The sequence below is a fragment of the Apteryx rowi genome, unplaced genomic scaffold (genome assembly GCF_003343035.1).
Source record: "Apteryx rowi isolate R43461 unplaced genomic scaffold, aptRow1 scaffold_287, whole genome shotgun sequence".
NCBI classification, from domain to species: domain Eukaryota; kingdom Metazoa; phylum Chordata; class Aves; order Apterygiformes; family Apterygidae; genus Apteryx; species Apteryx rowi.
In genome coordinates, this window is record NW_020449274.1 from 488,962 (window position 1) to 558,559 (window position 69,598).

The window sequence follows — 69,598 nt, forward strand, 5'->3', positions numbered from 1 at the left end:
GGTGGGCCTAAGGGAGTTGGATTTTATTTATTTAATTTAGGGCGAAATGTTAATAAGACTGTTGTTGAAACGTTGTGTTCAGTTTTGATACCAGCATATAAAGATGATGTTAACACATAACAAAGGATTCGGGGAAAAAGATATGCAGAAATGTTTGGAGATCAAGCAGCCTACTGTATGGTGAAAGACTAAAGAAATTCAGTCTGCTTATTTCATCCAAAGATTAGGAGGTGACTTTCATTCTATAGGTACCAGCAATGAAAGAAGATATTTAGTAGTTCCAGGCTTTTAGGCTTAACTGACAGTAGGTGAAATATGTTCTAACAAGTGAAGGCTGAAACTATCCAAAGTCAGAATGAAAAAAGGTGTATATCTTGAAGTGAGACTAACAAATTAAAATAATTGTTACAGGGAAGTTGCATGTTCTCCTTAGCTTGAAATTTTTGAAATTGAGATGGAATGTTTTCTCAAACAGAGCTATTTATCTTGACTAGAAATCATCTGCTTGAAGAAGGAATTACTGGAGTTAAACTCTAGACTTCTGGTATTCAAGAGAATGGACTTGGATGCTTATGCTATTTATAGTCTTAATATGCGAATTATGGGATTCAAGCTCGATTAAGTATTTTACTGTAGAAATCACTAAAGACCATGTCTAAATGGATTGAAGCCCTAAAAGCAGAAAATGCTGCTACTGAGTTTGAATAAATCAGCTTGGCTTGTTTCATAATATTTCAGCTGTCTTACATGGTCACTGTGATTGATCCTTAACTCTTTCCTTTGACTATACTGGCAGTTTAGGCTCCTAAATATAGCTGCTGCAGTTCAAATCTTAGAAGGCCTTTGATATATGTTGTGTGTTTCCTCTCATCGCTCCGTGAAATTATGCAAACTCTTACTTGAACAAGAAACCTTGCTTACAGTTAAATTACTGATATTGTATGAGGAAGTATAAATATAATGACACAAAGGGGTTAATTGATTATTTACATCATTTGAAAAAATTATGCATGGATGATTATTACACATTCCCAAAGCATCAATAAAATAATCTTTTGAAGTACTTCACTAACAAAAAAAGAAAACAATAATTATCCCCTCCTTCCTCAGAGCTCTCCTCAGAGATCTAATCAAGATGCTGCTGGGGCAATTCCACATCTCAGAAGAAGGTCTTTACAAAGAGTTGAATTTCTTGCATCATGTCCAGAAGGTGGCAAGACTTGGGTTTGGCCAGATCTCCAGTTGTGAGTTCCACATTTGAGGGCCCTCTACTGAGCGTGCCTTGTCCCCAGTAGTAGTGAGTTCAACCTGGGGGCTTTCAGCTAAAGCATCCTTTCTAATTATATATCTCATGTTCACAATATAGAAGTAGTAGCCTCAAAACTAGGTACCAGCCCAACCAAGTCCTTTAAGACTGAGGTGGTTTTCTTTGTTTGTTTGTTTTAATGTTACAGTATAGCTGAAGAAGTTAATGAAAGTCTTAACTTTTCCAGTTCTGATTCCCTTCTATCCTTCACCAGTGGCTAAAATATGGTAGGATTATTACAGAAACTCTCACTTTAAAGTCATGACTTTACTACTCTGAATTCCCCTTCATGAGAAACTTTTAATTAATATAAATTTACGTCTTTCAGGTCTTGGTGTAACACCCATCTATTTGCTGCAGCTCTTCTGCAATAATTTGTATTTCTTGAAAAAATTAAGTCAAATTTACTGAGGAAGAGAGAAGGAGTAATATACACAAGTATACACCAGGGAAAGGATTGAACATTAACGGTCTAGGTTATTTGATAGCACCTCTATTTGAGAAATTTTGGAATGTAACTTAATGAATATATTCTTTTGTTTCTAGAGGATCGTGGCTGATAAACAAGAGAAACGAAATCAGGAACGTCTGAAACGTAGAGAGGAGAGGGAAAGAGAAGAAAGGGAGAAACTAAGGAGGTAGATGTAGTCTTTAATTGCATATACATAATGACTGGTTGTTTCATGTAAAAACTGTGATGTGGTTTATATACACTTTTTAAAAACTGCAGAATTACAATAGGTTTTATTCCCTGAAAACTGACATGAATTGAAAGTGAAGTTAATGTTTGATTTTTAAAACCTGAATTGTTTCCATAGAAAGCTTTTTCTTTAAAATTACGGACAATTACAAGTATTTCTACGTATCTGAACAAATGGCCTTTAAATGAGATGTATTATTTCAAATGTATACCTTGTTTTGAGAGCTGACAGATGATGTCAGAGGTTTTCTGTATTAGAAGTAGTTGAATATGTGACTTAGGAAAGTAATTGACTTCTGTTTAGTTATGTGAAATAAGCAGTCACTTTCAGGCTTTTTGGGTGTGCGGTGGGGATCTGAACTGCAGTTTTTGACATGTGGGCTTCAGAGGTTAATGATGTAAACTTTGACATCTTTTCAGTCTTGATATTGTGCGTCTCACAAGAAAGGGAGCACAGACTATTTTAACTAAACTTTTCTTGTGGGAGAGGTGGGAATAAAATAGTGGAGTAGATCTTTTGATTATGTAGTGTGATGTGCTCAAAAATAAAAAGAAACAGCAATCAGAGGGATGTGTTTCCTGGTAAATATGTTACAAAGATGCTAACATCAGATGAAAGGCCTTGAACTTTTTTATTAATAAAACAAGAAATACGATAACAGGTCAACTAGTTCAACTTGTTATTAGTAAATTGTACTTCATATTTGAAAATAAGATTCTGTAACAAAAATTGATTCATCCTTTTCCATTTGTTTCAGGTCCAGATCCCACAGCAAGCATACCAAAAGGTATATAAATCTGCAGACAAGGAAGCCAACCCTCAACAAGCTGGGAACATGATGAATTTATCAAGCATTATTAGTTTACAATGCCCTTGTTTACTGACAGAGCATCCTATTATATGGTCATCTTTCTGGGTGTTTATACAGCATTTATCACCGTGTTACTGAATTGTTTATGCATGTATGTCTAATCTATGGCTACTACAATGCAGCTTTTTGTCCTCTGATAATGGCTGGAACATAGAGGATTACTTCTTGTTCAAAATAGAAGTTTGTGGTGAATGTCTTTTTGTGAAAACCCATGTTTTTAAATCCCAAGCTCCAAGTTAAGTCTTGACAGATGACCCATCTCTGTAGTGTCAGTTTTCTTCCTAACCTACAGCTGAAAGTCACCAATGAGGTATTATTGCAAGGTGATTAAAAAAAAAAAAAAAAAAAACCTATGAACTTCTGATGTTTAGAACCTTCCAGACTAGTCTTACTGTAGTAGCTATGGAGAAGGATATAGTCCTGTGTTCTCAGGACATCATAATACACAACTTCTGCCAGAGGATCACTGTCACTGCATTGAGAAGTTCTAAAACTTCATCTGATAAATGGAAGACTTCAAACATAAAGCAGAATTTTTCCATTTTGTAATTCCTTTCCAAAACCTGAACTGGCTGTGCTCTAACTGTAGGTACAGTCATGAATCAGCAGTAAAATTGTCTGCATTAATTACAAAGGAGTTTGTAGGATCTGTGATGTTGCTTTCCCCTCTCTTTGTGCTTGCCTGTGACAGGATGATGCCATAGCTCTGAACGCTGTAGACTATTCTCTGTATAGACCTGCTTATACATAGAGCGCTTAATACTCAAAATACATTGATAGAGCACCTAGGTGAATGCAGTGTCCATTTTAAATTTTTTCTGTTCCTAGATCTAGGTCCCGAGAACGTCGCAGACATAGGTCTCGCTCAGCCTCCCGGGAACGAAAGAGAAGAACTCGCTCCAAATCCCGTGAGAAACGCCATCGTCACAGGTCCCGTTCTAACAGCCGCAGCCGCAGCCACCATAGAAGCAGGCATAGCTCCAGGGAGAGAAGCCGAGAACGCAGCTCCAAAATAAGGTGAATGTTGGTCTAGAAAGAAATTACTTTTCTTCCTAGATAGACGTTGAGAATTCTTGCACTAGATTAAGTTTACTTGCAGCACTTAGTAATTTCAATGCATTTTTGGGCCTGTCTGAGATTTCAGTTACTCCTTTAGCATGTTTGTGATTTAACATATAGTAATGATTTTTTAAATAATTTTTTATAAAAATGAGGTTTATGTATTATTTCTGTTTTGGAGGAGTGATGCAGGGTATTGACATCAAGTGGAAAACACTACCAGCTTCCTGCAATATAAAAGGTGAAATAATTGATTTCCATTTGAGCCCAGGGATATAAGCAGTCTTTTTACTGTCACCCATTTGTTTTTTCACTTTGGGCTCTTATTTCAGAGGTGGAACCCATCTGTTTTCTACTGTGCCAGATAAAATCAAGTTTAAATGTGCTTTTTAAAAAAAAAAAAAAAAAAGCTTGTTGCATTGAATATGAAGTTGCTGCATTGCAAGGAAAGTGAGTTGACTCCTCTCTGAAGGATTACTGCAGAGAGCAATCTGGAGCTGTTGCTTTTAAATGACTCAGTTGCTGTCTGCTTCTGAGGAATGATAGCTTATTTTAGATGAGTGAGGTAAGCATAATTTGGAAGAGTGCTGGAATTGCACAACTGGGCATCTGGCAGGGAAGTCTGCTTATAAGTAGGATTCCATTCTTGTAAAGGTCAACCACCGCAACATAGAGTTGCAGTGCAATACTGTGGATGGGGCTCCCAGCCTTAAAACCCTGCTGTGCTGTGGACTTGCTAGAAGAGAAGAGATCAGGTTTGAAGTGGCTGCACATCCAGGATTTGTGATTCTAGGAGTTAAATCACCAAGGCTGGAGAAATACTTGTTGAATGTGTTCAAGTATCTCCTGTGCTCTTTGCCCTCGAGGTAAGCTTTTTCTTTCCTGGAGTAGCTGACTCTGTAGTCCCATTGTGCTCTGTAGGAGAGCATAAAAGACAGGGTTGCTCTGAATCTTTTGTTTCCTTCCTTGTATGGCAGCTGGATACAACTTAAAAGTCCAGCATGCCAATTTGTACAGTCAGTAGTGTTTGGTATTTAAAATTCTTCAGAGTGTCTTTTAGTGTCCTAAAGTCAATATTTTGGACTCAGCAATTTCTGTCTTAGTTGTAGCCTGTCATCCCAGTTATCCTATAGAGCCTTACTTTACAAGACATTCACAATGGCATATTAGCAAAACTTCAAACTTGTAGTTTCTCAGTCTTACTGTAGACATTTTCCCTTGATGAGTCAATACATTTGTTCACTTGGATGAACCACTATGTAGCATGTGTTCTAATTGTCTTTGATTCTTCAACTTTGAAGTCCAACCTCACAAGACTGAACTTCTGCTCTTCTGCAAAGAACGTTGTACTGATTCATTGTTCCTTGGGGAAATAAAAGGTATGGGCTGATAATAACGGCAGAGCAATTTTTTCCTCATGTTAACAGTAGTCCAAAACTCTTATATGTACTAAGGATTGTTCCAACAAAGATATTTCCAACCCCTTTAGGGCAAGAACTAACATCAGTAGAAGTATTTTCAGTATTGAATACCATAAAGTTGAAATCTTGTGCCCTGAATTCTGTTACTTTTCACTCATTCAGGGCAAGCGAAGAAAATTATACTGATTCATTTTTCCAGGATTCATATCAAATAAAAGTTCAGATCTAGGGAACGTGGTGTTTTTTGTCATTCTCTGTTCTTCTGGGAGAGTTTGACTCTAGAAATGCCAGAAAGACTGCTGCAGCAGTGGCAGCACATCTTGCCATTTCTAGGGCCATTGAGAGAAATGTGGAGCTGTTTCAGTGAGAAGAGTGACATCATCTTGTGTTAACTTAAAGCCTTCAGTGTGACTTTTAGGGTGGTCAGAATACCATAAATACCCAGTAACCTTGGCTAAGGTTTGTAGGCTGCTGAATCCTGTTCTAAAAGCTGTATAGATGATGTTTTTTCAGTTTTGGTTGTACCCAGTATGGCTACAACATGTAATCATACTTGACAATTAGACTTCCAGTGGAGAAACTCTTAATAGTGTGCTTCTCCTGGAAGCCAGTTTCCCAGGTGTGAGTGAACATCATCACAGGAAACAGATGCTAGGTATCATCATTTGCAACAAACATCATCCAGTTCCTTTGCTTTTCCTGCTCACCCTTCTTCAGAAAGCATTTTCCAAAGAGCCTTTCACATAAAATGAAAAGCTGCCAATGCTCAGATATTTCTTCATTCTGAAAGTAAAGGGATGTTTGTTATATTTGAGAAAATTCTGCAAATACATAAGTTTGTCTCAGATTCAGACAAATGTGTTTTCTTTACTCCATATCATTATTTACCCTACAAACAGATGGATAAACTTAAGTCTCTTACATTTGAAATGAGATCCCAGCCATTATCAATATAAAGAACTGACTTCCAGGCTGCCTCAGCACCGCTGAACATGTACAGAGCATCTGGCAATAGTAGTAACATGTCTAAGATAATGGAAACCCAAGGCTTGGATTACTGGTTTTACCAAGAGCAGGTCTAAATATAGTCCTCCTTTTATTCACTGCTAACTAGAAGTTCCAAAGAATTAAAATAGATTATCTTTCATCTCATTAGAAACAAAATAATACATCCTTCTTGATTTGCACTGAGAAGGTCAGCATTTGGATTTAGATGTCCTTATTGAGAGAAGTTAGCGTGTCTGTGCTTGAGCCCGCTTGCAAGAGTTTGTGTGACAAGGGATAATGTATTCCTATGCAGACATCATATGATCAAATGGAGTACCCAAAGATCTAAGATGGGATTTCATTTCACCTAGCTTTAGATGATGAGTTTAAATGTAAATCTCATGAGTCCCATTACAGACTCCTCTAACCTATTTTTGTGTCTATTTTAAGATGAGACAAATCGTGCCCTGAAAGTGTCTTTCTTCTGCTAACTGTTAAAGAAATCTGGCCAATCAGCTTATGTCTACAGACACCTAAAGCTGAATGAGATAGATCCCACTCTTAGCATTTAGACAAATATTTTTTTCAATATGCTTCAAGTCCGTGTTGACAACAGAATATTCTAGCCCTATGTTTATTCTTTGCTGTGGCAGAGAAATGCAAAGATTTAGGTTTCTTTTATTATTAATAATAATAATAAAGCAGCTTAGGATTTTGGTTGAATATCTCTTCTCTTGGTAGATTTGAAGTCATATTGACATCTTTCTCTACTTTTCTAGATCTAAGACCTGATCTGCCAAGGCTACTTACGGTTTTTCTCTTAAGACCTATTGCAGGCATCCACTGACTTGGAACCAGTATTGCGTATTATAAACAGATTCACAGTTACTGCATTTGGCAGGGTGGCTGCTGCCTGCATATCAGGCAGGGGGTGGGGTGGGGTTTCTACTGGAAGTATCTACTTGGTTAGTTGGGAAATAATCTTTTCCAAGCATTCTAAATCATGTAAATCTAGTGAGGCTCTGATTTTAAAAGCTATACCTGGTCCTTGAGGAAGGCAGGAATGGTACATTACTTCTCTTGAAATCCTTATAGTGGTAATATTACTTGCTAGTGCAATTGCATAAACTTCCACACCACTGTGCTGTTTTGTTAAGGTCAGTCTTTGTTCTTGTCAGCTGATTAGAGACTCACCTGTAGAGAGATAGGACAGCTGGACAACTGCATCTCACATTCCCCAAAAAGTGTTAAATGAAAAGCCAGAGTTGTGGGTGGGATCACATTCTACCTGTCTGCCTAGTTCTAGGATTAATTATTAGAGTTAGCCTGGGTCAACCAGTTTAGAAGCATTGTTACTTCTGCAGCCGACTGGCAGTGCAATGTATGCCTGAAACTGCTGTATTAACTCCAATTTTGGGGGTGGTGGTGGTGGGGGGGTTGTTCTTTTCTTTCTTTCTTTTTGGCATGTAGTTCCTACTGTGCTGAAATCTTGTGGTATAGGAGTACCATCTGAGGATCTCAAAGTGTTTGCAAATACAAAGTCTTGCAAAACACTACATTGTAGAGAGATCTTTTCTTCAGATGGGAAACTGAAATGAAAAGTCATTGTCCCTTTGTAAGCTTATAAAGGGAAATTAGTACAGAAGCAGATTGCAGGCTTTTGTTCTGAAGCTTTGAGGTGGTGACAGTAACTTTTCGTAAATGGAGAGAATACAATCTGCCAGTCAAGTAGGTCAGAAATTTTTGAAATTTGAAAGAAGATTAGATTACTGGCTAGCTTTATAGCATATTGTTAAGATTTTTCTGTGAAAGTATGTATTAGATTCTTTTATGACTGCAGGGCATCTTAAAATGAAGATGTGATGTTTTTCAACTAAAGGCTTAGCTGCACTGTGTGAGGGGAATATGGAGGAGGATGGCTAATCCAGTCTTTCAATACAGGCAGCTCTTTTAACTTAAAGCTATATGGAGTGTTTACAATGGAGCCAGAAAAGAGCTGTTCTGTTAAAGGTTTTGGAAATGCTTGCAATCACAGTAAAATATCTAAAAATAATACCACTCAACATTCTAAAATCACTTAAGTGATCGTAGTGATCCTTCTTCTTACAAAAGCAAATTGTAGTACAGACTCCAGACTTGCTCTTTCCATTTGTCAATAATAGCCTCATTCCAAAATCTGCACAAGTTAATTTCCTCTTCTTTTAATCAAACTCCCATTTTAAACTTTTTTAATCTGTATTTTGCATGTCTGAGATACTACACATTCTTCTCAAGATAAAGACTATAAATAGGCATGGGTTGAAAATAAGAGACTTAATGAAGTAAGTTAACTTTAATCTGGGCTCAGTAATGTACATTTGAAATTTTGCTTCTGTCAGTATTTGTATTTTGAAATTGGAAGTGGGGAAGAGAGAAGAGTGGAATGGCTTCTGATGTCTTTTCATATATTCATGTTTATATAAATTAAATTTAGGTTGGAATAAGAAGAAAAAATACAAAATTGAAATGCTGTTTGTGACAGCTACAAGTTCATGACTAATTTGAATTCTCAAACTACTGCACTTTTCAGATCCTCAAAAGAAAGATCTTCCAGAGACAAAGAACATTCAAGAGATCGTGAGAGAACATCACGTGATAAAGAGAGAAGCTCAAGAGAAAGATCACCCCGAGATTTCAAAGACAAGAAACGTTCTTATGAAAGTGCTAATGGCCGATCAGAAGACCCGAGGAGCTCAGAAGAGCGTGAAGCAGGGGAAATATAACTGGCTGTATATTCACCTGATCTCTAGCTTCCTATGGAGTTGCATACTATGGTTTAGTTTACAGTTGTTCAAAGGGACATCAGTGAGCAGTTCCAGACACTGATCCAACTAGGGTAGATGTACAGTATGTAAAAGTGGTTATAACCAAGTCAGAATTAAATCCCATCGGTTAATAATGCCTAAAGCTGGGTCCTGGACTTCCACTAAGTTGTAAAACTTTTCTGAAAGATTTCTCTTTATTCAGGACAACAGTTTTATGTACCAAGATGCAGATCTCAATGTTTTTAATCTCCTTTCCAATACACGTTAGTGAACAAATTATATTGTACTACTTGCCTTGGGTGCTTTTGAACCTTTATAAATTCTCCAATTCTGCTCCAGTCAAAACAGCAGCATTGAAAGGTTGTATTTTGCGGGATTTTTTTGGTTTGCTTTTTTCATAAGAGGGTGGGTGGATGGATATTAACTTTTACTCTAAGGTTTTGTTCCCAGGGATTTTTGTTTGGGAACCTAGAAGTTGATTACAGTGGGAGCATTTAGACAGGAATGTGTGCTGGAGAAAGCTGAAATGTCTTTTTACAGTGCCTATTTAGACTTGGAAATTGAACAGCTGTTGCATTACATCTTTTTTTTTATTTCTACTTAAATTTTGAAATCAAAGCCAGTCCCATATCTGTACCATTTGATTGGTATGCGTTCAATATATTTGTTTTTTTTCCATAAGGACTCTTTCTGCTTTTTCTTGCGGGGTATAAACGGCACATCCTTAATTGTAAAAATAACAAAGCAAAACAACAACAACAACAAACAAAAACTGAGAACAAAAATAAAAAATAAAAAAGGAAACCGCATTGTCCAATAACTTACCACCTTACGAGACCAGTATACTCTTGTTTACTTTTTTTCTGTGGCCATTCAGTCATTTGAAGGTTGTCATTTGGTTATTAGAAGTCTTTTGTTTTTAACATGCAAGTGTGCTCTGGGAAAAATGGTCTTTCTGATTACAATCCAGACTATTCTCAGATCTTTGAAGGCAAAAACTTGTAGAACCATAGTGATCATGGCACAGATCTTAACTATTTAATGACTTCAATTTCAAAAAGCAATGTTTCATTTAGGTGGAAGTTATCTTCACATAAAGGGATTGCTGTAGATTCTGTAGGATTGAAAGTGCTTTGGAGCACATGAATTATTCAGATTTGTCCTACCTTCACACAGAAGAATTTAGGAATCGGTAAGTTTTCCTTCTTGAGATAGCACCACTGAGTTACATAACAGCAATACTTAAGAGCAATGTTTGTAAGGATTTATTGGCATTTTCAGCAGGTTCTGCAGTCTCTCCTCTATAGCTCCTAGACACAGGGCCTGTGTAGGCCAGATAATCATGAACATATAGTAGGCTTTGCTTCTTTGTATCTAGCGTTGCATACATTTCTTCCTTAATATTTTTTCTATTGCATTTGATTTTCACTATGGTCTTAACACATGGTTGATAATTCTAGCACAGTGGATAATTCCAGCAGTATTTTGGCTGGCATTGAAAACTAGAACAGGACTGTTGCATTTCAGTGAGGACCTGTAACTTGTATCCAACATGACACATACCTTCCTCTCTAAATTCATGGCCTTCTAAGCTCCTGTAGAAACACTGTAATAATGGTGGCTGACTTTTTTTTTTTTTTTTTTTAATCCACTTGAAATCTGAACATATGAATTTCCTTCCTGGGAATGTTTTGTGATTTCCTGCGTGGCCCAACTGCATGACAAATGTAAGTCACCAATGTTTGTCCCTCTGGAATGTGCACACTGTGCAAGTGCTTGCTGAAGTCTGTTGTCACACCTTTGTTAATGGAATTATAGCTCCCAGTGTGACAAAAGATGAACAGTCATTTCTAGTTGCATCTTGTATAGCAGCATTGTAGATGAGTGGATTGCTGCCTAACTTTTGGAATATAAATATTCCACATGTACTGAAGGCTGCTTTCCCCCTGTACCCAGCAACTAGAGATGCTGTGTTTCTATTAAAAAAAATATATATATAATGTGTGTGTGTGTATATATACTGCTTAATAGCAAATTATGGAAAATATGCCATTGACTTTACAAATGGCTCTTAATTTTTTTTAAATATGAAAGGGTGATTGGACTTGGGCCTTTCCTTATTTATAGGTTTTCCTAGGTTGCTGAGCTCCATAATGTCAGAGTACCCCACAAATATTAAGCAGAGAGAAGGTAAGTGTTACTGCTAGTTTCCTGATTTAAAAAAAAAAAAATCTGAATTATATGTGGAAATTAATATTTGCCTTGTGTCTGAAAGGGGGACTGGAGTACAGTTAGGAAGAGAACCTAATTAAGGCTACTGATGATACCTTCCTCCTGATGCAAGAGAACTGGATCATCTAACAGTAAGGGAGACTGCTTTATTAACTGTGTCCATGTAAGTAATGATCTTCTGCCCTTCTATCCAAACCAAGCTACCTTAATTAGGCATTTCTAGGAGGGTGAAGCTTTGAGGTGTTCATCACCTGAATATTTCATGCTGAATATTTCATGCATTCAATATCAAGCTAAAGAGTGATATTGATGAAAGCATTTTGGATGATCCAAAGGATGAAAGGGATTTGGAAGTAAATCTCTCAGTCTTTGCTGCATCATGTAAGGGAAAGAATTATGGCACAGTATCAAAGTGATAATTAAATAGTTTGGGCTTTACTCCTTATGGTCAGAATTTGTGCTAGATCCCCCTTTTCCTCTGTATGTAGGCAATGTGCATCTTGAGTCCATTTCTGTTCACTGAGAGCCACAGGTGGGAATGCTAGACCCCCCAGGAAATGTGGGGGGAAGCTGCTGTGCAGTATCTGTTGCTGGCAGTGCATGTAGGTCTGTCCCCACTGTACTGCTGCTGGTGCTTCACCAAGGGATCTTGGAGATCTGCAGGTCCTTGAGAGGCCCTTAGAGAGAACTGAGAATGCTAAAGGCCATTCCTATTTGAGGAAAATCTCTTCCCTGTAGTGAAAGGAGGCCTTCTGCAGTGTAGGAAGGGAATGTGGACGTAGCTCCTGAATGACCGTAAGGATGCTGTAGCACAGCATCTTATCCTTGAAATTTTGTTCGCTTGCACTGTTGTAGCTCCATGTCATTTTTTAGCTGACTGCAGGTTATACAAATAGAGCAAAAATAGTAGTTTACTTCATTTATAAGTATTTGAAATAAAGTTAGGGTGGGTCTAAAAGCATTATTTCTGTATCTCAGATAATTCTTGCTCTGGATCAATCAGGGGAATGTAAAATATAACAGCATTAAGATGGGAAGCAGCTAGAGGATATGTTACCAGAAATTGGGTCCTTTACTGAACCTATGTGAGTTGCTTTTCCTGCTGAAGCAGGAAGAACTACATAATAGAACAGTGATACTTCCATGCAAAAAGGGACTTGACCTGGTGCAGCTGTATTTATTATCCAGCATCAGACTTGCCTATTAAGCTAGCAGAGGAGACTATTCCCATCTGTTCTCACCTTTCACCAGGCAGTGAATCTGGAAGTTTTCCTCATACTGCTACGGGGTGAACCCTAACCCTGGAGCCTGTCTGTCAGTTTGTCCACTCTATCTTGCCCCATTTAGTGCCCCATTTAACTTTGAGGAAGGGTTTATCTATTTAGCTGAAGAGAGAATGATGGTGACTTATCTTGCTCATGACATGTGAGGCCAAAGCAAAACAACCAAGAGTGTGGGTGCCTACTCCATCTGAAAGAATAGTTTTATCTGTGGTGACCTAAGTGTGGCAACAAAGAAGGAGCTTTTGTGGTGCTGAAAATATGTCAGTGAAATAAGTGTGTACTCTCTGCTCCATAACTGTTAGGGATGAAAGCAGAATATGGTTGCAGTCAGTGTTAAACTATTGTGCAGCAGCATAAATGCAAAATGAGCTGTGTGCTGGAGGTGATAGTGAGCAATTTGGTGTAGTATGTTCTAAGGATCTGCAGGACCTGATACTTCCTCAGTTCTGTCATCCCCCATCACGTTTTTCATGCCACCTTCATCAGAATAGTTGTTTCTTGTTCAGCAAATGGTGAAGGTGAGTTTTGCTTGATGCAGTGGTTTATAAAAAGTGTTAATGTGATCTTCACCCAGTCTTGTATGGTTCTTGCTCTGTTTCTTGCTTTGATCACTTTTTTCTACTTGCTTCTTAATAAATTATTGTGCCTTTACTGCTGATGCAATTCTTTCATTCTCTTTTTCAGTAAGACCTAGAAATCTAGCTTTCACTGCAGCCTGCAAAACTGGGAAGCAGTGGACTGCTGGGCAGGGGTTGTAGCAGCAGCTGGAAATGCAGGGGAGGAGAGGACAAAATGTTTGTTTTGACCTCAGGCTCCCCTTTTTATCCCTGCTTTTCCTTCTGTAGGCACATCATGGAAAGTTAGCAAGCAATTATAAAATTCTCTCATGACTTGCCTCCCCTGGCTCTCACTGTTCACCTGCTGTTGCTGGGGTAACCATAGTCCCAAACTGCTTCCCCTTGCTCTCTGTAGTGCTGTGCAGAACACAGCAGGCAAACAGTATCCTAGGAAATGCACCAGCGGGGAGGCAGGATTAACTATGCAACGGAGCAGAGGTGGCAACTGGCGATGTCAAAAAGGACCTAGTAGAAACTGCTGAGATTGTACAGCCCTTTCCCAGGCCGAAATGGGCCAGTTAATGCTGACTGCAGGAAAATATTGATGGTGATCTACAGTTAGGAGCATAAGGGTAAAAATTGTTCCTGTTGCTGGCTAAGAGAGGCTGCAAATAAGGCAACTTTCATAGCAGCAGCAGTTGGGCAATCCCAGCATAAAAGGCTTGCTGCAGCCTTTGTGCATCCATCATTAGAAGGTAATAATTGGTTTGGGAACTTCACGTGTGCCTGCTGTAACTTCAAATTCCTGCTGTCTTCTCAAGCTCAGACTGGTTTGCAACAGAGCAGTGAAAGTAAGGAATTGCCACTTTCCCAGAAGCTAGGGCCTTCTTGATGAATAGTGGGCCTCTCATCTTGGTCAGAGTTGTAGGCTCTGATGTTTCACAACCGTCATCTTCCTCATGCTAAAATTCTACATCCGCTTGTAATCCAGGGCAAAGCTCTGCTTGTGTCCCTGACTTGATGTGGAGTGGGTTTGCTGGTGGGCCTGTGCTAATGGGAAGTGTCAGCACAGTGATGGGGGGATCAGCCTGCTCTGCTTTATGTCAGTGGTCAGCTGCTGCTGAGTGTCCTTGGTAAACAGCCTGAGGAGACTGCACAGAAATCTGCTGCTGGTGGCACCAGTGGCACCAGCAAAGGATCCCTGATGCAACTGCTTCATCTGTGGTTGTGCAGGGGTGAGGTGAAACACCTTGTTGCTGCCACCAAGACACACCATGGCTGTGCTCCCTCTTAGGGAAACCGCTTCCAGGGACATCAAGAGCAGAAGCATGAGCTCTCCGGGGGGGGTCATGCAGAATACTTTTGCAGTGCAGCAGAGCTGCTGTTCCCACTGTCCGCTGAGTGGGCCAGCGACTCAGTTGAGGATGCTGCTTGGTACACAGATGGCTTACACCGGGGTGGGGCGGGGGGAAATCACTGCTATGTGATTTAGGATTCCTTGGTTCTGGCAGTGTACAGTCTGACTGGTGTAACCACACCATGAGCTGACTCGTATCTACTTCACCAGATAAACCAAAAGTACCCTGGTATGGCATATGCAGTTCACTGAACTTCAGTACTATTCTAATGTCAAATGTTCATTATCTGAATATTAGCTTTAAAAAAGGCAAAAGGAAGAAGAGACATCTTACATCCCCTTCTCCTAAGGCAGGATGGTGTAATGAAATAAATTATATCAGATATTTTGAGATGTGGAGTGTCATTCAGAAGGTTAGAATAAGTTTGGGAGTTCTTTGGTTTGGTTTGCAGCATGATTCATATATATGATTTTATGGGATTCCTGGACATAATAAAGTGCCATGTCTGATGGGCTGGTACTTGAGTTTAGTGGCAGTTCTAACTTTCTTCCAGGGACTACTGAATACTAACGCTGATTCAAATAGTTCAGTGGTTATAACTAAGTATGATTTTTCTGTAGGCAGCAGTCCTTTCTGATTGCATGTTGTATCATTACAAGCCTGTGTTACTGTTTAAGCAGGAAGGCTACTTAAAGGTTTGACAGGACTCCCCTAGTCCACTCTCTTTGAACAGAAGCTACCTCTGTAGCCCTTAGCATGGGTTTAAAATGTTGCTGTTCTCTGTTCCCTTCTGGGCCATACCCTCATATCCTTCTACTGCTAACTAAGCGTCTTAAACAGCTGCTATAAGAAGCCCCCACTCTTGGTGTGAAGCAACACCTCCGAGGGCTGTAGCCGTATCTGCACCCACAGGTCTACAGCAAAGGAACTCAAGATTTAATCACCAATAACATGATCGGCCTTACAGCAGGAAGAGTGGATGCAAGAGAGGATTTTTTTCTAGGCCCTACTGGAAGGATTTTTTTTAGAAGCTTCCCCAAAGCCTCTGCAGGGTCATTAGTCTCCTCTTTGGGCAGCCCCAGATACCTTGGGTGACTTTTCTCCTTTCTTCACATCACTAAGCCTCTGAGCCCCTCTTACATGAGTAACAGAGGAGCGTTCCAGGCAGGGGCAGGAAGACTGCTTGGCTCAGACTCTTTAGGAAGAAAACTAAGCTTAAATGCCTTGATGGCTGGATTAGCTAATTCTTTAAAACACTCCCTGTCATTTCAAATGGCTTTGGTATGTTCTTAGCTCTTATCTCAAAGTGATTTTGTGATACTGTCACACACCACAGGACTCTTGGGTTTTATCCCAACGTTGATTTGTTGGGTGGCAGAAAGGCAGGGGAATACGTGAATATTGTATAGTGTGAAAAAAAGAATAAAAGATAAAATTAATACTGGTAAATTTCCTTACTACAGCTAAGCAATAGAAATGTCTTGCAATAAATTGCAGGTGAAAATGGGAAGCGCCATGGGCCTGGGCTGCCCTGGTAGCTCTTGCTATGCCCCAGTACTGCTGGCAATGTATCTGGTAAAACAGTGCTGCTGTGGTGTCTGAGCCATTCATGGAGATGCCTTGCAAGTATACCTCCCTTCGGGTATGTTTCTACTCTGTCACTACAGAGGCTGAATTTTTTCTAGTGAAATTTCTCTCATCTAATTTACCTTTGTTTCTTTATTTAGTATTCCTTGTTCCTTACCACAGCTTTACCAGCAACCCCAACAGGAAAGCATTAGAAGGTCCGAGTTCATTGAACAGAGTTAATGAACTGAATTTGAGAGTATATGTGGTTTTTTACAGTGTTTAGCTGATATTTTGAATCTTGAAGTGTTTGCTTACCTCTACAATGTCAAGTTCTGCTGTGGAAATGCTTTCTTTCTCCAGCAACATGTCACTGGCAAGACATTTTGATTTCATTAGCAGAGGGAATAAACTTCCTCTTTTACCTCCCTCTCTTTCCTTTTCTCCTCTTCTCAGTATTTTTCATGTCTTTACATTATTCTGGCTTTAGGCTTTCAAGAAGTTAATTGAATACAAACAAAACTCCATGGCACTTAACTGATTTAATTTGTCACAGGCGTTTGTTGCAGTAGCCAAGCTACGTCACAACTTTGTCTCACCCAGACCTTCTTGATGTCCCAGAGATTGTATGTGAACGCTTTGGATCCACTCACTGGTATTGTTCCTCAGAAAATCTCTTCCTGCCATCTTTAGGTATGTTTTCCTTAGGTTTCTCTTCACAGGATCAAAGTTATTTCTAAGATGCATGTGTTACATTATAAAACCATATATTTACTGGTTCACCCAAGTAAAGAGTGTGTTTGATTTGCCTTCTAAGTATGTGAATGTTCCCGTGACACAAGGATATATTATTTTCCCCATTTTGCAGAGGGACACTGAGGTCAAAGGAAAGTCAGCCAGAGTTGTGTAATGAAGCTGGTGGAAAATGAGAATTAAACCCAGATATCCTCAAACTCAAGATGCCATCTCATTTTCTTCTGTGAACGCTTCCTGCCATCCTGTGAAATCTGAGTTATAGTATTAAAGAAAAAAGTCCATGAATTCCTAAAACGCTCATATCATACAAATCTTTAAAATTTAATGTGTAGCCTCCTTGTAAATGGAATTTAAAAAATAATTCCCCCTCTAGTTCTCTTCCTGAGTTTGAGGAGTTTTACACAGTTTACTTTTGCTACACTTCTCCCTCTCCATCACAGCAGCAGAGAACAGAAGAGCCTTAAGCCATCAGCCAGTGTTTTCAAGCCCCTGTCAGCTCAGGATGTCTATGCCTGCTGGCCTGTGACAAGCATAAGCATTCCGTATATCCATTGTCAGGGCAAATAGCACTCTTAATGTGCATCAGAGCAAATAAAAATGGAAATTTGTTTTAAGCATTTCAAAGTGTTGGCTTTACATGTGCAGCCTCTGATAAATTTGAGACTATAAATAATTTTTGCAAGTCTTGTTCTTTCCTTGTAATATTTGAAAATGCAGAGCAATATGCCTTCCAGTAACACTCCCCACCCACCTACACAGACAATGTCTTATGGGTGATCTTGCCTCCTGGAGAGCTAGATAAAAATTGATTTTTATCTTTTACCCTTTCAAGTGCATATTCTGCTCCCAGCAAAGAAACTACTGAATCCTCCCAACCTACAGGTGACTTGCCTCCGTTTAAAATCCAACCTAAAAACTTAGTTTACTTCTCTTTTCCTGAGCTGCTTTCAAATTCTACTCATTTTGTGCTTTGATTTGCAACATAAGTAGTGGTTTTTTTGTGAAGGACCTTGGAAACAATAAGATTCTGAACTCTGAGAAATCCTTTTCATTCATCGCTTCCCCCTGTTACTATTGTATCATAATTTTACTCCAGGCATGTGGAAGCCCGACTCTGCCTGGTTACTCTAGCAGGACAGAATACTGACTCACATAAGTAGCCTACCCCATCCTCCTTCTCCAGCAAGAGTTTATATTCTGGACTTTGGGGTTTCAGCATCCTTTGCCAAACAAATTGGTGAGGAAAACTCTACATCAAATGAAGGAGAAATCTGCTTTTTTTTTTTTTTTTTTTTTAACTCTTTACAATATCTTTGTTCTATGGACAAGTGAAAATCTTCCCTTCCTACCATCCTAGGAGTCTGCTTAGTGTGAGTTTGATTGGTGCCTGGATAGTAACTTGAGCTGATTTAGGTGACCCCCACACTACTACTAGCAACTCTGCATTATAACCAGCTACCATTTCTGCAAGGCAAATGCATTTTGAGTGCCTGTTCTGTGTTAAAAATGAGAAGGTGCATCTGCTTGCTTTGTGTTTGCGTTACACTTAAGCAAAATGGCATGTGGTTATCTGCAGTTATTAGCTGATGATTTCACCACCTCTAAGGAATACAAGAAAAAGCAATTAAATAGTTTTGAACTCAGTTACTGTTAAAGTGAGGTTCAAGCCTCGTGAAAGGATAGAAAGAGGGAAGTGCTGTAGACATCTTACAGGGAGCTGAACCTGCCATACCGCACTCAGCGGGGGAGAAACTTCCCTCAGTTAGATGAATTTTAAGTAGTGTGGGAGCCAATGAGCATGGTACTGTTGCCCTCTCCTGGGTAGATTATCAGAGCAATTTTCTGTGACAGGCACTATGAAACTAGGTGCTGGGGGTGTTCATCCCATGCCAGTGGGAGGGTTGGAGACTGAGTGGTGACAGAGACAGGCCCCTGAACACCTTCCACAAAGCATTGCCATCTCCTGAGCTCTCTGAGACACCCTTGTCCCAGGCTGGGGGACTCTGCTGGCTTGCTCAAGATGGAACTTTCCCTGTGACTTTCTCAGAGGTTATTCTTTCCCATACTTAGACAACCCCCATTTCCCCCCCCCACACACACACACTCACAATTTTTTAGTTCAAACAAGAAACAGCTCTTAAGTCTCTCAGAACATGACCTCTTCAAAGTCCCTTACACAGGAGATGCTTTTAACTGGTCTCCTGCTTGTCATTCACAACTACAGAAAGGTGATAGCTGAGATAAAAGAGCTGCTGGTTCCTCTCTGGGCTGGTGCAAGGAGAAAGTCTTTCACTCAGGATTAGCAAGCTTAAAATTAACTATGGTCTTCAAGGACTGTTGCCAGAAGAACCCACCTGGAACACTGAAGCTGCAAAGCGTATCAGGATTAGTTGGTTGGCTTTGATGTATATGCATGTGGTTTTCATTTAATTGTAGAAACTCAGTTTGCTAAGACAATTATTGACATTAATATCTATATTATATAAGTCTGTCTCTCTCTCGTTGTTGTTGTTTTTTTGACATTTTCTTTTTTCCAACTGTGGCTGGAGGACCAAAAGCAGCAAATCAGGACTGGCAAGAAGTTTGCGAAGCCTAGAGGTGGCATCCTCACCAGCCAGCTTCTTTGTAGGCATTGTTCAGGTGAGTGCAGATTTCATTGGTCACCTTCTCAAAGGAAGCTTTGCAGTCTCCACCAAATTTCTCCTCCATCAGTTGCAAGATAATGTCACAGATAATCTAAATAGAGAGAAGAGAAGAAACAAATAGAGTGAACTTTCTTCCACATTAGATGTGTAAGAAAGGTGTATATATTTTTTTAGTTGGGTTCCTAATTTTTGGAGAAAGGCAGGGGGTTACAAAAACAATTTAGCAGTATACGGCATACAGAACTAGAAATAGGCACCCCTCTCATGCCTTTTAAAGTGACCTTCGCTAGAAGTTGTCTTCGCTAGACATGCTAGAAGAGCATGTCGTGCTCCTAAGGTGGATAAAACAGATACAAATGCTCTCTGCTAGTGACTTTAGATGGGCTCGGGCAAGTGATCAGATTCTGTATTTCTTTTCTGTATTTGTTTAGTGATGGCAATGCTGTTTGTCAGCATTGTTTCAGTTTGGCTGTTTCAGTTTGGCTGTTTCAGTTGTCCTGCAAAAGCTCAATTCCTCTTGCTACAGAAAAACTGACATCACAGATTGAAGCCTGGCGTAAGCTTTTTATTTGTATCTTGTTATTAGATGACAAACAAATGCAAATCCTGTTGCACTTAAAGTGAGAAAGCCACTGCTGCACCCAGGCGGCCTACAGCTCCAATCTGAGCAGATCTTCCCACATCGCATCTGCTGCAAAGCCTTCTTCCCAACAGCCCTTAGCTGTCCCTTCAAAAGATGATCATGCCAGTCAGGAAGCCAGATGAGCAGCAGATTCAGCTTCTGAAAATCAATGTTTGCAGTACTAAGATATATACATACATATATATATGTATGTACATACACTATATAGTACTGTACTACATATGGTATTATATCACAGATCTTAGCTCTCATAAGAAGCCAGAAAAGGGTTTTGTGATAACAAGCCCATTGCATATGCCAGATCTCTCATTTGTACTGTCTTCTACCATCTACTGTCTTTCTTTCCCCCTTCTTCACTCTCTGAAGCATCAAAATACCTGTTTTCCTCTAATTCTTCCCCTCCAAGGGAAAGATATCATCCCTTCACAATGACACCTCAGGGGAAGATGGCTGCTGGCTCACCTTAAAGTTTTTGGGGTCAATCTTGAGCTGGGTGACATGTTTCTTGCCCAGTGGGTTCACTATCTCAAGAAAAGCTTCAGTGTTGTCCAAGTGTTGCACCATGTCATTGATGGCAGTAAAAACCTTCTTGCCATGCCCCCTGACCTGATCTGACTGTTTCATCTCTTCGGCAGTGTCCATGCCTGTGAAGTGTGTGAAGTAGGACTTGGTGTCTGGGTGTTCTGTAAACATCCTGTAGTGAGGGGGAAAGAAACCAGGGCAAGAAATGAGAGATGGCATAGTTTGCAGACTAAGGCGTTAGCACTGATAAGTCTTCATGTTCTGGGCCTTGTCTTATGCATATATTAGCCTTTTTCCTTCTCTTTCTAAGAACAAGCCCCTTCTCATGCGTATCTTTGTTCTCCTTTGTCCTTCCTATCCCCCATCTGTGCATGACCCCAGTGTCCACAACAGTCTGTCTCCCCCCTTGTCTCTCCCCAGGCTCTTTGCTTTGCTCACTGCATCTTAAAACCTTCTGGCACTGCTGCTAGTCTGAGATTCACTGATCTGCTGGGAGGCTCATTCACAGCAATTTGACCAACTTTCTTCGTTTTTGCTCCCAGCTGAGTTTCACTTCATAAGGACTTGTAACTAGGACTCCACAGCATGAGGTCTGGGAGCACCTGAAACTGTTATCTGCCTGTGAAAGGCTGAATCTGAATTTTTTTTCCACTGTAAAGTAAAAACTCTCTCAGGCTCGACTCAGTGCTAGGTGGAGACAAAATCCACAGGGAAATAGGAGCTCGTTCCCAGCAGGACGATTGTGACAGCACAATAGTCACAATGATGTTCTAGACAGCAGATGATTCTACTTTGCTCCCAGTGAACATTTTCATGGAGAAACTCTGCTGCTAGCTTTGTTAGTTAACCCCTTTCAGGGGTCCATCCCAGAGTCTTATTGCTTGTGATAAATTATTGTGTGAGTACTAAGTACTGCTCATTTCATTTATAGAAAAGGTAACATGATTTTATGCTACTTGTAAGGGAATTGCTTTTTATAATAAATCAATTAGTCATCTTGATCAAGTTCTTAAAGTAGAGTTTACTTAACTGGATAAACTAATTATCCACCTGAAAGAGCAATAGCAAATTCCAGATTGCATTGCTAGAATAGGAGGGCTTAAGATCCAAAGGGCCATACATTATTACAGTTCACAACATAGAAATATAGCAGGCAGTGCCTGTTGCAATTGAAATGCCAAGAGTGGCCAAGAGGTGAGGTTTTGTTGGTATTCACTGCAAAAATTGCTCTGGGAAGGACTGTCTTTTGTGTCACTTTTGACTTTCATATCACTTCATAAGGAAAGGTAATTTTCCACAAATGATAGCTTTATAAATGTAGATCAGGATCTTAGTCTAAAGCAAAAGTTTTAGGGTTCCAGGTTGCTCTTATCACAGATAAAAATGTCTCTGTCTGCAGTGACATGCTAGCTGGCAGTTAGATGTATGTAGTCCTTGATAAGGAGAAGAATCCAGATCATTCCATAAAGGCAGGGCTAGTCTGTAGGACATTAACACAAAATCCTCTGCAGTAAACTACGCCAGGGAGCCAAACAGTTGGATAACACTGCCATTTTATAGCTGCATTTCTGACCTTAACTGTTCTCAGGTTGTGTAGACTAGAGGGGGAAAGAACAGTGCATAACATTTGTGGAGGCTGATCCAGGCAAAAGATGTGATATACAGGAAGGCCAAAGTGAATGGTAAAGGCATGATAAACATATAATATTTGGCCTAGTCAATGCATATGGACATGATGGAAATCCCAGCTGTAAGAGGAATATGTGAAAGGTGAGTAGAAGAAACTTGTGTCTTATGGAAGAAGAGAAAAAATTGTGTAAAAATTAAAAGAGGAAAGGCAACAGGAATGATACAGCACAGTGAAAAAGATGAGCTGTGGACTGAAAAGTTGAAGGAGAAACAGTAGAGAAATATCAAGGACATAAAAAAAAAAAAAAAAAAAAAAAAAAAAAGAGTTCAGAGGCAAAAGAAAAGAGGGATATAGAGTCCTTGTTTTGTTCCTGTTCTCTTTTATACCACAATTCCTTGTCTTTACCTTGACTACATCACTTTTTTGGGGGGAGAGGGGGAAGTGGTGAAGAAATCGTTCTTCTAGTCTTTTCTTCTTTTTCCAACCCCTTTCTCCTACTCCTCTGATTGCTTTTATTTGTATGAATCTCTCTAGTCTTCGCTGTTTCCTTCCTGAGATGGGATAAACCACAGCAAATCATAACGTATGAAATGTATCAAGACACATTTCTAGGCAGTAACTCCAGCTCCTTCTTGTCATTTCTTGTTGAAACCTCTCGAGTAGCGGTGGGATGGACTCTTTCCTTACCTGACCAGCACAGCTGTCCCCTTGTCTTCAGCATCAACATATATCTTCTCCCAGGCACCACAGGCACTTTGCACTTCTGCTTCAGAGAATGACATGGTGAAGGAGATGTTGGCAATAAAGAACACAAAAGGAGGAAGAACGGGGAGTTATTGATAGAGTGGTTCTGCTCCAGTTCTCTGCTTCAGGGCTCTCTAAATACTGCCTTGGGGATTTAAGAGGTCTTGAATGGACTCTTTGCTTCTGTTTCAGTCAGTCACATTGCTGTAGGCTTTAGAGCTGCTTAATCACTTTTAATCAGGAAAGAAAGCAACCACATGAGGAAGGAGGAATAGCGCTCTCACTGTGGAGTCAGGTGCCAGAGCAAAGATCTTGTTCAAAGAGAGAAGGGGGGGGGGGGGAAGAGGGTTTTGAGTGGGGAAGAAAAAGATCGACTCTCCTGTTACTCTTTCTCCCCTGACCCATTGTTTGTCTTCACTTTCCAGACTGCAGTCTTTGCCTGAGCACTAATTTTCCTGGTTTGCTCCTGAGAGCATTGCTGTGCTCTAGGCACCATGGTGCACTGCCATCCTGTCTTCCCAGTGCTCCTTGATCCTTCAGTCTAAGGAGCCCTTTTCCAGCTCTGGCAATTCACTTTAGTCTTGCTTTTGTGCACCAGTCACTACTTTCTTTACAGCTCTCTGGTTTGCCCAGGGACTTGCATTTCTGTTGCTCCAGGTGTTGGTACCAGGTGGTTGGGAAACATCAATGCAGAATGATACCGTACTGCAGACAGTGACTACAGCATGGGCAAAGCATCCGTGGGCGGCCAGGCTGACTCATTTCACTAGGGCAGGAGTTCTTGCTCTGAGGCAGAGCCTTGGCAGTGAAACAATCACATCATTTAACACAACAGTAAAACTGGTACAGAATATCCAGGCCTGGAGCACATATGTTTCTTCTCTTTTGTTACCCTAATTTTCCTGGTTTGCAGCTGTGATCTCTTTCCTATTGCTAAAGAGTTTGCTTGGTGCAGAGAAAGAGATAAAGGATAGGAAAATAGCTAAGCATGGAGCTGCAGCCAGAGAGAGTATGGGCTCATTATTCTCACAGTCACTTAGAATGGGAAGTAAAAAAAAAAAAAAAAAAAAAAAAGAAAGAAAAAAGCTTAGATTATCCATGCGGCGCCTCAGCTTAAACTCTGACAGGAACGTTCTGATTAAGTCCAGGGTGCACAGACAAAATAATAGCTAAGGGGGCTTGAGGAATTGTTACTGCTAGGCACCAGGCAGAGACAAAACCTCTTATTGTTAGGGATGGTTATAAGGAGGAAAGGAACAGGTGCAAGGTAGAAATATCTAGTGCAACACAGTGAGCAAAACCAGTCTGATACTGCAGACAGAAGGAAAGGGGTCGTTCTAACCACATGAAGACTGATCAGTCTTAGCAGAGGTATGTTCAAGCACTGCTGTGATGGATGCATTTAAATGTTGAGAGAGAAAGTAATGATGCTTAATACAGTGATAAAACTGGCATGCAATCCCAAGGCCTTTGTAATATATCTTTAGACTTGTTCACTTCATACTTTGTGCTTTCCTAGGGGCTCTTTCTCCTGATAGAGGTAAGAGCCATCTCACTGTGGTTTTTATAAATTCATAGCAATTTGGCCATGGCGCAGAAGGGAAAGTTTGCTCCAGCTCCCCCTCATAACATCTACGTTGGTCTTCCGAACTGTGAGGCAAAGGCATCTTGCTGCTCTGTACATCCTTGTTGGGGTATTGTGTATATTCTGTGTGAAATTAAGCATGTTGTGTTTGGGGAGGGTGCAGTTTTGAGGAGCGTGTGTAGCCATAATCTGTGTTTCTGCAGTGGAAAGAGTGGAGCAGTCTTATATGTGGGGTCGAGACTTTAGTGTGTATGGCAAGGAGGGGGAAGCGTGTCAGAGAAGCCGGGGGCTGCCTCTGACTGTACTGGGGAGAGCTGCGAGACTGCACATTACCTTAAATGACTTCATTGAAACTACACATCCCCCTTCCCTCCCTCTCCCTTTTCCCTAAAGCAAACAAAGAGTAGTCTCATGCAAAGCTGCACAAACTTCTGCTTTCTCGTACAAAAATCCTCAGAAAAATGTCCCAGATTTCAGGAAAGCACTGAGAGGGTAGGATGGGAAGCTTTGCTGTTGGGACCACTGCATCTTTGAAGGCAAACATAAAATAGGGAAATTCTGATCAGCTGGACCCAGCAGCTACCACAGACACTCAGAGGAAGGAGCAAAGACAAAATTGCATGAGGTGGTGGTTTCCGGGCCTTGGGATCTGTAATTCCCTGGTAGGAGTTGGATGGGGAAACTACAGAGTTTTTGAATGAGAGCGGAGCATGTGGTGCAGGTACTTATCACAGGCAGCCTCCTGAAAGAGAGGGAGCTCCTGAAGAAAGAGCTGCATTGACTAACATAAGTGAAAGGAGTCAGACATGTCCTGAGCCTATAAATATAAAAATAGGAAAGAGCTGATTTTCCTTTGAAATATGAAGTTATATGATTACTCACTTGCAACTTTTCTTCCCCTCTGTAGGTGTCATGTTCTTCTCTTAAATCAAGGTACGTCCTGACTTGCTGTGGGCACTTCTCATGGGAGAAGCTAGAGAGCAGTGGTGAGCTCTGCTGTTTTGATGAGGGAGGAATATCAGCTGGGAACTCTGGAAAAGCTCATGTTCATGGATACATCTGGAAGGAAATGCAGTACCAATGCACATTGCTCAGGAGTGCATCTTCCCCCTTAACTTTCTTCTTCTTTTTCTTCATCTCCCTTGTTCTCTCTTTCTTTCCCTCTGCTTTTGTACTCAGTGCTTCACAAACCAACCTCAGCTTCACTAGGGGACTTCTCAGCTCCTCTCGCCTACCTCTCGCTTGGGTCATCTCATTACAAAGGTAATGAATTCACTCATTATTTTGTCAGATATCCCCCCAGAGAAAACAAACGATGATTTAATCAAGCATGTTATTGTGTTCTCAGTGACATGCTTTAATATTCCTTGTACCTTTCAGTGTTATTTTGCCACTTTGGAAAATTATTTTTTATTTTCCCCACGTGCAATTTGCCAAGTCCTTGTAAGATGAACACAATAATACCTCATAAAATTTTGACATCTCTAATAGGGTTATAGACATCTATATCACATATCAGGGATCTCTAGTGATTGAAAAAAAAACTCCAGAAGACTGGATTTTTGGCCTTAAAATGGAATAGCTATGAACATTTTTTCTGTTTCATCATAAAGTCTTCCTGTTTTTGCTGACCCTCACTAAATCATCTTGGGGGAGGAGGATGCAGGCTTTTTTATTTCTTTTTCCTCTCCTGTTTTCTGTTCTGTTTAATAATCTGTATATTGAAGGAAATGAGTGAAATGTAATTTCTGCTGAACATGGAGAAATATTTTCTAAAGAAGGGTATCAGGTGAAATTGCAGATAAAGCCTCAAACATGGGTGAGAACCTCATTACTGGTGGATGGACAAATCTGAGGTTGGATAGATCACTGGGAAATAAAGGGTAAAGAGCAAAGCCATATTAGTTTGGACTGAGCAGAATGACTGTGCTTTTTCTACCTCTGACTCCTGCCAGTAAAACATGTGACAGACTTCTTAATACAGTATAGGGGAATAATTGCAATTCTAAAAAGTGTTTGTTCCCTTTCAGTTTATGAGGAAATCATCTGGTTTATACAAGTCAATATGACAAGCTCTGGGACTTAGCACCTGTATATGGGAGCTGGAAACAGAAATGCACTTCATCTTGTTACACATTAGTCAGGTGCTGGTAGTGATGACTCTACCTGAAGAGCTAGTTGATTTCCAGGACTGGGCACTATGAAGCTGTCCATGTTTGATTCTGTTTTAAAGTTTGTGAATTGCTATTTAAGTTTAATGTTTAATATAAATAGAATCACCCTACTTATTATACAACAGTGCCTAATCCGGAGCTCAGCAGGCACACCTATTGTAGAGGATGGTTGGAAAAGTGCTCAGCAGCTAGAAGAGAGGGAAAGGTTAGTTTTGGCTAGTTCAGTAGGACTCAGACCCATCAGATGAGGAGCTGTGAGCAGTTCAATAGCAAGGACAGGACTGGAACACCTGGAGGAGACTGTTGAGGGAACTGGTACCAGGAAAGGAGTAGAGCTTTTGCCCGGGAAACATACTGTGGGAGTAAAATTTTTTTTCCTATTAAAAATACTTTTAAATTAAATATCATTAGCTCATCTTCCCTCAGATGGCCTATCTGTGTCTCCTTTGATCTTTTGAACTAAGATTCAGATTGACCTTTTCAAGAAACTCCTTCAAGAGAGGTACTGCATAAAAGCAGGTGAGAAAGAAATATCATTCTTTATAGTATGGAGCAGGATTTCAGAAGATGATGAGGCTTGGTTTTTTTATCCCTCTTCCACTGTCACTTCCCATGGAGACACCCTTTATCAGAGGAAACCAAAGCAGTTGAATATCTTGAGTTTTCATACTAAAAGTTAAGTGAAGGCATTAATAGGTATATGTTTCCCTGCTGAGAGTGCAGAAGCAATCCCTTGCCCAGCTTGAAATAGGATAAAGGGGGAACAGTCAGACTCGGATATGGAGTAAGATTAGATCCATGCTCGTGTTCAAGACTGAGCCAGGACTCGAACTGTCTGGGATTTGGGTTCCCATCAGACTTCAGGTGAATGTAAATTGCAACTGAAAAACAGCCCTTTGCCTGCTTTCAGCCTGGCAGGAAGTTGGTTTGATGACTGTACAATAAAGACACAAGGCATTTATGAACGCTAGTAGAAATAATTCCTTCTTTAAAAAATGGGAACACTGAGGCCCAGCAAGACTACACTGAGAGTGTAGGGGCACAAGAGTGTCAGTGACTGAACTAAAACCAGAACCGAGACAGATCCTCGGGACCATGCTGCCCCTCTCCTCAGCTCAACATCCACAGTCCTTATTCTGGCTGGCTGTAACTGCCCTGTGTTAGGTATCGTGGAGGGACCGATGCTTTCCTCTCACAACCGGCAGCAGAGTGCACTTACCAGCCCTGACTAGGACATGTGGGAAAATTCTCTTGTGGGACTGTTAGTTGGCAGGCCTGGGGCAGGTTGTCATGGAAGCAGCAAATCTGTAACTGTTGAATTTAGTTCTCTCTCAATGCTTTGGGTTCCTCCTAATGTCCAAGTTCATCTTAATGCAAAAGTCATAGTCACAATAAACACAGTCTTAAAAAGTTGTTAAAAAAAAAAACCCAAAAAAATAGCCCTGCAGTGGGAAGCACCTTCTAGTCTTTTCTGCATTATTCCCATTGATATTTCAAATGTGTTTGGCATACATGTCTAAAGGACAAAGGAGGTACAGATGCCATGTGGCAAACCTGTGTCTCCAGCAGGCTTCTGCAATGGTCACTGCTGCTGGAGGCACCTGGCCTCCTGGCTGGGCTCTGCCTGGAGAGACAGGAGCAGGGTGGAGACAAGTGGCTGCCAAAGGAAGTAGAGGATCTCCCCTTTTCCAGCAGTCAGCAGCCTAGCCTCAGTGTCAGGAGGGAAAAGGTTCTGCTGCTGCTCTTTTGCACCATTAATTCACTGGACTGTGAGATCTAATTCTAGGGTAACTTTGCAACTGTGAGAAGTTGCACTGAGTGAATAGACTTTTAAATGTGGAGCTTACTCATTTTAGGAAGAACTTTTGTGCAGTAGCAGATACTTCCTGGCTTCAGTCAGACCTATAAATTCATTGGGAAAAGCATTTGCTCAGGTTATTCACGCTTGTGTTCCTAGATGAAATTAGGCAGTGCAAAATAAATACCTTAAAGTATAACCACTCAGCCCAGAACCATAACATGAGCCTGGAGATAATGGTTTTGGAGGCAGTTTAGCTCTTGCTTAATTCAATGTGATGAGCTTGACAACTCTCAGCTTATGTAACGTTCTTCCTTCCATTTTCTGCCCAATAAATCTTACTTTCCTGACACCCCCATGTCCTTTTAGACTGAGGTTAAAGCCTCCCAAAACAGGTATTGCCAGGTTTCTTGGCTGCTTAGCTTGAGATGCTAGGACTCAGTGTTCCTTTTACAGAGATGACAAGTACCTCTATCTGCTCCATGCTCAATATTTGAGAATATCAAGCGTTAGTCGCTCAGAAGAAAAAAAATTAGGAGCTGTTATCAGGCTCTTGGTCTCAATGTCTGAATGCCAAGGATCATACAGGACATGACTGGGAAAGAACTGGAGGTAGAAACAGGCAGCTTTCCCAGCTGCAATCACACTGCACTTCTCTCTTCCTTTGAAGGAGCAATAGTGGACTCGGAGCCATGTTGCACTTTGTGTGGTGAAAGTACAAATTCCAAAGAATAAGACAAAGCAGGAATATTCAGCTTTTGAATTCACCTTTTATCTTTCTAGCAGCACAGACTTGAAACTGGCTTAGTCTGGGAGACAGAGGATGGCTAGTTTAGGAGCAAGAGGAGCAAAAGTAGCTGGGTGGAGGGTGTAACCCATGTGTTTTTTCTTGGCTTCTCGCCACCCTGGATGGCCCCTACATAGATTACAGACAAGTACCATCTGACACAATGGAAATGTATTAAGGCTTCTGCTGTGAATTACTTTTATTGCATGCAAGAGTTAAGGTTTTATATGCAAAAACAAATGCAATGTTGTATTCAAAACAGTTCAGCTTCCGTACATCATAAGGTGTAATTATATGTGCAGATTAATCCTCTGCCTTAATGTTTAGCAACATTAAGTACATTGATAGCAGTGATTCTAACACAGCCGTTGCAGCTAATAAAGATTCTGGCACTGAATTTTAATCCAATGTATCCAGCTAAGCAAGTATTTGCATTTGGACAGTTTAGCAGGGAATCGCTACACCCTTAGCATACAAAAAGAGAATAGTAATCATTTTAGGGCCTGATTAGGTGGTGGGTCTGTTCTGATGTGGACTCAACATTTTGCTTATGCAAAATCCTTTTGAAGTCAGCAGGGCTTTTAGGTATAGGAATTTGCTCAACTAAATCAGACTGCAGGATCACAGCTTTTTCTTGGTCAAGTTTGAACTCATGCCAGCCAAACTGTGCTGGACCTGTTCATAGGAGCAGAAGGCAGAGGAGATTTTATGGATTGGAAAATTATCAAGCCCAAGTCAGAGGTGTAAGAAGTACTCACAACTGGATAGAGGGGCTCAGGCAGGTGCATAAGCATTATTCAGTTCTGTAATGTTACAGTCTGACATTAATATTTGCTCAGTTAATAAAGCCAAATCACCCAATGGTTTAATGCAAACAGCACTCCTGCAGTTTTGGATGCAAGCCATGAGACTGTACTGAGTTACTGCTTTACATAGTGCCTTTGACTGAGACAATTTAATTTTTTAATTACTTGTGATCTATTTCTAAGCCATGTTCTGAAGAAAACTCAAATCTGTTGAATGTCACCACTGGCAGAGTTAAACCTGAATTCCAGATAAAGAGATGTGAGATCAGAGGAAGAGAGGATGTGGCTGAAAGAAGACACTGGGCTGAAAGAAATAGGTACGGGTTGGTATATGAGGAAGCTAGACACCAGTGCAGAAGCTTTATATCAAATACAGGTAGGGTACAGGCGCTTATACTGGTGTTATGGACTACCATGTTCAGAGATGCAACAGGGCTAAGCTAAAAGGGGAAGAGAGAAAACAGCAGATAAACCTGCTTTCAGATATGGCAGATAGTAGGATGCTGGACTGAAAGGGTGGTTGGTGAGGGCAGAATGGAAGGAACCAGGGGATCACACTACTAAACTGTTTACTTGTGTGAGCAGAAGGCTGGATGATGGACTTCATGGTCCATTTGCTTTTTCTATTGTAGTAGTTGGTTACCTCCCATTTGAGTCATTCTGTCCCTTGAGTTGTTGTCCCTGCTTCTCTATGAACTGAATATTTACACAGCTAAAAAATCTATCATAACTGTCTGACTTTGGTTGGAAGTAATGTCGGTACCTGTGGCTTTAAATTCAGTGAGCCCAAATTTAATCTCCAGCTTCAGTTGACGCTTCTTCCCCAGCTTTGTGTCTGGCATTGGAACCCTGCAGGAGCCAAGCAGTTCCAGACCTTCCTCATCTACATGCTGAGCATCCTGCTTTTCTGTGCAATAGAAAGAAAAGCATACACTTGTCTGATCTGGTTCCGTTGGATGGAAAGTAAAGTGGGCAACTTCATTTATATTCACTGACTCCTCAATTCCCACCCATTTCTTGAAGAGATCATCACAATAAACATAGTCACCAGATTTGGAGACTCTCCATTTACGTAAATCATGGATAGCAGGATCAAATTTCTGAGTTGCTGCTATGCCATATGTCCGAGCACTGACTCTTGAGGCAACAGTCTGTGGATTGACTCCAAATAAAACAGCCCCTTTTGCAATGGCCGCTTGGGTCTCTATTGGACAAAGGATATGATACTTTTTGCTGAAGCCCTCACAGATCTCATCCCTCAGGATGACACTAGATGCAAAGCCTCCCACAAGCAAAACGTACTGGACCTTGGCCATCTCAGGCTTGTGAAGGATTTCCTTCAAAGTATCAATGATTTTTTTGGTGCTGTAGGCAAAAAAGCTCTTCATTTTCTCATACGTGATCATGATCGTCCCATCTTGCCACACAGCTCCCTTTACTTTTTTGAAGAAGTGGGAGATGTCCTTCTTGCACTCTGCCACTGGTCAAGTTGTAGAAGCAACGTATGTAGACCTCCTCCCTACTAGCAGAGCATTTCTGTAGACTAAAGTTGTACATCATTTGTTGTAATTCTGTAGGGTCACTCTTTACATATCCCATACACCATCACTGAATATTTCCTTGGGGAATGCACTGAAGTTTTCATCCACTGTGTTGCCTCCCCATCCACCTCCAGATGCCTTGTGTAACTCTTTAAGATAATGGTTTTCCTGGATCTCATGTACTGTGATGTCTGTTGTGCCACCTACACACACACACACACACACACACACACACACACACAAAGTTAGCTGTTAGAAAACTGGTAAATTACATGAGCCCATTATATTACGTTAAAGATGTTAAATTACATGAGGTCATTACTTTTCACTGAATGTAGTCTTACTTTCTAAACTCCTGGTTCCTAAATGTGCTTTTCTGCTGCATTTTTTTTCTCATTCTCACTCCTCCCCTCTTGCCTGTATGCTTTCAGATTTCTTAAATTTAAGCCCTTTTGGTTACAAGTCTGGTCTCTTAAGGCCCCTGTGACGATGGAATTGCTGACGAGAGCTGGATGCTCTGACTTGCTCCCTGCGCAAGCTGATCTCCTTTCTGATCATGAATTGAGATTGGCCTCCTCATTTAGCTGACTCCTGCCTTTTGATATGCAAGCTCTGAATTAAGATGAGCTGTGGTAGTGGGACTCTGTGCCCAAGTGCACTTGATCCCTGCTCAATAGTTGTTCAGGATCACCAGACTGCTGTTGCAGGAAATTCATATATTACACAAAAAAAACAACCCCCCACAAGAAACTAAAGAAATTGCTAAGAAGTATTCCATCAAATATTCTTGATGATTTACTATATAAGGCCTACTATCTAATTTCTTTGATCCATTCACTGGGCAGTATTCTTGCTCCTAGAGAGGAGGCCGTAAATTCAAACTACACAACAGCATGTGGGTGTGTGTTGGTGGCTGCCACCGGGATGTGGGGCAGGTTGGCCTGGTGCTCTGGCAGGAGATCCTGCTGCAACTCTCTGGCCTGAAGACATTAGATGCTCAAGGGCTTCTCTTTGCCTTGGATCAGATCTTTAGCAGTCCTATTCATTCCTCCCGATTTCTGTCTCTTCCATGGGGCCCCATTAAGTTAGAAATGAAGGAAGTAAATCCTATGATAAGCACAGCAGAAGAGTCTGAGTTTTCAGACTTCACCTCAGTTCTTTGGGACTCTCTGTGTCAGATACTGCAGAACTTAGCACACAACAAACATGGTACCTGTTGAACAGGAAAAATATTACCTCCACAGTCAACAACAATATACTGGATCCCTGGGGAGTCTTCAAACTTTTTATTGTCACTGCTGTCTACCATAAACCCTTCCTGTGGAAGCTGTTTGCACCAGAGTGATGCAGCCTCCGGTTCCAGGGCAATAATCAGCTTCTCAGAAAACATGTCAGAGATGAGTCCTGCCTAAAATCACAAGAGAGAGGTGTCAGTTCAGGAAACGTAGCAAGATTGTGGGTTTCCTGCCGCTGCATGAAAGCCATGTGCTAGTGAAGCTGTTCTCATCGCAGGAACAGCCATGCTGGAGTAACAGCTTCACAGAATGGTTGAGGTTGGAAGGGACCTCTGGAGATCATCTAGTCCAACCCCCTGCTCAAGCAGGGTCACCTAGAGCATGTTGCCCTGGACTCTGTCCACACGGCTTTTGAGTATCTCCAAGGAAGGAGACTCCACAACCTCTCTGGGCAACCTGTGCCAGTGCTCTGTCACCCTCACCGTGAAGAAGTTTTTCCTCATGTTCAGACAGAATTTCCTGTGTTTCAGTTTGTGCCCATTGCCTCTTGTCCTGTCACTGGATACCACTGAAAAGAGTCTGGCCCCATCCTCTTGACACCCTCCCTTCAGATACTCATACACATTGATAAGATCCCCCCTCAGCCTTCTCTTCTTCAGGTCGAACAGTCCCAGCTCTCTCAGCCTTTCCTCATAAGAGAGATGCTCCAGTCCCTTAATCATTTTAGTAACCCTTGCTGGACTTGCTCCAGGAATTCCATGTCTCTCTTGTATTGGGGAACCCAGAACTGGACACAGTAACTCCAGATGCAGCCTCACCAGGGCTGAGCAGAGGGGGAGGATCACCTCCCTTGACCTGCTGGCAATGCTCTTCCTAGTGCACCCCAGGATACCACTGGCCTTTTTGGCCACAAGGGCACACTGCTGGCTCACGGTCAACTTGTCCACCAAGACTCCCAGGTCCCTCTCCACAGAGCTGCTTTCCAGCAGATCAGCCCCATTCTTGCATCACTGATCTCTGTGGGGCTCATTTCTACCTGGCAGGGGGAAGGGCAGAGTAGTTGTGACTGCCAGTTTAGGGACCCCCTTCCTGGCATGGGAAATTCCCCTCCCTGATAGACTGAAATTTAAAATACAGGTTGTTTAAATGTTGAGGATTTCCCTTACTTGGATGGATAAAGAATTCTGTGGAGATAATTTGAGGAAATGAGGTAACCACTGCTTTTACCTCTTTTGCTGCCAGCCGCATGAACTACCTGGCAGCAGCGCTCCATATAGCTGGGACAGTAATGACCCAGGTGACCTCCTTGTGGTCATAGACAGTTTGGAAAGAGGCATTCTGAATGGTGCTCAGGGCATGTTCCTTCATGTAGCAGAGGCTTTTGGAAAAGACTGTCAGGGCAGGAAGTGTCTTTCCATTGCTTGCTTCCAGCTCCATGCCAGAAGTGACTTTCTACAAATGAGCTAAAACAGTAAAAATGTCACAGGGTTGCATGTGGCAGCCTTAGTAATAGACCTGTCCGCTTTACACTGAGCGCTGCACAAAATATAGCACAGAATGAGATTGCTTCTCCAAATCTGAGTAAATACCCAGAAATGGCTTTGGTATGTGGCTAACTAATCGGCACAGATCAGCTACCGAACCACTTACCCATAACATCTGTGAATCAATCGGCAAAATACAAATGTGATTGATAAGACAATTGTTTTTCTTGGGCCAAATTTTATAAACACCTCATAGACTCTCCTGAAACAGCAGTGGGGAGAATTGCACCATCTATGTGATACCACCATACATTTCCCAGGTGTATGTATACAGACTTCAGAGCTTTCTGGTTGCTCCTATACTTCTGTGTATGGAGTTAACAAAATATATACTGGACACATACATAAACAAATATCCCTATGGTGTGACACAGACAGTTCCTCTATAATGTGTCCTCTTGATTTACGGGCTTTTGTGTCTCCCCGTGTGTATCCTTGAGTTGTCTGAAGCTTGAGGCAGATGGCTGCTCTGAGATATTTTTGTCTCTCCCAGCAGTCCAAAATTCCCTCCATCAGTCCCTGGTTGCCTGCTCTGTCTAGCAAGAGTGGAAGTTGTTGTCTGTATCCAAAGATGTTTGGGGAGCCAGCCTCTACTGCATGTATTTCTCTTTGTTCTGCCTCAGCATCCATCAAAGATAGCCCTAAGTCACAACAAGGATCATCAGCTCCATCAGCCTGGGCTCCTTTACGGCCAACAGAGAGAAACAGGCAGCCACAGGGGCTGCCCAGCTTAAATAACACACAGTGAAGACAGGTGAGATGAATCCTGTTCTGGAAGCGCAGCGATTGAAGAAAAAAGGAATTTGTGTTCAGTCATCAATTCCTTACTTATAATCTCGTTTCCTTTCACTGTTCCTGGATCAGTTATCAGAGGGTGAATATGTGGAAGCTGTGACAATGTCCTCCATGGACATTTTTTGTGGAGATTCATAAGTAACTAGTGACACATCTAAGAAGTGTTGTTCCTCTTTCCTGTCTCTGAGCCCTTTTAATACAGTTTTCCTCAACGTTTGGTGAACTAAAATCTCTCCCCAGCTGCTCCCTCCCCCCAAAAAACCTCTCTACACAGATGTTGTGGCAGACCACGTCTTTCCCAACTTTCCTGGAGACAGAAGACTTCACAGAGGCCTTCCACACAGCACCTCCACCCACCTCCAATTCAAAACTAGTTGCTTAGCACTGGAGGATGCCAAATAGCAGACACGGGACCTTCTCTGGGCCTGGCCCTGCATTCTGGTTTATTCCATGTTTTCAAGCACACATCTAGTAGAAAGCAAGGTATAGTGCAAACACTCAAAGTGGAGAAACACCAGTGCAGAGAGTTCAAAGTAAAATAAAAAAAGCCAAAGTGAGCTGGTAAAAGTAGGTGGTGACATTAAGGAAAAGTTAACTTCAACAGGCAAAAAGCAGAAATGGTGGGAGGATTATGGGAGGTCCTGTGGGAACCTGGAGCACAGACAAGCAGTCCCTAAGACAGCATAATGTCTGTTTGAAAGCACAGGACCAGAAAAAGCTGTGAACAATTCTGATCTAGCACAGAGTCTCCAGAGAGAAATGATGGCTGCTACATCTTTGACAGACAGCTAGAAACCCTGAAATCAGCTTCAGCATATCAATCGAGCGAAGGAGAGACAGGCCAAAAAGAAGTGTATAACAGGAGAGAGCCCTCCTTGTGATGCTGAGGCTGCCAAGCTTCTCCAAATTGTGGGCAAATTGCTTTGTTCCCTGTAAAGGACTGAGGCAGGGAGCCCCAAAGGGGGGCTCTCTGGATTTCTCTGCTAAGCTCCAGATCAGAGCAGCTTTTTGTTAAGGGGGAGTGTTTGGCTTCTCTGAGGAGCGCTGTCAGGTTTGATAGTCTTTGGACAAGGAATTGTGGCATAAAGGAAAGGCTCGTGAAGCCTTTGGCTTATTAAGAATATTAGCAGCAGCTGTTCTACATACCATGCCGTACAGGTTCATCTTGAAGTTCTGGAAGAAATACCACTTGTGAGCTTTGCTGCAGGGCAGGCTCTTATACTTCATCACAGCATCGTAGCCAAATTTCCTGAACTCCCGCTTCTCATTGAACAGGATGCATGTGGGTGTCTTTGGGGTCTTGAGCCCGTGCTCTACTCCCCAGAACACCTGGCGGATTTGGCCTGCCCCTGAAGCAAGGGAAAAACTACCCACTGTAGGAGGTGCCAAAATCTATGGCAACGACAAAGAGCGACGTACTAGCCATTGCTGAGGGCAGCCCACAGGGGCACAGCCAGGGTCATTGCAGAGGAGTTAGGCCACAGACTGTACTTGAGTGAAACTGAAACTGCTCTGGCTGATCTTGCAGGGTGAAGCCAACCTTCCGCACTTGATTGGCTGGGGGAGGCATGCTAATGAGTGCAATGAAAGGAAAGGGTGTCTTTTCCCGTAAAAAGGAAGGCTTGTTGCTGCTCTTTATGGCAGAAGTGACTTTGTCCCTTGGTTTGTGAAAGCAAGAAAGTGCCTGACACTTGCAGGAGTTTCTGGTGCTCCTGTGAGCCTGAGTCGTCTTCTCCCTTCTGCTGCCACTCATTGGGCAAACGTTTTCTGCCAGCATAGCCACATGGATAAACCTGAGCTTTCTTCCTACAGCAAAGCTTGGATGCCTGAAGCATTGTGTATGGGCCCTGACCCTAGAGAGAGGACTTCAGAAGGAGATGGCAGGTACGTTGCATGCGGGGGCTTCTTTGGCTAACTGGAGCAAGTTTCACCTTAGAGCCAACCTTGTGGAGAAACCATTCTGCAGATCCCTACAGCGTTCCTTGGGGGTTGCAATGAGGGCCTGAAATGTTTCCTGCCTGTGACATTTGTCAGCAAAAGCTGTGTTTCCTGCTTCCTACCCTGTGGAGCTCTGCACTGGAGGCACATGGCCAGTCAGTGCCCTGTGATCCATCCAACACAGCTCCAAAGGGTGAGGCAGCTCTTAAATGGCTGTGAGGGGAGGAGAGATTGGAAAGAAGAGTCTAAGCAGTGTGACAGATCCTAGACAGCGGGACATTGGGGGCAAGGTCTCTGAGCGCCTTCACTTTGAGGGGAAAGGCTGACGTAGTCCAGGTTTTATACTGAGTTGTTGAGCTCAGCAGATAAACTGTGTCTTCAGCGAAAGCCTGGAGGTGAGCTCATGTGGCTGAAGACTAGTAAACTAGTTAAAACTGGTAAATCCATGTAAACACCACCAACACCCATGTCAGTGGGAGAGCAAGGGGGAAATGCTGGGAGAGAGGGACAGGACAGTGCCTTGCAGCAGCCATGCAGACTTGAATCTGCATGAACTGCCTGTGAAGCCTCATGCTTAGGCATTCTCTGAAGAAATAAAAATTACCTTCTGAACACACAACTTCGTTATTCTCTGTTAAAAGAGAAACTACCTTATGGTGGTGATTTCAGCAAAACAGCCCCCTACAGTGATGGTTTCCCAATCCCGTTTCACGCTCTACAGTTCTGGGCTGAGTTTGTTTTGGGGGAGTTCTCCCCATATGCCGCCCCCTTCATCCAGCCCGAACGACTGCTCAAATCTTCTGCCTGTGTCTGGCGAGCCCTGGCCTATGCTGTCCTCTGAGCTGTGCCAGGCATCACCTGGGAGAGTGCTAGCTCGCGTGTGCCAGAACCGTGCCCGGGCGTGTGCTGGGCCATCGCGTGCCCTGCAGCCTCTGTTCTGGCTCTGCTTTATTGACGAGTGTAGAGGCAGCTTCGGAGCCTCCGCTCAGGGGGCTGTCTTGTAGAAAGCAGCTCTTGGCAGTACGAGGGTTTCTTCCTTCACTGTACAAATTCCCTTTTCTTTTTTTCTGCAGAAGACCAGCTGGCAGCCAGTGGCAACAAGCGGTCTGGGGAAGCAAGAGCGAGATTTCATGCCTGAAGACCCCATGTGCTGACCAGGCAGAAAGGCCCAAGGAGGTGGAAAAAGAAGCGGGGTGAGTCTGGTCTGGTGACCAGAAATTACACTGCCTGGGGCTTTCTATAGCCTCATTCTTGTGGGCCAGGGTGTTTTTCATTTTTTGGAGTGTTTCAACAGATAACGTGATCCTTTGTAGGAAGAATGTATACAAAAGAGGGAAAAAATGTAAATGTTTCTGGGACTGACACTGAATCGTACTCAAACCAGTGTGAGAACTGCCCTCTTATGAGCTGGGCACGCCCCGAGGGAAGATATGATGGTGGCAGGGATTCTTGTGAGAAGGAGGGAAGGAGTTAATTGAGAGGAAGGGAAAAGAAATGATAGCCTGCCACCGGGATGTGGGTGCAGAGAGGGCATCTGTTTGTTTGCTGGCAGAGACCGGAGGGATCCCGTTCTCTCCCTCTCCTTCCTGCCACGACCTTCCTGCATGCTCTCTCCCCAGCTCCCTCGGCTTTTTGGCCTTCTCACTCTCTGCCTCTTCCAGCTCTGCAAACGCTGCATCTTCCCGCCCTTCAGATACCTGTTGTCAGGCCTTTTCCTTCTGCCCCCCAATCTGGTGGGAGTGTGTCCAGCAAGAGCGCCAAGGGCTAGCACGGGGATCCCACAACGAGCGACAAGATGCCCTGCAGAAGAACCACCAGTGTCCCACCAGCGACCCTGTGATGCGGTCACTGCCTCACCTCGGTTCTGGGCGTGCTCTCTCCAGAGCATTTTCCCAAACGTGGGAGCCTGAAAAGGGCAAGACTCAGAAGTGCTTCCCTCAGGTCTGGGGTGGGCTCTCCAGGCTGCCAAGCCCTTGTTGAGCCCTGCCCACAGAGGAGGTGGTGCCACAGCAGTCATTTTGCAGGTCCTTGATCTGCAGCTGGCTGGCACTGATGCTTTATGGATGGCTACAGTCCCTTCTCTGCCCTGCTGGGAGAAGCAGGCAGACCTGCAGTGAGGTGGGCCCTGAGGGTCAACTGTATGTGGCATCTGGCAGGGCTGCTTAGACAGAAGAGGCTACAAACATGCCAGGCACAAGGAGGGTTCTGATTTAGCACCAGAATCTGGGTAGGTTTTATTGGGAACCCAGAGGCAACCTACTGACGCTTTGTGATCTTCATTGCATAAGGTGCACACCTCACACTGAATTTCAGCGTATTTCATTTGCACTGTGGGCACTGCCCTGTCCTCTGACTCACAAAACCACCCACCTGGCAAAGCACGGCCCTGAAAAGTTTTGGTCTTGAGACTTCTTTCCCTGTGGGCTGATAAGGAACTGGAGGGAGGTCGTTTGGCTTGTGCATTTTGTAGGACTTCAGTGGACACGTTCTCACTGACCGCAACACATTTTTTTGTTTCTTCCGTTCCTGATGGACTGACGGATAGGAGGAGGAGGTGTTGGTGTGACTCTGTTGAGACTCAACTATGATTTCTGGAGAGTTGCAACAGATTATGTGATTCTTTACAATGAAGACTGTACACAGACAAGGGAAAATTTAACTGACAAAGCAGAGACTTATGGGGATAATTCACAAGATTACAACGTGTGCATGAGGTGATATAGCTTGCTCTGAAAGGAGGGGAAAAAAATATGAGAGGTCTCCTTTATATTAGGACTGCATGTACTTGCTCTGAGATCTGTAATACCAAAGAAAACACAACCTCTAAAAAACCCTGGTGAATGATAAAAAGCAAAAATTCCTAGCACTCACATGGCGTGAATATGCACCAGACTGACCACTGAGGTCATCATGTAGAAAGGGCTTTTTTAAGCTCTAGCAGTGTCACCTGAAGAGCAGGCATTGGAGATGGGAGAATTTCAGCCACTGGGAGAACAGGAGCCCAAAATTACCCAGGCATCTGTGGAGAAAGAAATCTAAGAGGACAGAAACTCTCTGGAGGGTTTCGGGATGTTTGATGGTAATGTTTTCATGTTAAAGATGGAGAGAACAGCTAGAGAAAAGAGCAGAGCACATTCTAACCAATGGAGAATCACTAGCAAGGAAGATGCAGGTAGAAAGCAAGCTGTGTGAGAGTGACCATGAAATGAGAGGGGTGGGAAGGAGAAAGGCCATCGCTGACACCCACTGTTTTCTTCAAACCCACTGTCTTTCTCTTGTCTCGCCTCCAATCCTCACAACCCTACCTCCCTTTCTTCTGCCATACATGGCTTTCACCAGAGCTCTTGCTTTGCTTTGAATGCAAATGCCAGGTGGGGTTCTGTGGAATCTTTCCTGGGTGTTGTACGCTTTCCCCCCTCACCACTTTTTTGCAGGCATTCAGAGGACTTCAGAATCAGCTCTTCCATAGGGGTAATTCCACTGTTGTCCCAGTGTCCAAGCACAAGTGAAGAGACCTCACAAAAGAAATCTCTTTCAGAGAATTTCCTGGAGTGGTCACCCAAAAAGTGTTTTAGCAGAAAGGTGAGAAGTGTGAAGAGTGCAAGAATATGAAGGAGAATAACAGAGACCTAGAGGCAAGGTAGGCTGTTTATTCATTTTTCCAGTGCAGCATGTGTTTATACACTGAGGAGCCACATTCTTCTCGCTTTCCCCCATCCTTATAAACCCCTTGTTTCTGAGCAAACAGCGTAGACACCTTCTTCCCAGACTTCCTGCCTGCCAGCATCTCTTTGTAACTGCTCTCTGGCAGATGACTGGGCTTGTTCTGGAAAGGGAAGGAGATGTTCCCAGTGTCAGTATATTAATAAAAGGAATTAGCCTACAAAGACGCAGTCCAAATGCCATTATCTGATCATATGCCACTGTGACCCTTTGAAGTAGACCTGGGAAAGCTCTACTTCCCGAATGCAAGCTGCTTGCCAGCCAGTATGATATAGTCAGGAAATGGGTTGTAGAAAACATGGCACTCATGAAACAGAGGTCAATTCATAACATGCTGTGAAATAGCTATACTTATTCATTGTTTCATCTTGTCTTAGCCAAGCTTTTGAATCTTCTTCTTGCCCTAGACTCCGGGTGCTCTTGTCTAAAGCCATGAGCATGCACAAGCACTCTGAGAACATGAATGACTGTTGGTGTTTGTCTGCAGTGCTGCAGAGGTATGACATGCTCAGACCACCAGAGTGGGAAAAATTCAGGAGCTCCGAAAGCCCCTGTTTGAAGTATAGCACTGGCAGGAAGATGATTAAGGTTTGTTCATGTCTGTTTTCTGGAGCTGAGTTTTATCAAATCAATGTGCCATAGTCAGCAGAGCAGGCTTTGAGTGTTTAGTACTTCTCTATCAGACAAGGCTGGGTACTAAATTATGATCTCTTATTTCCCAGTCTGGCAGGGCCTATATAATGCTGTAAAGACCAAACTGACAGAGACCTGCTTCCTTCTGCCTTTCAGAAGGGCACATTCAAATCCCAGTCCCATATCTTACCCATACTAGGCACTAGCTGGTAGAGTGGGGAAACAGTTCAGTTTCCTTATGGTTAATGCTTTAAGTACTAGGTGGGAGATCCTCTTCCGATGTCTGACTCGCTGCTCTGATGTTGGGGGGGGGGAATCTAAAGGAAAATATCAACATGCTACACTTTAAATCAAAATTTTGAGGACAGGATTGTGGAAGAGGCTGTGATTAGCATTGATTACAATGACAAGGCCCCACAGATGCTGAAGAGTGACGTTCATCATGCAGACAGCTCACTGAAACTCTTTCTTTCCCAGGTATTCAAGATGTATTTCAATCAATTATGGGACCTACAAAGTACTCTAATGCAGATGTGGTTTCAGTATGTGCTTTCCACACCATGTTTCTAGTATCACTGTGATTGCTGCTCTGATCAGCTGTTGTCTTTGCATTGCAGAAGCTGTTTGATGCCTGTGAGATGGATTTACAGCACAGAATGAATAAAGTATTTGAACTCCTTGAGATTCCAGCTTTGAATGACACTACAATCAACAGCAAACAAGTACTTAATGTCTCATTGCAGTTGGGGTCAGGCACTAGGATAACTGGACCATCTGTGTCTGTCATCCATTTAGACCTTTGTTTCTGCTAGGGACATTGCCCAAAGTATACTGGCAAATACAGGGTGATTACTTATGAACTGTGAGAAAAGTTGGAGTGGAAAGGTGAAGTTCAGCATATTTTTCTGTGAGGTTGGGAGAGAGCTGGTGCAGTCCAGGACACAGCTAGGGTCTGTGATCAGTATTAGTTTCATTTAGGCAGCAGGCAACCTTTTTCCATCCTGTGATGCACAGACATATTGTTGCATGTCTAAGTCATCTGGCTGGCTGGGGTGCACATACAAATGCAGAAAGCATTTCCCAGGCCTGTGTTCCTATGATGGGACCTTCCTCCAAAACTTGAAACTAGAAGCTTCTCCATTGCTGATTGATGTGTTCAGGGAAACAGAAATTCGCAGTGCTCAGGGACTGTACTGCTGGCCATGCCACACTCTAACAGTCTGTTTTGTGCTGTGCTTGGTTTGTAGGGGCTGACACAACAGATGAGGGACATCTTAAAATATGCCTATTCCCAAAACAACCTAAAGTTTTACAGCGATGTGGTGAGTAAAAATACAGCCCAGGAGAAGGGGAAGGGGTCAATTTTCTGACGTGTATGCAGCTTGGTATAAAACAGGAGAGGCCTCCCTTCTGCTTGGGGTTGTTTTCCACTTGTAGAGAGGGTTTTACAGCCCATATACTCTCACAGGCACACACAGAGGTACGTGTACCCTTGTATCTCCCCAAAGCTGCACCTGGGAACATCCTCCTCTGGCTGAGAAGCTCCTCCAGCTCTTCCTATGGCTCCATGTCACAGTGTTGCCCCCATCTGCTGGAGGATGGTGTGTGAACAGGAGACTGGCTTGGAGGTGAGCTGCATGGGGAGGCACCAGAGCAGCTGTCTAATTTAGTTAGAGCCCTAGCAAGCATCTGACAGCTTGCCATTGGGGAGCAGTGAGTATGAGGCTGCTCCTCAATGGCAGGGGACCTGGGAGCCACAGGGGACAGCAGGACAAGCAGGGCAGTGCTTTCACCAACGAGCACAGCCCCACAGCACCCAAGCAAGGTGAGCAGAGCAGGCCAGGTGATGATCATCAGGGTCAGCCACAGCCCAATGATCGCCAGGCAAGCCTGTACCGATGAGGCAGCTTGAGGTCAAGCTGGGAAATCAGTCCATTGGTTGGGGTCAGCAAGGTACAGGGCTGAGCACAGGCATCCCAACAGCATAGCTCAGGCAAGCACCCAGGCAATCCTGAGCTTGAACTAGCTCCTGAGTCAAGGGGCAGAGGGTGCATGGATGGAGTCCCCAGATGAGGCTTCTAGCACCTCCTTCTCACACCACTCTTTCTGCCAGCTTAGCTGTTTTTGCAGCGATCTGATCCAAGGTTACATGGCCATGCCATATCAGAGCTGAGTTTGATCACAGGTAGCCAAATGTCTGGGGAGGGTGGGGAAAGGCTACAGAGACTGTTGGTTCATTCAGGACCCTGACACTTGCTGTCCAAGTGGGCTATAATCTAGTTTTTTCCAGGAAATTATATATAAAGCTTCCAAAGAGCAACTTCATCCACTTGCAGCTTCCTGGACCTTTCCAAAAGCTCAGGCTTGTCAAGCTCTTTACAGGCCTCTGTTGGATATGAGGAGATACAGACAGCTGTTGGCCACTGGAATGGTCCAGAAGGCAAGACTCCATAAATAAAAGAGCCTTTAAAGTGACTCTGGGACCCCTGTCTGTCCCACTCAAAAAGCGTCAGCAGCTCTGACAGATGAAATTCTTTAATGCTTAGTTCATGTGGAGGAGCTGCACAGAATCAGAGCAGGTCATCAAAGCAACATTGCAAAGCTTGTAAAACTGATTTTACTTGATTTTCAGGTCAGTGACTGTGATCAGAGAAATTACATTCAAACATGCTTTATGATGGAGTGCTGCAAAGTTTATTGTTTGCTGCGTCTTCAGGACTCACTCATTAAAGCTGAGTGGTGCCTAGAGGAACATTCAGAAAAATATTTAGAGCATGTGGACAAGAAAGGCTTGGAGCACTGCAGAAAAAAAGTAGCACTTCCGTGGCCCCTTTTGAAAAGTGGGGAACAAGTCATTAGGAAAGGTGTAATCTATGATAAAAAGTAACATGACTTTGGAGTCAAGTTACTTATATGACCATTGGGAGATGAATCAGCTGCTGTGCAATATGCTGCTTTTCTTTCTCCCATGAACTGCCTGCTTTCCAGACCTAGTGAGTTAGACACCCCTGGCTTGGGACACCTTGGACACATTGTTATTTACAAACAAGGTATTAAAAACTGAAGATGTTTGACTTGGCAGCATGCACACATATTATGTAACTTTTGTTCCTCACCGTCTCTAAGCAGCATTTGTATGGAAAGAGAGTCTGTGCTTCTAGCCTACCTTTTGTGTTCTTCACAGATGCTTATGGCATTGTGGGCTAATTTTAGACAGACAACATTGGGGATCTCACCCATCCCATGAAGCACCTGCCTCCTCACCAACAGCATGTGGGCTCCTACTCTGAGAAGCTCTGAATTGCACCTTACCCTAACAGCAGTGGTATCACTAATCTCCACTGTGTCTACAGCAGGGGCACAAACTGCAGGCTCGTACATTTTGCTAATGAATGGATAGTGAGCACAAAGATGACCTGTTCACAGAAGTCCTGTTCACTTCTGTTAAGAAGCAAGAATCCTGCTTGGATAAAAATGCTGTTGAGAAAGAGGACAAGGCACTAAAAGACAAGGAAACCTGTGCTCGCAAAGGCTACAGACTCTCATAAGACTGTGTGCATGCAGACACAGACACTGAAGCCCGTTCTTCTATGCAAAAAGGCCACTCACTGGTGCCCACACAAATACGGCCTGCCTGCTAGTACTCCCATGTCTGTGCAATTTACTGTGCCAGTCCTACACCCATCACAGCTCTTGACTGAAGTACCCTAGAAGCTGTATTTTGCAGCATACTGGGGGATGCAGAGAGGCAAATACATGTTTATGTGCTTGTGTGACAAGACTCCTTTTAGTGAGAAAATTGAGATTCACCAAATAAAAACGGCTAGAAAACCTGCTGCTTGCCCACTGAGTCCTTTACTCAAGTTCTGCTTTCTAGTCCAGCAAGTTGCAGTGGCTTCCTGGGTTGCACAAACTCTCTGTCATTTTCTGTAGGGCTCCAGAAAGCAAACTTTCTTCCTGTGCAGCTCTCTGTAGCAGGCAAATTCCTTTGTACCTCTCAGAGATCCTCCATTTTGTGAGCATGTTGCAGGTTGCTGACCTCCGCAACATGAGCTGGGAACCAGGTGTGTTCAAAATACCTGGCTTTCAGAAAACCAGAGTACTCTGAAGAACTGATTGTAAAAGATCTTTACTGGAAATATTTATTATGGACTAGAGCAGGTGAATGAAAATTACATATGCATTATATTTCCTATAAACTTAGCAAGAAGAAAGAACCACAATAATAAGGTTTTCATACTTCTAAAGGTGTTGCAGACTAAGGTGAGCAGCCCATAAACACTTCATCTTGTCCAAGCTTTAGAAGGTAAATCACAGGGAAGTTGTCCTGTACCAGCAAGTAGGACCTTCAGCACAACCCTGGGCCTAATGCCACGTAATTATAAAGGTGGAGTAGTACAAATATGGCAAGCTGCTATGCTCCATTTGTTAACTGCTTAACAGTTTAGTTAGCCTGCTTTTTAAGACCCTGTGTATCCCTGGGTCAGTCCGGTCCTGTTCTGCAGATTAATGTTACCTCTGAAGCTCATTGCTTCTTCAGCTTCTCACCTATGGTCCTTTCTTGATTATTCTTTTCTTGACTTTTTTTTTGGGGGGGGGGGGGGGGGGGGGGAGGGGGGCTTTATGCTAAAGCATTCAAGTTACAAAGCTTTCTATTTCAAAGGCTGATTCAAAAGGGCTACTAGCACTGCTGCACTCCTCCTAGCATGCTTTGCACACACTTCCTAGTCTCTCTTAACAGCAGGAGCAGTCTTTATGCTCTGTTTGTACAGCACCTAGCAGAACCTAGCAAACTTGGGCTCTGAGGCACTGCTGAAATATCTTCTCCCCATTGCACATGCACAGCTGGTCTTGAAGGCACAGAAATTTCCCCCTCCATGCAAAACGTTTCATTTGGCCCAGAGTGCAATAGGCAGGACACAATGAAGGAGCTGCTTCTTTCCTGCCTAGCTACAGGACTTTTATCCACTCACAAAACACCAGGTATTTCATCAGCTAGGAACAAAGGTCTACTGATTGCCACAACATGTCTCTGTGCATGAAATTTCCCTATTCTCATATCTCCTGGTGCAAAGGACAACATCTAGCCGGTGATTCAAAATGAGCTTTTTTTCCTGATTCTTGACATCTGAGAGTGAAACTTCAACTGGGCTGAACATCCAGTGTACCAGTGTGGTGAATCAGGCTACACATTTGGTGTGACTTGCATTCCTTAAATTAGTCCTATCAGCAAAGCAAGGTGCCGAATTTGGGTTTCGAATACATTCCGCCTAAGTCTAAGTACTTTGGAACAATCAGCAATACTCTGTTGTCCTAGAAAGGTCACTGGGGGAAAGGAAATACGAGCTGTCGCTGTTGCTGCTCTGTCCTGAGTTAGTGTTCAGCGTCTGAACAAGAATATCAGCATATTCCCTGAAGAGGAACAAGGTGAGCCACACAAATATCCCCCCCCTTCTCCCATTTCACAGTGGGATGCAGCTATGAAATATCCTACTGTTGTCTTCCCTTCCTTCTCTGGCTCTATGCCATTGTTAAGAGGCTTGGAGAAAATGTCACTGCAGCCTGAAGGGAAACCTAGCCCCCCCCATAGCATCTTCCACCTCTTGGGGACAAGCATATTTTTTGATGGCCTGATTGAGAAATCTATTCCCCAGCATCTCCTCTCCTCCCTTTTCCCTTTTGTGTGTCAACACAAACATGTAAGAGCCTCCCCCTCACTTGGTCTCATTTGCCAGCTAGACCAAGCTAAGACAATTCTGATTTAGACTTTGTCCAAATTTCAGTGGAGGCCCTGGGACCCTTTACCTGCTCATAAGCTCTGTATCTAGGCTGGGGGGAAGCCAGTTAACCCATATTTGTACACCTTACCTCTCACAGATGGATAGCAAAGAATGGCCATCAGTTTGCTCATCTCCTGCCAGAGACATCGTCTTCTGCAGGACAAGAGCTCTGGATAGATGAATTCACATAGTCAAGTGGGTTAGATCCTCAGCCTGGCATGAGGAAAGATTTTCCCCATACTATGCTATCATCCTACCAGCAATGCAGCATAATCACCTGCAGCTGATACACAATGACATGTTCTTCAGCACCATAGGATGCAGCTGATTGCTATCTCAAGCTATCAGCCTTTGATGGAAGATCTGTCTGTCTGCTCCCACCAAAGACCCAGCCCAGGTGTTCTCTGCCTTTCTGCCATCCCCACTGTCCTGAGAGGGAGAAAGAGCCTGTTCCCAGTGGAATTTGAAAATATTACTCATATCCTGGTAGATACATTATCGGAAACATCAACAGCCACTTAGTGCTCCACTTGTCTAAGAAAACATTTTGCTAGTATCCTCATTGACATGAACTAGCATTAAATGAAAGGGTAAAGGTTAGGCCATACCACTGAGAGTTGAACGGTAATATAAATATTAGCAGCAGAATGAGGCTTCCCCCAACTTTTGGGGTACTAATGAGGGGTCTCCTTTCAGGCTACTGTATGGACCTGGTCATGCACATTACATGTTAGCAAAGTGCAAGGCCAACTGAACCAGGTAAACTGAAACTATCCTGCGTTTGGCTTCTATTGCCTCTCCTGCACAAGTCTGTAACTGTTCTGACTCAGAGAATTGCTGAGCCTGCTCTTTACCTTCCAGTCTCTGCAGCAGCAACCTAACTCCATGTGACCCTCCATAACTCCCTCAGTAACCCTCAGTGCTCCTGGTGAACTGATCTTGCTTTGCACAGGCTAAGTAATTTGGAAGGCACGCAGCCCATGTCTGATGTCTCATAATCTTGTGCAGAGCTGCCATCTATTGCTCCATAACACAAAGAGCCCCAGTTTCTGGAGGGTGGAATATTTTCTATCAAAGTATGCCAGTAGTTATACTCCACAGATGTCTGCTTAGCTATTCACTGGGGTTTGACCTTTCCTGTCTCTGCGCAACTCCCATTTATTTCACACATTTGGGAAGCTTTGGTGAGAGAACAGCCTGGTCAGTGAGCCACAGCTCCTATTCACATGCATTAGAGATGTCTGCAGTGCCTTGTCATGCTGAACACATTCAAATCAAAATCAACTGGCAATCAGCTTGACTTTCTGGAGCACAAGGGGCAGGGTCACAATAAACTCTGCAGAAGAGAGCCGAGGTCAGATAAGTTGCCTTACCTATGCCTTTCCATATGTCCAGTCATCTGGGTATCTCCTCCATTATTCTCAGTACTGAAGGACTGACTTCTGACAGCCTGACAGCCCTGCAGGTGTGTGTGAGATGGGGGTAAAGCTGCCCTGGGATGTCACTCACAGATTCTCTCACGTTCTGGACCTTGATGCGACTCACTGGTTAAAGCAGAAATGCCTCATGCACTCAACACAATAGCAGTGAGGGCAGGCTAAAGGAAGTGCACACTGTGAGCACAGTGAACCCTTGGATCTGTCTCTTGTCACTCAGCCTCTTACTGTCTGACAGCCGCACAGGGCTCAGTTCATGGGCTCAGGCGTCTGGAGAGAGAAAGTGAAAGGAGATGCTTGTGGCTCCCAGCGAGCCCTCCTGCCCTGGCTTTCCCGGCAACAGGCAAAAACAGTCCCCACCCAAAGAAGGAAGGTTCATGGGTTGTAGTATGTAATGGTCTAACAGGCCTCTCATGCATTTCCTCCTCTGATAGAGCCCATCTTTGATTTCTTACTGCTGCACCCTGTTCTGCCCAAAGCCTGCTGACACTGGCTCTTTTGCTTTCCTTTAGCCAAACTTTTGAAAGAAGGGACAGCCAAGGATGAAACATTAATATCTTCTCACTGGGGACTTTTCACAGCTGGGGACATTTGCATCTGGGGTCAGACTAAGGTTCACTGATTAACCCATGTAAAGTCCTTGAACCACAAAGACAGGTGCTGCTCCCTGCAGCTCATCACTGATAGCTGCAGAGAGAGCAGGGTGAGGGGACAGAGGACCTGCTTGGTGGTGGCAGCAAGCGCAGAAGGCAAGAAAGCACTGGGGCTGGTACCCAGGAGGCTCAGCTCTTGGAAGAAGGAGCAAGGCAGCTTTGTGATCATCCAGTGGACCCCGTCTAGCAGATCATTAGAAATCCCTGGTCAGTGCTGCTAGTAGTGCTCTTAGCGTCTTGGGCTTTTTGGTGTAGAAAGTTAATTTAGTGATAGTTAAACCTGGGGGTCTTGTAAGACAAACTTGCTGGGAGGCGGGCAGAGCAAATACTTTGTAAGATGCAGCAGAAACTCCAGCCCCACCACTGTGCCTCCCCTCAGAGGACACAAGCCTGGCCCCAGTCACAGCTGCCAGCACCAGCCTCCCCGCAGACATCGGGGAGTTCCCCATGACACGGTGCAGTTGTGTGGCTTTCCCTACCGATTCGCGTCCCCAGGGACATGGCACAGGGTATGGGGGGCACCTGCATGCCTCTGCCAGCTGCTGGGGACGGGATGCCAGGGAAGGTGCTGGTGGCATGGAAAAATGAAGTTCTTTGCTCAACATTGTATCACAAAATGCCTTAAAATTAAGTAGATCTCTAAAGTGTAATGCCTTATCCCAGGCTGGAGTCTCTTTTCTAACATTTGAGTGGCACACTCGCAGTGGCACTGCCAGTGTTTGATCACAGGACAAACACATAAACCCAACGGGCTGTTGGATGCCTGGGAGGTCTCCTGAAAGCTAATATTTAGCAAGAAGCGTGCACGTACCTCCTCTAGTGGTGCAGGACAAGAAAACTCCCATTTAGAGAACCCAGGATCCACACTCAGGATCTGACAGTCTGCCTTTTAAACAGCAAATCCCATTTCTAACCCAAAAAAAAGCAACAGCAACAAAGCAGATCCTGTTCTATTCTGTATTACGTCCAATACAAATAACAGAAGTACTCCAGCGAAGAAATTAGAAGAACGTTAGAATGTTTTTTTTATTCCAAGACAACCCCAGACTTAGTCACTTTTTTTTTCTGTTCTTATTTTTAAAAATGAAAAATTTTCCCACTGGGAAACATGCATCTTAATTAATACAATAACAAAAAATCTCAGTTTATAGATGTGAACAAGCAATAGAACTCAACCAAAACCTACGTTAATGCACATTTTTAATACAATATTCCAAAAAGTTATTGCCTCTATGGCTTAAATCTGAAAAAAATACAAAAAGAATATGTGATAGGTCAGGGAATTGTTATTGTAATTATTAGGATCCTACTTCAGTGTGAAAAACCTGACATAGAAAAATTACCCCAACAGCAGCTAATTCCCTCTTGAGTTTAATTACAAAATCATTTAATCATTTTCATACAAAATGTTTCTGTGTCAAGGTAATAATTATGATGATGGTATTACTGCCATCAAGGGGGAACTTACTGCCTTCATATTAAATTGTTAATAGTTTTGTTATAATTAATAGAGAAAAATTAAGGTTTCTAACAGCCTAGATAGTTAGAAGCTCTCCTAACTGGTGTCAGCTAGAAAGGTTGTTTGACTTCTGCCACACCAGGCATCCGGGGGTTTGTCCTTTGAAAAGTGAGGAAACACTTCTAACACTACGCTCATTGGGATGAAGGCACTTTATCTGGACTAAGAAATTATTTGCTCTTGTTCCCCGGCAATTTATCAGATATTTTCTCTGGCCATGTCACTGTGCCTTTAGCTGCTTCCTGTGCTGCTGTAAGATTCAGTGCAGATAACATAACTGAGATGCTGTGCCACGTACTGCCCCAAGGTATTGTGACGCCCTTCACATAATTTCCTAACGAATGTTTAGAAAAAGAAACGTGGTGTGAGACGGGGAAATGGTCTCATCTGTTCTGACTTCTGTACCCCGGCTCTCAGCCGCCTGCTGCTGAGGTAGACACCTTCTAGGAGTCTGCTTTTCCAAAAACAGACCCTGGCTCAAGGGCAGGCCTGAAAATTACATTTTTACAACGATCCTCTGGTGGAAGCAGTGTGAGCTCTCCCAGGGTGCAGGGAGGTCTCGGGTGCTGCTTGCACCTTCTTCCCTCTCTCAGCCATGAGAAGGGAAGCTGCACCCTGCGCCCTTCCCTCAGCAAACACGTAAGGGAGGAGCTGGGAGAGACCTGTGAAAGCTGAGCTGCAGCTTGCCTTGTCCCACAGCCAAGGTAAAACCTAGGGAATGGGAGAGCCTGGGGTTTAAACTCTCCCTTCCTGAAGTAGCAAAGCTAATTCCCACTAACCAACATCCCACAGAGACTTTAACATGGGAAATGCAGGTGCCTGTAGAGGTAAGGGAGATGGAGCAATGCCAATGGGGCTGAGCCAATATGTCCAAACCGTCCCTCAGACAAGTCCTGCACACCAGCTCTGAGCACGCAGGTGGTCTCATGTCTCAGGCTGGATGGGGCCATTTTGGAAAGCTGGGACCTGACCCAGCATTTGAACAAATAGGGCAATATTTTTTTTTCTTCAATTTTTGTGGAGCTAAAGGATTTTCCCTCCTAAGCTGTGATCCAGGGGACTAATCCATTCCCAGCACCCTGGAGGCAGGAGAAACCAGGCAGCCCTGTCCCAGGTTCAGTCCCAAGTCCTGCATGGGATTAGTGTGAGCCAGTATTGGGAACAGCCCTTTCTCTCTCCTGCTCCCTCCATGGGTTTGGAGGAGGAGGAAGGAGCCAGCACTCCTGTAGATGTAGGAGCCCTGCAGAGGCTTGAACACTCCTGTACCTCTATGTTCTGGGGACCTGTCTGGCGCCTGTGTGACAAAACTCGTGAGAAAATAAGAATCACCTGCAACACTGTCATGCTGCTTATTAGTTTAAGGCATAGACCGCAGAGGCCACATGTGCACTCCCTGCCTTAATTACAACAACTAGGCTGGTGGGAGCCAGATTTAAAAAAACAAGGGGAAGGTGGCTCTCCCCACAGCAGGGAGCAGACCTGTCGCACTCCTTGCCAAAGCACAGTGTGGATGCAAAAATATTGCTGGGCTCAAGAGGAATCTGGACAGGCATCTGGTACAGGCCTGCAATTAGGAGTTACTAAAATACTGCACATTAGGCTTGGGAAATCATCAGAATAGCATGAGTAGCCGGTAGCACACTTGGGAAGTATCATATAGGCTTGTCCTCTTCTTCCTCTTCCTTGGTGCGTGCCCTTATGGCTACTGTTTGGTTAGTTTGGATTTTCACCCCCTTCTCCCACAAATGATGCAGTTGTTTCTCACGTTTGGGGAAACTGCAGGGGGCGGCACACCGGAGTGAACCTCACACTGAGGAAGCCACCTTCCTGATGCTGTCGTCTCTCTGCAGCCTGGAAATTGAATACTGGGTAGAAGGACCCTTAGTCTCCACTGCTCTTATGTTCAGTCAAATTTGCTCAAAAAAGGGTGACTATTAGTTTTGTATCAGCAGGCTGTATGGCTGGTCACACACCATCTGTCCCCACCACATTAGTTTGATCAAGTATCTGCCCCTCCACTGCTGCAGAAAGCCAGTGCAAAAGCAGGAGGGCATAAACTCACGACTGTGTGTGCTAGTTTGACAGCAATGCAGTCACGTGCCACCCTTGATCCGGAGCAGGTGCATACCAGGGCCACCGCAACTCGGGGCGGTGCTGCGGGGAGACAGCAGGAGGCACATGACGAAGGTGTGGAGGGAATGAGGTCCCCTTCGTGCCGGGGAGCTGCCATGCGGCGGTATCTGTGCTTCTGAGATCTCCTGTCTTCTAACGAAGGAAAGAAACCCCACGCTGCGGGGTCACAGCACCGCGCTGTGCCCGGGCAGGTCGCTCTGAGGGAGGCCCAGCAGCACCGGGGCCCTGTGGGGAAAGCCGCAGCCGTCTCCCCCACGGGCCACTGCTGCCAAGGCCGGTGAGCTGCAGGGGACAGCTCTGCAGTCACTTAGCACCAGGAAGTCCACGTCACCTGCGTCTGCACAAGGCCTTTCTTTTCCACAGATTCCTTTTTTAGGGAGTCTGCTTTTAAATCGAGCAACCCCTCCCACAAAAACATTTTAAAAATCGTTTCCTAAAGAAACGGGAGGCGTTACAGTGGTTTTGGTAATGTATCTCTAACTATTGTGAAATCCTTGAGGCCAGCTTGGAAAGACTTGCATTGCAAATCAACCAGCTAGGGCAGGGCTTTTTTGTTTTTGTTTAAGAAGTTTCATCAAGTTATTCTTTATAAGATTGACTGGGGAAGTTTACCAACGGCTCTCACAGCTCAAGGTGGAAAAGGGCGAAACCCCGAGCGACGCAAAACCCACCCCGCCTCGCTCCCCCGCCCCCGAGCCGGGGGAAGGCACCGCCCCGCCAAGGCGCGTCGCAGTCCGGCGGAGACCGTTACTGGCGGCGCCGTGGGCGGAAGGGTGTGCAGCAAGCAGGGTCAGCCCCCCCGGATCTCTCTTTGGGACGGGCGGCACGGGAGGGTCGGGCAGATCACGGCACCCGGGCATCCCGCGAAGTAAGCGGGTCACCCGAGGACGACCTGTACCCGCACAAAAATTCCTCTCACATTAGCAGTGAGGACCCGGGCGTCACCCCGAGTCGTTATTTTCCTTACTCATAAGTTTAAGGCATAACCGTCCTTTTTCGGCCCCGCCATGGGGGCCCTGCGCGTTAGCTTTAGAGGTCAGGGCGAGCATGGCGCTGCGCCGCCCTGCACAGTACAAGCAGCGTCTCCACCGTCCCCATTCTTCTGCCCTGTTTCGACCCCTCGCCGCGCTGTGCAAATGCGGCGGCGGACCGGACCAGGACGGGACGTGCGGGCAGCCGTATGTAAATGAGGGACCGGGGCGGCGCTGGGGGTTCTGGGACCGCCGGGCTCGCGCGCGCCCTTCTCCCCCCCGCCCCTGAGGCGCACTCGGGCGGAGCCCGGGGGGGGAGGGGTGCGCGCTTACTTCTGGAGGCGGGGCGAGGAGCGGAAGTCGCTTGATGTCATGTCCGGGTCTCGCTCGCTGCGTCTTATCTCTGGGCCCCGCGACAAGATGGCGGATCTCTCCCTGGACGAGCTCATACGGAAACGCGGCGTTACTGTGAAAGGGAGGTAGGCGGCCGGGAGGGCAGCGCCTGAGGCCGGGCTTCCCCCGGTGGCTCCTTCGTCCTCCCTTTTAGTCTCTCCGCTCCGGGGGCCTCGGGCCGCAGCCTGCCTCAGCGCGGCCCGGCCCCTTTCCGTGCTCTCGCCTTCCCATTGGCTTAGGCGTTGGCCCGTGGGGCGTCGTTTTTGGCGCTGATTGGTGGGGCGAGCCGTCGCTCAGGGGTGGGGACGGAGCGGGGGTCGCCCTCCCCCCCGGTCCCCCCAGTGCCTGGCGGTGCCCCTGGCGCGGGGTTGCTCTGGGACTGGGGGCTCCGCTCGTCGCCTCTCTCCTTCCCCGGTCGGGGCCTTCTTATTGCTCGCGAGGCTCCTGGCACAGCCGGTCCCTCCGCCGGTTAACCTGGTTGTGCCCTCCCACCCCGAAGCCGGGGCTCCGCGCCGTCTGGGCAGCGCCTCGAGCCCCCTCGGCGGCCGGGCTGCCTTGGGCCCGCAGCAGAAGCAGCCGCTGGGCTGCGGGCCCGGGCAGGGCCCTCGGGGGACCCCCCGGGCTGGAGGCGTGGAGGAGCGGCGCGGTGCACTGCGGTATGGCCGTGGGAGGTGTGGGTGTGCCACCGGGAGCCCTAACGGTAGCTGCGACAACCGGCATCTGCGCAGGCAGAGCTTCGGGCAGCGGTGGCTTCACCAGCACTGATGCCTGGCCCTTGGAAATCACGGCCTCTGTAGCACGGTTAACAATACCCGGGCGGACCGTTTGAAGCGCTTGCGTGGATGTGGAGTGTGTTACACGTTAGCAACAAGATTAGACTCGTGCTTTGCACGGCAGATGCCTCCAGTGCAGGCTGGGCCATTTATTCGTTAGTGCAGCTGTTGGTAGGTTCTCGTTTGGGTTTTCCTTTGATAGCTTTTCATCCTCCCCTTTGCTTTAGTCCCTTGATGTTTCTCAAAGTCCTGTCCACGGATCTCTCCACTCCATGTTAGCTAAGTTTGCCTCTGGTTTGGTGCTCTGTGGTCACTGAGGAGTCTTGGGCTTTAACTGTGAATATATACACTTCCGTGTCTACAGTAGTATTTTGAACGTTCTCTGCTAACAGGTACTAACTGAAAAATTCAAACGCACCTCTAAATCCTAGTCTAGACAAGGCCTTGGCTTTGTGCTTTCATTCATGTTACGCTGCGTGTTTGGAACAGTCTTATACTGCTTGATATGCCAAGCACCTCCTCTCCTTTTTCAAATCCCTCCTTAACTCTCATTTTTTCCAGGAATCCTTCCAGCTTTTATCTGCTAAACAATAATCTCTCAGCAGCACTATTAGAATGTGCCTTGCATTTCTCTTTTTTGTCATCTTTAGCTTACTTTATAAGATTTCTGAGGTAGCTAACGTGCCTTTGTGAATGTTGGACAAGCTGAGTAAACTTTTATCATTTTACACATGCTCTTTAGTAGTCCAAGCAAAATGGTAAAATAAAAATCTTCAGCTATAAAATGTGCTAACACACAAACTATTATAATGTGCCATGGATAAGTTAGTTAGAACTTAGAGTAATTTAAATTTAATTTTGTGGAATTGCAGTGTTTGAGATTTCCTTGTATTTCAGGTATCGTGGCATGAAATGGGTACATAATGCCTAAACAGTTCATGTTGTTTGTGGTAGGATAAGCAAAAAAAAAAAAAGCTGCTTACTAAGATAAAACTCATTTTCTGAGGAGGTGTAATCGTCTGTACAGTTTCCGAACTGATTTCATCAATATGCATCCTTACCATTCTAACTAAGTCTGGCTTAAGTGCTGATTACATATATTTCTGATTTTACTTTGACCTCTCTTTTATACTGATTAGAAAGAACCACTCATCAATCTGTCTGTAGCACTCTAACCAAATGCTTGCAGCATTGTTAGGTTAATAGATTTTAAAATTACAAGGGAAGTTTTGTTTTGTGGCTATTGCTTTACAGGTACTGTTCCTCTTTCATATACTTTTGGATATGTTTTAACAAATGGACTTAATATTCTTATCTCTTAATTGGTATGCTCTGTTTGAATGAGAGAGCATTGCCATAGGATTCTTAACTAGATAACAAAAGGGGACCCCAGGCCTAATTTTTCAGTTGTCTTTCATTCTTGCTTTATCCAGACACAGAGGCTGATGCTCAGTCTTTTCCATCTCTTTTCTACTTCTTTTCCACAGACCTCTTCACTGTAAATGTATGACTGTAAGTAGCAGTTAAAATTGTAGTGTTAGATAAATCAAGAAGTACTGGTATAAAACTCTATGAAGAAGTTGACTTGCATTGTTGTTTGAATCTGTGATGATGTTAGCCTTTTGAGTATCACAACAAATCCTAGATATTTTATTGAATTTTAGATTTTATAATACTGTGCAATACTTTTATTAAAGCAAATAAACACTGTAGTGCTCTAGCTCTTTTTATGAATAAAAAAGCCAATGGCGAGAATATTTTTCAGTGTGTTAACTCTAAAATTTCTCCTACAACTTTGTTATCTTTTTACAAAAAGGAAACCCAATGAAAAAGTCCGAAACTTAAAAAATTATATATTTAAAAGAGGAATTCTACTAAAAATTCAGACAAGCTTATTCCTTTTAGGAGAAGTTTTGAAAAAGTAGATCCAATCTGTAATGAGAAGCTGTTTTCAGTACAGAATGGGCTGCTTCTTAGTAATATTTCCATCTGAATGTAAGAAAACACTTCTTCACTGGATGAACAGTGGAACAGGTTGCCCAGAGAGGTTGCGGACTCTCCATCCTTGGAGAGATTCAAAACCCAGCTGAACATGGTCCTGGACAACCTGTTTGAGTAGGGTGGTTGGAGCAGATTCTCTCTAGAACTCCCTGCCAACCCCAGCTACAAATGCTGTTCTCTGTCTGAGACTGACTGTTATCCTTCCGTACTGAGTATTGCGATGGTGATGTGCTTCAAAATATAAGCCAATGAGTGCAGCATTGCTGTTAGTAGATTAGATAAGAGGCAGTGATGTTAGCAAGTGATTTGACTAGCAAATCCTTGCTGGCAGTCTCAGCCTTCGGCTGAGATTTGTACTGGTACTTGCACAACCTAAAATCAAAGCCTCTGCACTTCCAAAAATCTGAACTTGCTGTCCAGAATTCTTGAAGTTGCATGTAGTTCCAGGTTTTCTTTGTACCAGGACATACTGTATTACAAAAGATGTTTTAGAGGACCTGCTCAGTCCTTAAGCTGGAGTATCTGTTTCTGTTCTTCTTTGTCTTCAGAGGGTTCCCTGAAGTACCTAAGTTTTTGTTAAATTTCATATGGGTGTAGTATGAATTTAGCACAGTTAAAGTCAAGCCTGTTACTTAGGTTTGTAAATGTGAGCTTAAGGACCGATTTTAAAAATTGGTTCTTTATACTTTACTTTGTAAATAAATAGCTAATGTTAAAACAGCTTATGTTCTCTACTGTTCTATTTGGGCATCTAACCTGGGTAGGGTTCTGTGTAGTAATAGTGACCTTTTGTTTGCAGTACCGCAAATACTTTTACCGATAGTAAATCACATCTTACAATGTCTGAAACTCTCTTTCTAGGCTTAACACAAGGCCAGTGTTTGGAGGTGTAAGATCTCGCACTGGGATCCAGCAAAATCTTCTCAGTAGATCCTCACCAGCTGTCAGCTTCCAGCGGACATTTGATGCCCGACAGAAGATTGGCCTCACTGATGCCCGACACAAACTGGGAGTTAAAGATGCCCGTGAAAAACTGGTTCAAAAGGACGCTCGGTTCAAAATCAAAGGGAAAGTACAGGATGCTCGAGAGATGCTGAATTCCCGTAAGCAGCAAAGCGTTGCTGCTGAAAAGGTGACCAAAGTGGTGGATGCCAGAGAGAAGATCAGCTTGAAAAGGAGCACTCCTGCTACTACTGCTGCTATCAGCCCAGCTATGGGGACAGTAAATCCAGCCATGAAAATCACCAAAACTATCCAGGTAGGTCAAGCAAGCCACCTCTAAGCCCCTTAGTTATTCTACTGCAATCCAGTGGAAATGATAATACTTGCCATGAATGTGTCACAAGATTGCAATAGAAGCCATGGAGATGCAGTTGATCCCAGTTTGTAGGGCAAGATTTAGAGTCTTTTTGGTTTTTCAGTGTCCTTCAGCTATTTGGAGTTTGGGGCTTTTGTAGAATCCAAGCTTTCTTTTAAAGAAAAGAACTTTGGGCCTGATAAATGACTAAAGCAACATAATCTTCTCAATGCTAAAGTAATTATCTGGAAGTGTTAAATAGTCTCTCTCTGCCTGCGGGGCGCCCCCCCCCCCCAAAATCCAAGGAAACTTTTGTTGGTTTGGTTTTTTTGTCATTCTTATACCACTGCTCATTGCAAGAGTGTGTTGTGGATTGTCCTGTCTAGATAACTGTTTATATCCAAATTATAATATGCAGTTATTGGTATCTTGTAGCAGACCTAAAACTTTTTTCATCTTCCTATAAAACTTGATCTGCCTTTTTCTACATTTCTACCCTCCCCCCTTTCCAGGGAATTGCCTGATTATTTGACCCATTCCTGCTGAGGCTCAAGCTTTATTCTAGTTTCAGTATCATCAGTTGATCATCCTAACCTGCTGATTTTCTTCACCAGTTTTCAAATTTCATTTTGTTGTGTGCGCAGTAACTTGATTCTTAGCTAACTTTGAGTGGCAACTGCTTGTGTGTGTGTGGTACAGAGGGTAGAGCTAGAAGAGAAGTTGCCAGACTGTCGGGATTGTTTTTTGAGGAGTGGCTTTGTTCCTCACTTTAAGTATGTGACAAGCATGTAACTGTAGTTCCTAACCTACCTCTTTCATTTCCCTCTTCCTGAGGTTTAACAATGTGTTTCTACATACCCAGAAAAATCTCTGGTCCTCATCAGTTTGAAAATCTAGGTCAGTCTTTCTACTCAGTTGTTTTGCTCAAGAGCATCAAGCATGTTTCTTCCTTAAATTAGCCTAGGATATAGCCTATTACCTCTTCAGGTCTTCTGCTAGGTTGGATGTGAAAGAATGGCCTAAGAAAGGGAATCTGACTCTCTTGTGACAGTTAGAAGGGCAAATCACAGAGCAATGGAGCGGTCTGTTCAGTAGTCTCTAATTAGTAGGGTAATTAATACTCATACTGTCCTTCACAGCCAAATCAAAGTGACATCAGCCATTAGGAGTTGAATATTTGCTACACAGTTTCTAGGAGTTAAAATAGTTTCTGGAGACTTGATCCAGCAGCAGTTTGCTCTGACCTGTTTTTTTTGTTTTGGTTTGGGGTTTTTTTGGTAAGACTTAATTTGACCTACAGTACTTTCTCATTGGTAGACAACATATTGCAATAAAAAATACAGAATGATTATATTATATCACTATAGTGTGACTGAAACTGTGGGCACAGCTGTGATTTTTTTCAAGATTTTTACTGAAATTCCAAACTTCTCATGGCCCTCCTTCAATTTATTTCTTCCTCTCTGCTCCCAAATATGGGAGCAGAATCAAACTAAAGTATCTTGATCCAAGATACAGCACAGAGCTCTAATGCCCTGGACTGTGGTCTTATATCTTACAAAGGAAGGAAAAATGTCTTTGAGACCCAAAGAAATTCTATAGCTCTGCTGGTGTTTCAGTAGGACAGGCATTATTGTTCCTGAATTTATTAGCAATTTGAAGCATGAAGGTGCTATGGTGTAAGTAATGGTCTTGTAGAGAAAACACAAACCTGAAGTTCTGACTGTATGGAGTATTTTTGTAAGAAGACACAATCATTTTTGTGATGGGCAACTTCTAGCTTTTTCAAAAACCAAAAGGATGTTTTTGAAGGAGTTGCTGAATGGTTGATTTTGGTTGCTGATTAGTGAAACTGCATTCCTTGACTTCTGCTGTTGTTTCCTTGTTTCACAGGATAATAAACCAGAGAGGAGGGCCAGTTGCACTACCCCATGCACCATTTAATCCTAGTACAGCTTATCCCAGGTCTAGGGTGAAGGGACAGTGTATGTTTTTCCTTTAAAATGGAACTGTACAAATAAATTGCATTGTGTCCTACTTGTTGAGTTTGATGGAAGTAGATATCTTCTCTGGTTCCCTGTAGCATGAGAGATGAGAAGCTTGCTTATTGATTTATACCATTGACAGTTTCATATTTGTAGAAATGTAAATCTAATCAGTGCTGGCAGGGCCAGAATTAAGTCCACTTTCAACTAATCTTGGACTAAAACTCAAGTAGATTGAATCTGAATTTCACTGCTTGGCCTTAAGTTTTAATTTCTTTGATTAAGTGCAGGTATCTCATACCGAACATATTACAGGAAACACAGATGTTAGCATATTGTGTTATAACATTTCAAGAGCGGGAGAGTGAGTTTCACTTAAGTGGTCTCAGGGTAGGAAATAAGAGCTCCTATCTTCTGAAATGGGGAGCTGGTGGATTGTAGTGTTTAATGCTTTGGTTCTTTCCCTCTAACTGCAGCAGAAAGCTCCAGTTCCTGGACACTCTCATCCAGCAGGAATGAGGATCAATGTGGTGAACAACCATACACACAAGCAGGTGTGTGCCATTAGCAATAGGACCGCTGTTACCCACTCTGCTCTTTTTGGGGGTAGGGAGAGTATGGCACAAGGACATGCGGTGTCCACAAACATTGGCAGGTGCAAAAGGAAGTTAAAGTAGGAAAGAAGAAAGAATTTGGAAGTTCTCTACCAACTTGGCACTCTATTCATACGTAGAAGATACTTTCATGGTTGTTGAGGTTTTCCTTTAGCCTAACTGAACTTGACTCCTTATGTGTTGTATGAACACAAAGTAGGTATTTCCAGTTTTTGTCTGTATGAGTTAACTATTCTTTCTAGCAGCTGCAACCTTTTGCTCTAAGCTCTTTCTATAAATTCTTTGGTGATACTACGTTAGATCGAGTTGTTGGTCTTTTTGATTCAACATCCTGCCTGCCTCCTCAGAGACTGGATATGATTCCCCATTGTCAAATGTGCTATGGTGAGGTAGGAGAGGTTATTACGTTCCCATGAAACCCAGCTTTGTGTCCCCCCTGGAAACCTCGTGTTGACTGATAACTGGTGTTTTGATGTTGCATCAAAATTGCCATATCCTTTATCAAACAGATTTTCTGTGAAGGTATGAGGAAAACCCTTGAGTTTTTGCCATCTCTTCTGGATTGACTTTAAAAGCCATTGCCCAGTCAAGCATTCAGTTATCTTACCACCTTGGGTTCTTTCAGAGAAGAAATATACAAAATATAAAATATGTGGGGGTGCTTTATACGTACATACATGTATATATGTGTGTATATGCATGTTAAAATATAATATGAAATATTGGAAAACTGACATCCACAATATTGTCTTGTTTATCTTTTGCCTTGATTACAGTAACTTTAGCTTCTTGAGTGCTTTACCTCTGCATTCACCTGCCACCCTCATTTATCCATGATGCTGTCACTTAAGGAAGCATCATGTTCTGACCTCATTGTTATAAGACTTGGATCCCTTTCACTTTTTCTTTGTCTCAAACTTAAGTCCCTTGTCTTGATGGCTGGTATTTTTCACAATTCTTTTTTTCTACAGAGTTCTCCTCTGTGCCTATCGTTCCTGATGCTTTTTTCCTTTAACATCTTCGTGCTTGGAACAACCTTCCTGTTTGTAAGCCAGAATCTTGCTGACCATGAAAACCTACTTATTTTTCAAGCTGTCATTGCTAATCCCTCCATTTTCTGAATCTTTCTTTATCTTCCTGTTGAATTAATGGGAAACTGAGTTGTGACTTCTTATGTTCTGGGCAGTACCATATGCGTATAGGCTTTTTCTAAGAAACATTATCACTTACAGTCTATGAAAAAATGTTTGTGTAGGAGTTAACCTCAGTATTTTGAGGCAAGGCTATGAGCATTTAAGTGGAACTGGGAAATGAATTATTCAGCAAACCTCCTAGTGCAGTGTTTTCTAGTGCCAGACGGACATGTGCTGTGCTATGCTGAAGAAAGCAGGCTATTCAAAAGGAACGTTGGGTTCAGATGTATTTGGCAGCCATCTGCTTACTAAAGAAAATCAAATGCATAGGCTTAAACTTTAAAGCTAGCAGGGTGCTAAAAAGGAAGGCTTTGAGGCTTTATTGCATTAATGTGGTCTCATGAGTCCTGATGTGATCCAGAGTTTAAAGAGAAACCTATATGGGGTTTCATACATCTAGGGAAATAGTTTTGCTCTGACGTTTCTGGAAAAGAAGTTTGAGAGTTCTTACACTGACATTTTGAAATGGCCTTGCCTACATTCAGCTGTCTGTCACCAAGCTGTGAGGCCAGAAGTCCAAAGTAGTAATGTTCATTACCTAATGTTACTGCATGTGTTTCGAAGAAGGCTAAAGGCAGGGGAGGATGACTTATTTTGGGAATGATGCCTATATTAAATATATCTGCTTGTAAATCATTACCTTGCCTTTCTTTAGGGTCTATACGACATGGAAGATGATGATGAAAGTCTCTCCCCCCTTCCTAGCAAACAGATGAAAATCACCACCACAAACAGTTTCCTGCACAACGCGGTAAGGGATTATCTGAACAGCCCCCACCTCGCCATGCTCGCATTGGGTGGATGCACAGGCTGCGGCTTTAAAGGGCTTATGTTCTTTTAAAGTGTGTAAACGATGATTTCCCCTGGAATGTTTGTTCTCTACCCCATCCTTCCCTTTGTGTCAATGCTTCTAGCATTATTTGGGGACAGAGTCCCTTGTAGGCTAACTGTGGCTTTGTAGGCCTTTGCAGCCAGAATGTGTGCTTTTCTCCTTTGCTGGCAGGCTACTGCATGTTAGCTCTTGACTTTTTTCTCCTTTTTGGGAAAGTTCTTTGAATCTATCTCGTTATTGTTTGAGCAGGCAAGCAAGGGAAGCTTTCTGCTGCTCCTAGAGACTGGACATCAAAGCAGGAAATCTCTTGCCATGCAAAATCTTAGTTGGCAGCTTGTTGGGGAGTACTGATACTCTGGAGAAGATGGAAGTTCAACACAGACAAATGCGAGGTCCTGCACTTGGAATGGGATAATCCTCTGCAACATAAGCTGAGGACTGACTGGCTAGAAAGCAGTCTTGCAGAAAAGGACCTGCTGGATGACATATAGTAATGAATCAGCAGTGCATCCTTGCAGCAAGGAAAGCTAACTGCATATTGGGCTATATTAGTAAGAGCGTAGCCACCAAGTCAAGGGAGATAATTATTCCCCTTTATCTGGCATCTGTGAGACTGCACTTGGAGTACTGTGCCCAGTTTGGGGTTCCACAGTACAAGACAGACATTGACAAACCAGAGCGAGTCTGGCAAAGGGCTGCTAGGGTGGTTAGGGGGCTGCAGCATACGATGTACAAGAGGAGACCAAGAGCGGGGTTTGTTCAGGCCAGAGAAGAGAAGGCTGTAGCAAGATCTGACTCCTGTCTTTTGCTGCCTAAAAGGTGGTTATAGAAAAGACAAAAAACACTTTCCAGAGGTGAACAGGGAAAGAACAAGAGCCAGCTCGCATGTTGCAGCAAAAGAAATTGTATTTAGATGTAAGGGGTGGGAAGATTCTTAGGTAGTGGTCAGACTCTGACACAGGGGCCCAGAGAGGCTGTGGAGTCTCTGTTCTCAGAGATATTCAGAGTTGGACTGAACGAGGCCCTGTCAGAGTCAGCTTGATGTCTTTCAAGCTAACCCTGCTTCAGGCAGGGAGTTGGACATGGGTTCACCCTAAATTATTCTGTGATTCTAGGCAATCAATTTAATGTGTCTTTTTCATCACACAGGCAGTCTAGTGCAATGAGTATCCCATGTTTTTTCGTATGTTGGTATTCAGGCAAATAGAGCCCCTGGCCATTTGTTATCCTTAAAAATGGCCTTATTTCTTTGCAGGAGTAAATGTTTGTCTCCTGTGTTCACAGCAGATATCAAGAACTTTTATTCTTTTGGCTTTAAATTCCCCAGGTAGCTTCAACTAGAAAAGTTACTCTTCATGTCTTGTGTGCTAGTGTAGTGTGAACAGGCATTCTTCAGAAATACTAAGACAGCTCAATTTTGCTGTAAATGAGTTATCTTTGTGTATACTTTGTATAGTACTTGAATTTTCAGATAGAGGGTGCTTTTCAAATTGCACTGGTAGGGTTTAAGAGGAGTATGAAAATTAAAGGTGCTTGTAAAAAGCACTTTTGGCGTCTTTTTGGGTAAACATATGCCCAGAAGCTTCAGCTGATTTTTGTCTCAAAGCTGAATGTCTCCAGCACTGTAGTGGTTTTGACACTGGGAAGGACATGAAAGTTCTTAATACATGCCAGTAATGCTCTCCTGCTGTTGGTGCTTAGAAAAGAGGACCTACTTTTGTAGGCTGCATCTCTCAGGGATGCTTTCTTCTCTCTTCCTGTAGACTGGGCTGAGTGGCAATAAATTCTCTTTGTCCAAGACTGTTCCCCTGACTAAAGTGGTCCAGAATGACACTTACACAGCTCCTCCTGCACCTCCCTCCCCAATGCGGACAAAGGCCTTGACAAACATGTCCCGGACCTTGGTGACAAAGGAGGAGCCTCCAAAAGAGCCAGCACCTGTTGAGGTGAGTCTAGGGAAATGGGACATGCTCATTAGAGAAATCTCTGCAGAGATGTGCAAAACTGCTGTTGATTGGTTATGTGAGCAAGTTATTTCTGTCTGCCTCCTACCACTGTCTCTGGACCTCTGTCAAGCTTATTCTGATAACTGCAGCCCATGTCCCAAGAACTTGAAACCCGTATGAACATCCTCTTCTCTAATGTTTTTTGAGAGGCTGGGAATTCCCAGACTCTCCATTTTGCTTCTCTGTTTTTCCTTTCCAAAACTGGAGCACATGGTCCTGGAGGAATCTGTGTTATAGGGAGGTGGCAGCTGTTACTTGGACAGCACTTGGTGGCTTGTATGTTGCTAAGAGTAGTGTTTTAATACTACTAGTTGTGTTGTTTTCTGTCCCCTGCTGTTAGGAAGAATAGCAGGATGCTCCCAAATTTGGCTACCTGGTGTCCACACAGGGCAATTTGTAAACAACCTGCCTGGAACTGCTTTGCCAAACTGCCCAGTGCTGGGTACAGTAAGCCACCAGACGCTCCCAGGCATATTGAGTTGACTGGTTCTAGAGGGGCTGGAACCATGGGGTTTGCTGGCTGGTCCTGAATGCAGCCCAGACCTGCTCATGAAAGGCAGTGTAGGCATGGCTAGGTGAACGTTGCATATGTATGCAGATTAAGTTAGTGTTGTATCTGGGAATGGAAGAGGAGAGTTACTTCAGAGAGAAATTAGCATGAAAAATGGGCTCCTTTTCACCTCAGATGAGATGGGCTTTTGCGAACATTGATACTCCCTATTACTAGTTTTATTTTCCCTTCATGTGTGTGTACAGACTTTCCCAGGTGTCCCTTTAGTCTTTTTTTTTTCATGCTTTCTCTGCTATGCTGTCTTGCCTGCTGTGTTTCTGACTTTCTGCACGTAATACATTTGTTTGTGTCAGCAGCTGGTGTTCAGTCCTTTGGAAGGCACAAAGATGACCGTAAACAATCTGCATCCTCGAGTCACAGAGGAAGACATTGTTGTGAGTGTTGCTTACTGCTGAACTCTGGGTGATTGAAGCTTCCATCCCGCATCCTGCTTCTTTTGATAATTCACTTTTCTATGGTGTGGGTTTGCTTTCCTCGGGGTATGGTGTGGGTTTGCTTTCCTTGGGAGGATTCCGAGAATTTTCCTAGATTTTTGTTTTGGGTCTTGTTTTTTTTTTTTTTTTTTTTTTTTAAATTGTGGGCTCAAAAACACTGGACAAAATCCCATTTCTAGGCTGTGCTGAGATACCAGACATCACTTAGAAGAGTTCATGCCAAATGATGCTTGGTGTTCTCTAACTTATGCCCCATCCAAATTATCTAGGCAGACTGAGAACGAAGCTGGTCTTCATGCATAACTGTATAGAGCATTAACCTTGAACTCTTCTGCTTGAGTTGTTGACAGTACGGAGTTTTGTGCCACCTGTATTACTAGTACCAAGTACTTGTTTGTACCATAGCAAACACATTAAGATAAATGGCTACTGCCAGATTCTGGCATGTGTTTTCTAAGCAGATGGGGTGATGTAATTAGGAAACTAAGCCTTTCCCACTCAGTGTGTCTGTCTGGTTCAAGTGATAACTCTGATGTGATCACAGTCATGACTTGCTGTCTGCCCTCAGGAGTTATTCTGTGTGTGTGGCGCTCTGAAGCGAGCCCGGCTGGTGCACCCAGGAGTGGCTGAGGTAGTCTTTGTGAAGAAAGAAGATGCTATCACAGCATATAAGAAATACAACAACAGATGCTTAGATGGTAAGTTTGAGGCCGGAGTTGCATTTAGGATAGATGAATCAACAGTTTTTCACCTCAGCAGAGAGTTTAAAAGCATCTCAGATGCTTATATGTTACCAAAAGAATAAATGCCAGAAAGCTGCTTTAAGAGCTGGACAATGTTACAGGCTTTTGTGTAACTTGTTGGATATAGGCATAGTTCATTTAAGTGGTATTCAGAAATATGTTTTCCCAGGAAGAGAGACCTCAAAGGTAGAAGCAGACTTCCACTAATTCCTCTGATCTAACTTCCAGATGAATTTTCTGTTGTCTCTAACCAAGAAGCCAAAGCCAGATAGTCCTTAGGAAGGCATTAAATGCTTACAGAGTAGCTGTTTGCACAGCATAAGTAAAACTAGTATTTGCAGAGGTCTTGGGGCTTGACAAAGACATTCTGAATCAGACCTGTACAACAGTATCAGCTTCTTTACAGACTTTGAACAATGCAGTTTTTGATCAGGATCTATCTGCCTGTTATAGGCTGAAATTAGCTGCTGATTTCTAGCTTATCTTCTTACCCTTGTGTGAAGCCCAATGCAATTTTAACAAGTGTAAGCTCTCTAGCTGAAAATAGATGTTTCTTTCCCTGGATGAGTGACACTGCTAATGTCAGATGAGGAGCAAACAGCTCAGAATGGGAGAATCTCTATGCCTTTGCTAAGGGTTGTCTACCTAAATTGAATTTCGAATTTCATACTCCTACTGACTGTTTCAGTCACACTTCAGTTGCTTGGAAGTGCTATGATCTTGCAACAAAAGATGTATCAGCTGCTCCTTCTCGTGGCTTCCCCATCATGTGGAGCTCTACTACTGCTTGCACTGTTGTGTGGTGTTTTGAGGGTCTTGCCTTACTGGAATTCTGAGATAGAGGTTTTTTTTTTTAATTACTTTGTTTAGGTCAACCGATGAAATGCAATCTTCACATGAATGGGAATGTCATCACCTCAGACCAGCCTATATTGCTGTAAGTGCCCCATGAGGGGAAGAACCAAAAGTGTTTGCAGGTTCTGTTTTGAGGAGAACCTATGGGAAAGGAGGAAAACATGTTGGTAAATTGTTTTCCCATGAATATCCTTTCTCTTGCTTTCTGGAAGCTCTCTGTGTTGAGCTGAATTCAAAATAGTGTGCTTCCATAGTGTTCCCAGCCCTGTGGATTCAAAATGAGTCTGAGATCAGGGAGTTTTCTTGTCTGAAAGCACATCTTAAACTGTGTTCAAGATTGACAAGAGAAGATATTGAAAACAGTGCAGACATTGTGTAAAATTTGTTTGAAAATGTGAGGTTTAGTACTACTTGTTTTTGTTTTGTTTCTTTTAATCTTCCAGCCGATTGAGTGATACTCCTTCAGTGAAGAAGGAGGGAGAACCACGCCGGTCAAGTGCAAGCGCCTCCTCAAATCCCCCTGCTGAGGTAGACCCTGACACCATCTTGAAGGCACTCTTCAAATCCTCAGGGGTCTCTGCCTCTGTGCAGCCCACAGAATTCAAAATCAAACTCTGAGAAGGGAGAGCAAGTAGTGGACTGGAAAACTCAAGTTGGAGAATGAGAAAAGTGCAGGAGTGCAGATGTTATTTGCATTTGCCTGCCTGGAAGTTTTTGTTTTCTATGATCGCTACCTTACTGTACAATAGTGTTTCCTCTTGTGTGTGTATTTTCTGTTTCCATAGTTGGAGTTTTCTTCCACAATTTTTTTTTTTCCAAGAGAATAACCTCCCCCTTCTGCCAGTAATATATTACCAAGCATATATGATGTAATTCCCTCCTTTACTCCAAAGCCCCTAGTGGCCATTAAAAGTGCACATAGACTCTAAGGGAAGGAGTGGTAATCTCCTTTTCTCTTCTGACCTACCTTTAAACTAAAAGGTGCATCCCCTTGATTATCAGCAGGCAAGACAACATATGGTTTCTAAAATTGCTGCATCAAGTACAAAGGTGTGGCTCCATACAGTAAGCACCATCTTGCATCTTTGACTCATGCATTCAGTAGCATACTACTTCAGCCTGGCGGTTGGATATCTTTCTCCTCAAAAGCTGTGACACTGAGAAGATGTAAGAAAAACTGAGCTCCCCAGTGTGTATGCCAGCCAATGGAGGCATCAGGGAGAAAGGACATGTACAAGAGTAGCACCCATCGTGCTATGGGAGGGATGTTTCAACTCTGGTAAGGCACAGAGGTGGAGAAAAAGGCTCTGGCATTTCTACAATGAATATATTTGCCCTGTAGGGTCAGGATGAGTTGCTCTCTCCTCCCTTTCTATGGACTTAAAAATAAGAACCAGGATTGTGTTTAGAGCTAGAGAAAATCCAAGTGTTTCACTCCTGTTAGTATTGCATTCTCCTGGTATCTGGACAGGGACATGAAGTGCTTTCTTAACTTCTAACTTACCCAGTCTCCTGTTACGAAAGGAAGGAGCTGGGGCCTCTTTCAGGCACTAACACATCAGAAGCAGTCTTCTACCCCTGAGAAATCACTTGAGAGATTTAATTTGGGTAATGTTTGGCTGCTGTGCAGGCCTGCTGCTCCCATATATGGGCTTGGAGGGTGATCACTTCATGGCTGCGGGGAGAGGTTTGGGGTGGTGGGGGGAAACAGTTAACACTCTAGGGAATTCATTGGAGAGTTTAGATACTGGCAAGTGCCATGCAG

General features: G+C 43.5%; 4 protein-coding genes, 1 non-coding gene and 1 pseudogene across 12 annotated transcripts in view; 3 read left to right on the forward strand and 3 right to left on the reverse strand.

The window, feature by feature from the left end:
* Positions 1-13,227, forward strand: part of LOC112967712 (putative RNA-binding protein Luc7-like 2) — a 37,927-nt gene extending 24,700 nt beyond the window's left edge. For 2 of the 4 annotated variants that reach the window (XM_026069148.1, XM_026069151.1), the window contains 6 exons: positions 1,853-1,944; positions 2,765-2,794; positions 3,707-3,895; positions 8,915-10,876; positions 11,277-11,339; positions 11,425-13,227. In XM_026069148.1, the coding sequence (XP_025924933.1) occupies positions 1,853-1,944; positions 2,765-2,794; positions 3,707-3,895; positions 8,915-9,107 (504 nt within the window). In that variant the 3' untranslated portion in view covers positions 9,108-10,876; positions 11,277-11,339; positions 11,425-13,227. The remainder of the gene's footprint in view (positions 1-1,852; positions 1,945-2,764; positions 2,795-3,706; positions 3,896-8,914; positions 10,877-11,276; positions 11,340-11,424) is intronic. The other 2 variants (XM_026069149.1, XM_026069150.1) reach the window with 2 other exon arrangements.
* A 6,193-nt stretch (positions 13,228-19,420) lies between these two features.
* On the reverse strand, positions 19,421-23,405 carry LOC112967716 (cytoglobin-1-like). The gene is made up of 3 exons (XM_026069154.1): positions 23,029-23,405; positions 20,652-20,883; positions 19,421-19,637 (listed from the first exon to the last, which is right to left on the reverse strand). The coding sequence occupies exons 1-3, from the start codon at positions 23,121-23,123 to the stop codon at positions 19,509-19,511; spliced, it is 456 nt and encodes a 151-aa protein (XP_025924939.1). The 5' UTR covers positions 23,124-23,405; the 3' UTR covers positions 19,421-19,508.
* Positions 19,459-45,480, forward strand: LOC112967713. Its single transcript, XM_026069152.1, has 10 exons — positions 19,459-19,541; positions 24,664-24,779; positions 25,578-25,603; positions 25,850-25,933; positions 37,163-37,234; positions 38,362-38,481; positions 40,723-40,870; positions 42,262-42,366; positions 42,892-42,966; positions 44,277-45,480. The coding sequence occupies exons 5-10, from the start codon at positions 37,173-37,175 to the stop codon at positions 44,529-44,531; spliced, it is 765 nt and encodes a 254-aa protein (XP_025924937.1). The 5' UTR covers positions 19,459-19,541; positions 24,664-24,779; positions 25,578-25,603; positions 25,850-25,933; positions 37,163-37,172; the 3' UTR covers positions 44,532-45,480.
* LOC112967717 lies at positions 30,559-36,776 on the reverse strand (annotated as a pseudogene).
* Positions 45,481-54,000: 8,520 nt separating the features above from the next.
* On the reverse strand, positions 54,001-54,149 carry LOC112967727. Its single transcript, XR_003254087.1, has one exon. It is a non-coding gene; the product is annotated as a U12 minor spliceosomal RNA (small nuclear RNA).
* A 344-nt stretch (positions 54,150-54,493) lies between these two features.
* POLDIP3 (DNA polymerase delta interacting protein 3) overlaps positions 54,494-69,598 on the forward strand; it is a 15,784-nt gene continuing 679 nt past the window's right edge. Inside the window, exons 1-9 of one of the 5 annotated variants that reach the window (XM_026069103.1) lie at positions 54,494-54,615; positions 58,165-58,561; positions 61,065-61,139; positions 63,048-63,143; positions 64,988-65,170; positions 66,095-66,175; positions 66,804-66,933; positions 67,849-67,915; positions 68,277-69,598. The exon at positions 68,277-69,598 is cut by the window's right edge and continues 679 nt beyond it. In XM_026069103.1, the coding sequence (XP_025924888.1) occupies positions 54,509-54,615; positions 58,165-58,561; positions 61,065-61,139; positions 63,048-63,143; positions 64,988-65,170; positions 66,095-66,175; positions 66,804-66,933; positions 67,849-67,915; positions 68,277-68,451 (1,311 nt within the window). In that variant the 5' untranslated portion in view covers positions 54,494-54,508 and the 3' untranslated portion in view covers positions 68,452-69,598. Of the gene's footprint in view, positions 54,616-58,164; positions 58,562-61,061; positions 61,140-63,047; positions 63,144-64,987; positions 65,171-66,094; positions 66,176-66,803; positions 66,934-67,848; positions 67,916-68,276 lie in introns of all 5 variants that reach the window. The other 4 variants (XM_026069101.1, XM_026069104.1, XM_026069102.1 and 1 more) reach the window with 4 other exon arrangements.

Bases quoted from the DNA above. Each gene is read 5' to 3' on its own strand.
- LOC112967716 (XM_026069154.1), bottom strand. From the start codon at position 23,123: ATGTCATTCTCTGAAGCAGAAGTGCAAAGTGCCTGTGGTGCCTGGGAG. The intron at 20,884-23,028 runs GTAAGGAAAGAG...CCCTCACTACAG, and splicing joins GGGACAGCTGTGCTGGTCAG to GATGTTTACAGAACACCCAG. The intron at 19,638-20,651 runs GTGAGCCAGCAG...CTCTCTATTTAG, and splicing joins TTGACCCCAAAAACTTTAAG to ATTATCTGTGACATTATCTT.
- LOC112967713 (XM_026069152.1), top strand. From the start codon at position 37,173: ATGCCTGAAGCATTGTGTATGGGCCCTGACCCTAGAGAGAGGACTTCA. The intron at 38,482-40,722 runs GTGAGTCTGGTC...ACTTTTTTGCAG, and splicing joins GAGGTGGAAAAAGAAGCGGG to GCATTCAGAGGACTTCAGAA. The intron at 42,367-42,891 runs GTACTTAATGTC...CTTGGTTTGTAG, and splicing joins CTACAATCAACAGCAAACAA to GGGCTGACACAACAGATGAG.